The sequence below is a fragment of the Vanellus vanellus genome, assembly GCF_965231255.1.
Source record: "Vanellus vanellus genome assembly, contig: HAP1_SCAFFOLD_59, whole genome shotgun sequence".
Lineage (NCBI taxonomy): Eukaryota > Metazoa > Chordata > Aves > Charadriiformes > Charadriidae > Vanellus > Vanellus vanellus.
Genome location: NW_028127359.1, coordinates 774001 through 844509, shown reverse-complemented (window position 1 = coordinate 844509; position 70509 = coordinate 774001). Strand labels below are relative to the sequence as shown.

The following is a 70509-nucleotide window of genomic DNA, read 5'->3' as shown; positions in this document are numbered from 1 at the left end:
TCAAAGAGCTTTTCAGCATTGCTGTCTGAAATTTGCCCAACTGCACAGACAGGGAGAGGGGATTTTGTTTTCTTTATCTTGTTCTGGTTGCACCTGCCACCTTTCAGAGTGGTTTGGGATGGCTGAAATCCCTGACATTTCTAATGCACTCCAGGTGAAGTCTTGTGGGTGCTGAGAGGCAAAGGGACGGTCTCTTAGTGCAGAGAGAGGAGAGCTGTTCTGCCCATCAGCCCTCTTCTCCGCTGCCCTGTGCTGGCAGCTTGCAGCTGGAGGAGGATCCCTCTCGGGTGTTCCCATCAAAAGAAGCAAGACACTGCGGAGAGGAGAGGAATCCAGGTTCAACGGGCAGATATACAGACTCGTTGCCTTTTCTCATCTCTCTCCTCCCAGACTGGGACCAGGAGGGATCATTGCAGCTGCCCACGTACAGCTGCCCAGCAGCATTTCCCTGGCCTGAGCACTGAGATGTCTTCTCCACGTGGATCCGAGGGAGCACAGAGAGACTACGGGAGAGCTGTGCCCTTCTGGAGAGCACCCTGCAGCCCTGCAGGACTCCCCAGGGAAATAGTTAATGTTCTGAAGTTGCCTGGAGGAGACCTGGGCGCGTTGCTGCCATAGACACGACTGCGGAGCAGGACCCAAAGGATCGGCATCTGAACGGGAGCTGAATCTGCCACCCGCAACCCCCACCCCCTGCACTGACTCAGTTTATCCAATGGAGAGAACATGGGCAGCTCAGGCAGGAGGGGCGGCAGTGAGGTGCCACAATGCTCCTGACAAGGGAGGAGGGACATGCAAAGCAGACGGCAATCCGGGGTTCGTCCTTTGCTGGGCTCTGGCTGCTGCAGGGACAATGCGTGCCCGAGACCCCATGGGCTGGAGGGCAGAGCTGTGCCCCGGCTGGGAACGGAGACCAGGCAGGAGCTGCCCAGGGGAAGGTGTCTGTGCTGCAGGGACAGCACGGACGTGCACATCCCCCTCGCCAGTGTTTCAGGCAGCAGCTCCCTCTCACTCCCTGCCCGTGTCTCTGCTGCCAGCAGCCGTCTCCTGTCCCCGGCTCAGCTCCCGTCAGTGCTCACAAACCCCGTCCCACTGCTGTGCGCCCACCTCTGCCTGCAAACACCTCCCAGGGACGGGGCGCTGCCCAGGGGCATCTCTGAGTGTGCGAGGACTAAAGACCAGTTCACAGCAAACCTGATGTGGCTGCAAAGGGGAAGGTGCTGCTGAGTTGGTGTGCTGCCCAAGAGGTCCTCTGAACAGTGGCATGAGGTGGAGCTCACCCGTGGTGCACTCTCTTGAGAGCAGAAGCACCATGCCCTGACCTGCTCATCCCTACCTTACTGTGCTGGGGGGCACTCCTTCCACCCACAGCTTCTCCCCACAGCGCCGTGGGAGCTCCCCGGGCAGGCGGAGAGCTGACCCTGGCAGGCGGCAGAGTCGCTGCCCCGGCACACAGCCCCCGGGCTGCAGGAACCCTGCTGGAAAGGACAGCCCTGCCCACCCCTGCCTGCACACCTGTCTTCAAACCCCAGAGCCATCCCTGGGAGAAGGCAGCTGACCTTCACTGTCCCTTTGAAGGTGCAGCAGGGCATCCCTGCTCTGAAGCACAACATCCTTCTCCACACCAGACAAGCCAGGAGAGCTGTCCCGACAGCTCCTATCAGCCATGGCATGTGCCAGGTCCAGGAGACACTGCCAGGAACTCATCCGCATTACCCCACAGCCAGAGACTTACCGTGTGAAAGGCTGTGAAGATCTCTCTCCCAGAGAGCTCTCAGCTATAGGAAAGACGCCCCAGACTGCCCTTATCTCTCTCTCCCTTCTCTTGTCTGCCCTCGCTGCCTGCAGGCAGTGCCCTCAGCCCTGCGGCGTTGTGCAGAGGAGCTGCTCCTGGGCAGAGCTGTCTCTCTGCAGTGCTGCCCGCTTGCCAGGAGCTCCCTCCGTCCCAGCAGCCCGGCCCAGCTCAGCAGCAGAGGACCAGCCCACGGTGGCACCGTCTCTGTCCCCTCTGGGCTCCCTCAGAGATGTCCCTGGGGCTCCAGGGGAACCTGCTGGGAAACCAGCTGAAGTCATGTTCTCTCCCTCAGCTGGGCAGAGACACTTCTTTCCAGCAGTGTCATTTCCCCTGTCAGAGACAGAGTTAGGTCCAAGAATCTCTTCTTCTTGTCCCACTAGGTGACAGCACACCCAGGCAGTGAAAGGCAGGAATTTCATGTTCCTCCTATACCCATGCAAAGCACCGGTGACACAGATGTAGGAAGACAGTTGTAGGAAGCTGATGGAGCAATTCAGAGGGACAGGGCAGCATCTGGGGTCATCATTTTGGAGGCTGCTGGGGCATGCCTTTGGCCAGCTGAAGTGTCAGTAGATGCCCACCTTTAGGACATGAAGCCTGATCCTGCTCATGATGTCCAGGGCAGCCTATAAAGGTATTCCTCTGAGCCAATGGAGCCATTGCCATCAGGGGAGCTGAGTCTCTCTCTCCCATCTCCACCAGCTATCTTTAGCAGACCTCCTTTGGCACCCATGGCCAGTTTCTCACAGACACCCCTACAGTGCCTTACCTCCTTCAGGGCAGCTGCTCCATTGGAAGGTGACCTACACCCTGTGGTGCTACGGGAGGTGCCAGGGCTCTCCAGCACAGCCGCAGGCAGCCAGCAGGGACAGCACAAGACCTGCAGGAACACGATCACCATTCAGAGCAGCCGTGTAACACACCCCAAGAGAACCTCAGGGACATTCAGTGCTTTTGTTGAGGCAGCTGCAGTGAGGCACTGTCCCATCTCCATCCAGTAGATGTAGGCAGTGCTTCTCCCACAGCCTTTAGTCACTCCTTTGATGATGCAATCAAGGAATAGAGAAATGATTTTCCCAGTGTTGTTGGATCACGGGATGTACATCGCCAAGGACATTTTCAAAAGAACCTTCTCCTTCCTGGAGATCAGCTTCCCCTGCACCACAGGCCCTGCAGGGCTGCAGAGACGTCCCAGACAGCAAAGCCCTCTCCTGCCACGGCTGCACAGCCCAGCCCTGCGTCTCTCTGGTCCCGAGGGTTTGCTCTCCTTCGGGTCACCTCATTTCCGCTTTCCATTGCCATCTGCCACCCACCCCTGCATGCTCTGAAGAGAACCTTTGCCTTGCATGGGACCTTGGGCACTTGGTACTGCCCTTCTTTGTTACACATCTGAGCTTGGTCCTGGTGCATTGGCTGAGGTCCAGCATATCTGCTCTGATTTATTAATTAGGCAGGACTTGATAGGATGAGGGGGAATGGCTTCACACTGGAAGAAGGTAGATTTAGATTAGTTTTTAGGGAGAAATTTTTCACTTTGAGAGTGGTAAGGCACTGGAACAGGTTGCCCAGAGAAGGTGTAGGAGGTCCTGCCAGCACATCCACCAGCTCCTTCAATACTCTGGGATGAATCCCATCAGGCCCCATGGACTTGTGAACATTCAGCTGATACGGCTGTTCTCTGACGGTTTCTGTCCCACAAATGGAAAGTCTTTGTTTGCACACTCGTGGCCCTCTGACTCAGGGGACCGGGCAGCCCAAGCTCTAGATGGATGATTAACAAGTGAGGCAAAAAAAAGCATTGCACACCGCTGCTTTTTCTTCATCCCTATTAGTCAGATCACCATCTTCAACAACTATCGGTCCAATGTTTTCTTTAGACCCCCTCTTACTATTAACGTACTTAAAAAAGCACTTCTTGTTTTATAGAATGGTTTAGGTTGGAAGGGACCTTGAAGATCATCAAGTTTCAACCCCCCTGCCATAGGCAGGGACACCTCCCACTAGACCAATTTGCTCAAAGCCCCATCCAGCCTGGCCTTAAACACCTCCAGGGATGGGGCCTCAACAACTTCTCTGGGCAACCTCTGCCAGTGCCTTACCACCCTTAAAGTGAAAAATTCCTTCCTAATATTTAATCTAAATCCACCCTCTTCCAGTTGAAAGCCATTCCCCCTCATCCTATCACTACATGCCGTAGTATAAAGTCCTTCCTCAGCTCCCCTGTAGGCACTCTTTAGGTACTAGAAGGGGCTATAAGGTCTCCCCAGAGCCTTCTTTCCTCCAGGCTGAACAACCCCAACTCTCTTAGCCTGTCCTCATAGGAGAGCTGCTCCAGACCACTGATCATCTTCAGGGCCTCCTCTGGACCTGGTGGTCCATCTGTTGAATCCATGTGTCTCCAGTTTAGAGACCAGGATATTGTGTGGGACAGTGTCAAACACTTTGCACAAGTCCAGGTAGATGACATCAGTTGCTCTTCCCTTGTCCACTGCCGCTGTAACCCTTTCGTAGAAGGCCACCAAATTTGTCAGGAATGACTTGCCCTTGGTGAAGCCATGTTGGCTGTCACCAATCACCTCTTTATTTTCCATCTGCCTTAGCAGAGTTTCCAGGAGGATCTGCTCCATGATCTTGCCAGGCACAGAGGTGAGACTGACTGGCCTGTAGTTCCCTGGGTTTTCATTTTTTTCCTTTCTGAAAATAGGGGTTATTTTTTCCCATTTTTCAAGTCAGCGGGAACCTCACCAGATTGCCACGACTTCTCAAATATGAGGGACAGTGGCTTAGCAACTTCATCTGTCAGTTCCCTCAGGACCCGTGGATGTGTCTGATCAGGTCCCATGGACTTGTGCACCTTCAGGTTCCTCAGGTGGTCTCGTACTTGATCTTCACCTACAGTGGGCAGTTCTTCATTTTCCAGCTCCTTGCCTTTGCCTTATGCATCATGGGCAGTGTGGCTGCAGTCTTTGCCAGTGAAGACTGAGGCAAGAAAGTCATTGAGGACCTCAGCTTTGTCTCTGTCCCGGGTGACCAGTTCTTGTGTTTCCTTCCAGAGAGGGCCCACATCTTCCCTAGTCTTTCTTTTCTCGCTGACATACTTAAAGAAGGGTTTTTGTTTGTCTTGTTGTCCCTGGCTAGATTTACCTCTATCTGGGCTTTAGCTTGCCTAACCTGATCCTGGGCTGCTCGAACATTTTCTCTGTATTCCTCCCAGGCTTCCCGCCTCTGTTTCCACCCCCTATAGGCCTCCTTCTTACTTGTGAGCATGTCCAGGAGCTCCTTGTTCATCCATGCAGGCCTCCTGGCTTTTCTGCTTGCCTTCTTCTTTGTAGGGATGCATCACTCCTGAGCTTGGAGGAGGTGAGCCCTGTAATCCTGACCCATAGGCTCTCCATCAGCTCTTTGTGTCTCAAGGCTGTCCGGGGGGGAGGGGGGGGGTGTCACACGCTCACTCGGAATGGGGATGGCTTTCCTGTAGAGGGCCAGCGCTGCTCCTGCCCAATGCATGTAGCTGTGTGTGAGAGCCTTGGCCCCTCACCTAACTCCACAGGCCTTTATTTGTCCTTCAAGGGAATAACTGCCCCAAATTGGATGAGACAATGTGAGAATGGTCTTGACACATCCATCATTATGGCCACTGGAGATCTAGTAAACCTGGCTGAGGAAAAGACAGAGGGAACCTGAGCTCTCTGGTTCTGTCCTCCTAAAAGTGGGTGAATGGTGGCATTTCGTTTGGCTGAAGATTCCCCACCAGCCTCCAAGACGATGCCCCCAGATGCTGCCCTGTCTCTCAGTGTTGCTGCACTGGAGCTTACAGCCAGCTCCAGGTATCTTGGACTACCCCTGGAATTTCAGGTGTCCCCAGGTCTGTGCATATGACCATGTCCGTCCTGGCCGCCATCTCCACTAATTAGCATGGGAGCTGAGCCAAGGAGCTCCCATGCAGGTGTCTATTGTGGGGCCCCCTGTCATGAGGCCAGAGGATTCCCACCTCCTGTGGGCCTTCTGCCTCCACAAACCACCTTGATCCCACCCTTTCCCTTCCTTTATTCCTTTCCTAGCCATCCCACGGTAAGTCTTGCACAAGCCCTAGGAACCTAAAAGATCATTTACTCCAACCCCTTCATGCCATGGACAGGGACATCTTTCACTAGTTCAGGTTGCTTGGAGTTCCTGACCTTGGACACTTCCAGGAATGGGGCATCGACAATTTCTCTGGGACACCTGTCCCAGTGGCTTGCCACCCTCATCATAAACTATTTCTTCTTTATAGCCAATGTAAATCTACCTTCTTTCAGCTGAAAGCCATTGCCCCTCGTCCTGCTGCTACAGGTCTTGGTAAAAAGTCACGCTCCGTCTTTCTTGGTCTATGACCACTATGTTTTCATCTGCAAACCTTGTGGAGAGTGCCCCGAGATCGCCCAAGATGGGGTTTGGAGGCCTCAAGCACATTACCAGTATGTAGAGGCTGCAGGCTGTGGGCTCACTGGTGTGGAGACTGAGGACAGGACAGGAGAAGCCTGAGAGTGCTTGCAGGATGGTTTCAGAGCTGGTGGAGCTTTTCTTCCTGGTGCAAAACAGCATGAGAAAGAAATAATGTCACAAAGTCCAGACTGGACAAGAGGAGGAAGACATTTCCTTCCAAGGGCAGTGTTGTGCTGTAACACGTCACCCAGAAGGAGTCTGGATGAGCCTAGGGCATTGTGTTTCAAGGAAGAGCCCGGGAGGACAAAGAGAGCAGTCAAGGAAGGCGACAGCAAGGTGGGGCAGTCGGGGGGGTGGCTACAGCCTGCAGGGAAAGAGGCACCGGTAAGGCGACACTGTAGGACAGCCTGTGGTGGAGATGACAGGGGGATGTGGCAAAGCTGGAAGCCCCCTGACAGAGCCAACCTCTTCACATCTCTGGTCATGGCTGCTGTCTCTGCCACTCATGCCCATGGGACCCATCAACACTACAAGCAACTTTCGACTTTGCCTCTGACTTGGAGTCCTTGAGAGGTTTCTGCAGGTTCCTCTCAGGTCTGAGGTTGATGGAGTCAGCACCAAACCCACCAGAGGGGTCATTAAAGTGCTGTGGGCTGGTGCTGTGCTGCTGAGCTGCGCCGGGCTCCTGGGACGGAGGAAGCTCCCGACAAGTGGGCAGAGCCTGCAGAGAGACAGGTCTGCGCAGGAGCAGCTCCTCTGCTCAGCGCAGCAGGGCTGAGGGCAGTGCCAGGGGACCTCAAGGAGACGAGCGAGGCAGAGAGAGAGCTTCACGGTGGTCAGGACTGGGAGGAGGACTGGAGGAGAAATCTTTGCGGCGCTGCACAGGGTGAGTCTGTGGGAGCAGGGCAATGCCGGTGGAGTTGCTGGAGGCATCTCCTAACGCTGGAATAACCCACAGCTTGTGGGGTCTGTACGGTGGGGAGAAGGGGGGGGAGCTCTTGTTGGGAAATGTGAATATGTGTGAATGGGGGTGTGCAGGCAGGGGTGGGCAGGGCTGTCCTTTCCAGCAGGGTCCCTGCACCATGGGGCTTTGTGCTGGGGCAGGGACTCTGCCGCCTGCCAGGGTCCGCTCTCCGCCTGCCCGGGGAGCTCCCACGGAGCTTCTGTGGGGAGAAGCTCTCTGCTCTCACCCTCTCCTGCTGTTGAGAGGGTGCTGTGTGTGTCAGGGCTCCTCTCAGTTCTACATAACCCCCAGAATATTTCTAAGGGGATGTCTCAAGGAGAAGATCAAAGCAGAGATCAGTATAAGGATAAGGAGCTTTCCTGAGTCTGTCTTTTTATTTTCTGATTGTGGGAAACAGTAGCGGGGGATCAGGAGGAAAGGGTAACTTGAAAAGGAGCTTTCAAGTTTTAACAAGTTACTGAGACTCCTGAACTGCCACTCTGTGTGATCGGTCGGTCTGCCAGGAGCCTGGTAAAATGCCTTCAGCAAATCCTCTCCCTATGGGCAGTGCCAGCATCACCTCTGCTGGACCCATCAGGGTTCTTCTGCCCTTTTTCCACCCGCAAACAGGAAGATGCTCATGAAAACAGCCGTGTTTCTGTAGGGGAATGGTAACTGCACAGAGATTGGGTTGGAGTCTGTGAGTGCTGACAGGGAAAAGGCCTGGCACAGGGAGACAACTCCCAGAAGAAAAATCTCCAGGCAGCAGGGATGTTATCAGGAATGGGAGGAAATTGAAGCCAGAAACACTGTGGGAGGGAGAATTCAGAAAGCTCCATGTGGTCCCCTCCAATGCAGAGCCCTTTCACTGAGGAAGGCCTCTTGTCTCCTCTGCACTCAGCAAAGCCTCTGTCATCAGGGCTCTGGGGTCCAAGGCAGGAACCTCTGTGAAGCCACAGCTCCAGAACAGCCACGGTACATCTCTCTAACTGTGTGCCCCTTTCCCCCTGCAGAGCACAGGGGCTGAGGGCGACTGCCCGGCAATGCTGGTGTCTGGGCGGTGGCGTGCCCGGCTGGGTGAGGGTGAGCTGTCCTGAGCGCCCGGCTGCCTCTCCCCGGCCTCCTGCAGCCAGACCCTCACTGCATTTCTCCTGGTTCCTCCACTTGTCTGTTATTGCTATTGTTACCTTGTTCTGGCTGCCAGGCTCTCTGGGGAGGTGCAGTTTTAGCCACAGAGTTACACAGTAATCTTGTGGGTCCTCTCATGCAGGTGTGTCTGTGGGAAGAAGTGTCCCAGCTTTCCTCGCGCCTTTGGAGCACTGGTCAATGCAGTCTGTGGGGCTGGGATATGAGCTGACGCTTACCGAGATACCATCATTAGGACACTTGGCTTTGTACTCCAAGTGTCCTTCCAGGTTGTCCTTCCATAGCAGCTTTCTTTTATGTTAATACCCCATGGCAGAGGAAAAGCCTCTATGACAGAGGAGATGATGTTGGCTGGGTGAAATAAGGCATGAGTGTCCTGGGCTAGAAGTGGGGTGCTGAGACCTTGAGATGAGACATTCAGCTGTCTGCTCTGGATCCTTTTGCCCTCAGCAAAGTCTGGTGGTTTTTCAAGGGAACGTGGGAGTGTGGTCACCCTCCATCTCAGAAAGGTGCAAGCATGGAAAAACCAGCAACAAGATGGAGGGACAGACCAGCCCTCCTCACTCTGCACAAAGCCACCGGCAATTCTCTTGCCTCGCTGCACTCGCTCTGTTCTTCTGGAGTGCAGCAGAAACTATGATGATTTCTGCCATCCAAGAATACTCTCCACGGGAGATGGGGGGGTGGGGAACTTTAAAAAAAAAAAAAAGTAGAACTCTTAAATTACCTATACCGTTCCTGTTCCTCACCAGGGCTGTTCCCTGCCCCTACCACCTTCTGCAGAGCGGGGTAAACTTATCAGGAGCCCATGGGCAGATGCCCTAGTCTTCATCTCCCACTGGGCCAACACCAAAAAGGGCTCCAGCAGCAGAGCTGAAGGAAGGTCTCCTCGTAAAAGAAAAGGGTGTCTGTGTGTGACAGGGGGAGGGTCTGTGGGAAATGGCTTTGATTTTGCTCAGAGAAGTCTCCCCTGACTTGTCGCTGTTATTTCCTCCCTGGAATGTCCCCCATGTCCAGAGGCAGCAAATGTCCAGCAGCAGCTCCATCACCCACTTCCTCCTCCTGGCATTCGCAGACACACGGGAGCTGCAGCTCTTGACCTTCTGGCTCTTCCTGGGCATCTACCTGGCTGCCCTCCTGGGAAATGGCCTCATCATCACCGCCATCGCCTGCGACCACCGCCTCCACACCCCCATGTACTTCTTCCTCCTCAACCTCTCTGTTTTTGACCTGGGCTCCATCTCCACCACTCTCACCAAAGCCATGGCCAATTGTCAGAGGGACACTCGGACAATCTCATTCTCAGGATGTGCTGCACAGGTGTTTTTTTTCTCTTTTTCTGTGCTACAGCAGAGTTTTCCCTTCTCACTGTCACGTCCTACGACCGCTACGTTGCCATCTGCCACCCCCTGCACTACGGGACCCTCCTGGGCAGCAGAGCGTGTGTCCGCATGGCAGCAGCTGTCTGGGGCAGTGGGTTTCTCAATGCTGTGCTGCACACGGCCAATACATTTTCACTGCCCCTCTGCCAGGGCAATGCCCTGGACCAGTTCTTCTGTGAAATCCCCCACATCCTCAAGCTCTCCTGCTCAGATGCCCACCTCACAGAAGCTGACCTTCTAGTGGTTACTGCCTTTTTAGCGTTTGTTTGCTTTGTTTTCATTGTGCTGTCCTATGTGCAGATCTTGAGGGCGGTGCTGAGGATCCCCTCGGAGCAGGGGCGGCACAAAGCCTTTTCCACGTGCCTCGCTCACCTGGCCGTGGTCTCCCTATTTGTCAGCACTGGCATATTTGCCTGCCTAAAGCCCCCTTCTGTGTCCTCCCCAGTTCTAGATCTGGTGGTGGCAGTGCTGTACTCAATCGTTCCTCCAGCAGTGAACCCCCTCATCTACAGCATGAGGAACCAGGACATCATGGATGCCCTGAAGAAACTGATTCTAGCAGTATACTTCAGCAGCAATGAGTTGCCCACCTCTCTTCACCAGTGACTTTATATGTATCTCAGGCATTTTTTTCTTGTGGTCATTGTATCAGTTATAAACCTGTCTGTACACAAATAGTTGCTTTTGTCCCACTTCTTCAGAGGATGAACCCAGCCTGTCTTACCCAGAGACCTGTAATTGAGTCTATCACCACAGTGATAGTGGCTTCCTTTGTGGCATCTCTGCAATAAAAGGGGATTTCACCAGTACCGTGTGTGAAGCTTTGGCTTTTTTTCCCAGAAGTGGAGTGCAGAATACACTCAGGGAGCTGCAGGCTAAAAGGCCTTGGTGATGTGCTTGGGTGCTGAATGGCCTTGCGGGATGAGAGCATGGGGTGTCGTATATGGGAATGAGGACAGGACTGAGCCTTGACCTGTGAGTTCCCAGTGCCGCCGGAGATCCTGAACGGTCAAGAGGCACCTGCTTGGGACTGTCTCACATGTGGAAGGGCTACTAACAGACTCCTGTCCTTCAGGGAAGTATCAGGAGCCACCAGGAGAGCACAAGAAGTCTCCAGAGACACCATGTGCCTTCTGTTGGGTGCACAGTGGATGGAGTTTCACAATAAGGTAAAAGCAAAGGAAGGACAGACCAGTAAGGTCTAATGAGGGCTCTGCAATGTCAGGATAAGCAGCGGGGACACAGCAGGCATGAGGGAGACTGGGGAGTGATTCACCGCCTGCTGGCCCTCCTGTCACCCCCCGGGCTGTCACCCCCGCTCTCCCCTCCTCTCCGCAGCCAGCCAAGGCCACACAGCCTGGGGCAGATGCAGCGGGCTTTGCCCTGGGGCGCCCGGCTGCCCACAACGCGGGGCCAGCCAAGGCAGGGGACATCTTGGGGACGCTGAGTGGACCTTGGGGCAGGGACAGAGAGTTCAGCCAAAGAGACCAACGGCCACCTATGGTTATTGCCATAGACCAATGCACTTCCCAACGGTGGCACACCCACAGTCGCTTGAACTCTGCAGAGGAGGACGAAGGAAGCAGGAATGAACCGTTAGCGTGAGGAGGTTCCCCAGGACCGCATTTCTTGCTCTCTCAATCACCACAGCTGCTGCTGCAACAGCCCTAGCGCATGAAATCCTGCCTTGAATGACGAGGTCTGGCTCTGCTGACTAATATGCTACAGCTTGCAGACGCTTCTGGGCACACTACTGATCTCTCAGCCTTCCTTCCTAGGAAAGATGCTGCAGCCCCTTAAATCAGCTTTGGGGCCCTTTGCTGGAATTCCTTTAGGAGGTCAAGAGCTTCCTCGCCCTGGGGAGCCCAGCACTGGACACAGCACTGCAGATGTGGCCTCACCAGTGCTGAGGAGAAGAGAAGGATCACCTCCCTCCAGCTGGAGACAACGCTTTTCCTAATGCAGCCCAGGAAGCTGTCGGCCTTTGCCGCAGCGGTGCATTGATTTTGGATGCTTGTGCAATGCCTCACACAACTGTGGCCTGGGCACTCATAGGAAATAGATACCTGATCATTTCCTTATAGTCAGTGTCAGTGTGTGTGCCTTCGGAAACCATGCAAGTGCCGACAAGCAGTCGGATTTGGGTGAGTTACGTGTACGTAGAGTGAACATGAACTACAAATTCACACCCGTGCGAAGGCAGGATTTCAAAAGTTTCAAGCAAAGTCTTAACTGTCACCAATGCTGAGTTTATTTTTTTTAAACTAAGAATAACCTAGAGCTTCATTTCTAGTTGTAGTTTTCCTTAAAACCCATAAATCTCTCCTTCCTTTTCTCTCTTACTTATCTTCTGGGAAGAGAGTGGTGATAAAATTGGGGTGGGATGCAGTTACAGGGACACGGACAGTGGTGCCACTGTAGGTGCCTGGGACCCTCTGCCCAGGCTCCAGCTGCAGCTTCCCAGGGGCTCTGGTCTCCAGCAGCTCCTCGGGGACAGCGGCCAGGCCCAGGCACGTGCTTCAGAGTCAGTATTCTCCCGTAAGATCCATATGAAGAGTTTTCAAGATGTGCAAGAGGAGAGCTATGGACCTTCCCCTCTCTTTGCATTGTCAGGACTCTCTCTCTCAGGCTCTGCATTTAATCTCCCTCACCTTTCACGCATTTCCACCTCTCCGAACTAAACTGACCATGTCTGAAGGCACCTTTCCAGCAGCGCATCTGCACAGAAGCACTTGCGATTGCTCCCTAGGTTTCCCTTCCCTTTCCTCTTACACCACTCAGACACCTCTCCACAATCCCGGTGCTGCTTTGACCTTCAGGCAGTTAAAAGCTCGCCAATCTTTCAGTAGTCTCTTGAATTCTCTGTTTAGAAAACTCTTTAGTTGTGCGTATCTTTCAATTTGTTTTCTGGCAAAAACATTTCTTCCACGGTTATGCCTTGTGGGAGTTAAAGCTCATTGGTGGCAGCTTGTCCGTGGCATACAGTTGAGGAGCGTGTTTTGGTTTAAGGGTAAATCTTATCAGTTTCATTCTGTTCGTTCAGAACTCGGAAGAATCCCTCTTTGCCTTTGTGCCGCCCGGTCTCTAAGGAAAGCAGTGGGCGCTGGTGCAAAGGAGCTGTGACCTCCAGCTGCAGAGTGCGGTGGAGAAGGGTGATGGGAGGCAGAGGGAGGTGAGTCCCAGGTGGCTGAGGAGAGACATGGTGGGGTTGGGGAGGTGTGGAGCCAGGGTGTCCCTGCTGTGTCAGACCTCCGGGGACAGCTTCTCTGACCAGTCCCACCTCGGGGGGCGGAGCCTCGTAAGCACAGACCCCGCCCCCTCTGCCCTTCCCCTCCCCAATCATGGTACTTCCACTGGGGGAGGGACCAAGCGTGGCCCCGCCCCCTTCTCCTCCTCCCCCCCTCCCCCATTCGGGTGGGGGTCATGGGGTGGGGTATGGGATTGGGGGGGTGGGGGGTAATTTTTGGAGGTGTATTTGGGTGGGGGATGGGTTTGGGGGTGGGGGATGTACTTGCGGGGGGGTCACGGGTTTCCCTCCACGTGATTTTTTTTTGCCCTGTTCCAAGACCCCTCCCCCTGCCCCCATCCTGGGCAGTCTGGAACGGCCAAATCCGTGTCACAGGGGAGGAGAGGGGAGAGGGGGGGAAGGGCGGGGAGGGGGGAATGTGGGGCTGCTGAGGGGACGGGGGGAGGAAATAGTAAAATAAAGTAAAATAAATAGAATAGGATAGAATAAAATGAAGTATAATAGAAAAAAGTTAAAGTAAAATAAAGAATAAAATAACGTAAAATAAAATAACAAAGAAAAATAAAATACCATAAAATACGGTAAAAAAAATACAATAAAGAAAATAAAATAAAGAACAATAATGAATATAATAAAATAAAATAAAATAAAGAAAAACAATTAATATAATAAAGAAAAAGAAAAAAATAAGTAAAATAAAGTAAAATAAAGTAATGTAAAATAAAATTATACAAGAAAATAAGGTAAAAGAAAATAAAGTACAAGAAAATAAAGGAGAATAAAGTAAAATAATATAAAGTAAAAGAAAATAAAGTCAAATGTAAAATCAAATATAAAGTAAAATAAAGTGATAAAATAAAATAAAATAAAGAAAAATAAAATGAATAGAGCAAAATAAAATAACATAAAATAAAATACCATAAAGGAAAAAACAAAATAAACAAAAGAGATAAAATAATACAATAGGATGAGATACAATAACGCAGGAGCACCCGCCCCACTTGTGGCACTACTTTTATTCTCGGCCACTGCAGTGATTGGGGGGTTTGACAGGATGGACCTTCCAAGGTCCCCTCCCACCCAAACCAGTCTTTGGGTCCATGACTGGAAGTGTCTGAGGTCAGGTTGGATGGGGCTGCAACCAACCCCGTCTACTGGATCCCAAACCACCCAGAAATCCAATCCAAACTGTTCTTTGGGTCCGGTTGGAGGTGTTCAAGGTCAGGTTGGATGGGGCTGGGACCAACCTGGTCTACTGGAAGGTGTCCCAGCCGATGATGGGGAGGTTGGACTGGATGGACCTTCAAAGGTCCCCTTCAACACAAACCGTTCTGTGGGTCTATGACTGGAAGTGTCCAACGTAAGGCTGGATGAGACTGGGACCAACCTTCTCTACTGGTTCCCAAACCTTCCAGCCCAAAAATCCAACTCAACCAACCCAAACCTTCTATGAGTCTGATTGGAGGGGTTCAAGGTCAGATTGGACAGGGCTGGGACCAACCTGGTCTGTTGGAACCCAAACCACCCAAAAATCCAACTCAACCAATGCAAACCATTCTGTGGGTCTGAGTGGATGTATCCAAGGTCCGGTTGGATGGGGCGTTGAGTAACCTGCTCTACTGGAATATGCCCCTGCCGAAGACAGGGGAGGTTGGACGAGATGGACCTTCAAATGTCTCCTCCAAGCCAAACCAATCTGTGTGTCCATGACTGGAAGGTCCGAGGTCAGGTTGGACGGGGCTTGGAGCATCCTGAGCTGCTTGAAGCTCTCCCTGCTAATGGCCACCCCACCAGAGGTTGGCGGTTGCCGTGTCACCACGGTCAGTCAATCAGCGATGAACATGTCACCCTGATGTCACAAGAGGTGCGTGGCACACCCACTCAGGGGGTATAAAAGGGCCCACCGGGTGGTGGGTCCCACACTTTGGAGGAACGTCCATAAGATGACCTCTAACATGGCTGTCGCCACCAAGAACCGACCAGCCAGCGTGAGGCGGACCAAGATGGACTTCTGGGATGGGATGGAGCACACCTTCGCTATGTCCAGCGTCACCGCTGAAGGTACGGCCAACCGCAGCCACCTCTCCGGCAGCCAAGACTCAAGGGCTTGTCACCATTTCGGAGCCAGCCCTGACACTTGGCGTCTGCCACCGCGTCGCGGCTCAAGGGGGAGATGTTTGGGGTGGACCTGAGAGCTGGTGGAGATGGGGCCTGACCTGGTTCTTCTTTGTTTTTTCAGAGCGAACGGCCGTCTGGGATGCAGTGGCTGGCTACATTCAAGACCAACTCCTGCTCCACAAGGTGGTGCAACACCCGCGTCCTCCTCATGCACCATGAGGGGTGGTGGGATCCCCCTGGGGCGTGGCCTGCTCTCACCCTTCAACTCCTCAGAAAACAGGAATCTCACCCCAAAAGTCCCCACTGATGGCCAAACGGGGCCTGTGCAATGTTGGTGTCACTTCTGGTAGGGCTGATCCAGGTCGCTGGAGACCCCCCCGGGATGGCCTCGTCCTGGTTCTGCCCAAACTCCAGTGCTGTTTTTTTCTCCTGAGGAGGGGAAGGACTCAACATCTCCTCCCCAAAGTTCTCCCCACCGCCCAGCTCGTGCCTCCAAACGGTGGGAGAGGGCAGGATCCAGCCTCAAGCACCATCCCTGGATGGGGGAGGTCACCTCCAGATCTTCCCTCTAGCCAGTCCTCACCCTCCCACCCTTCTCGTCCACTTGCAGGGCGTCCGAATTCCCACCCTTGGCTCCTTCGGTACTGTCCTCGAACGCGTCCAGGTCGGAGATGAAACCCTGACTATCCAGAAGCCGGTGTTCCACCTGGCCAGGAACCTTGCTGTTGTCCACAACCTGATGGACAACAAGGACTACCTGCCCGGTAAGATGGCTGACTGCACGGTCATCTTCTCTGAAGCAACTCCAAAGTCCAATAATTGAGTGGTTTTGAGTTTTTTTGGGGCAATGCAATGATTGTGACACACAAGCTGTAGGACACGGGCCACCGGGTGAGCGTCTCCATCCTTCTCCTGTGGTTCTTCCAGGCAACAAGGAGCTGGAGCCCCTCAAGTACTCCAAGGTGGCCGTGGCAGCCGCCGTGTCCCGGCAGAAAGTGGTGGACTGCATCCAAGGCACCACGACCCTCCTCTCGCACTGCCTGGGGAAGGGGGAGAATGTGGCCCTCATCCTGAGGGAGGTGGGGGTGCTCCTCATCGAAGGCACGAAAGTGCACGTGAAATTCTACCGCAGCTTCCTGGAGAGGCTGTCTGGGAAGGAGAACTTGGAGAAGGTTGTCTTCAAGGTAAGCATTTTGGTTTCTCTGTGGTGCGTGCGGTCCCACGGCAGTGTTCTGGCACTGCTTGTGTGGGGTCCCTCAGGACACGTTCAGCCACTCGGTCCAGGTGAGAGTTACGGTCCTGCCAACACTTGCTGCCTCAAGCTCCTCCGACACTTGAGTGCCTCAGCCATGTGGGGGATGTCCCACCGTTTTTGGCCTCTTCCAATGTGGGGTGCTTTAACCACGTGGAGGGATGTCCTGCCATCTTTGGCCTCCTCCAACACTGAGACCCTCAACCACATTGAGGATGTCCTGCTGTCTTTGGCATCCTCCAGTGTGCAGTGCTTCAACCACGTTGAGGATGTCCTGAATCTTTGTGTTCCTCCATTGCAGGTCCCCCATCTGCTGGACATGATTGTGTCCCCAGTGGTACCCGTGGCCTCACTGAGCTTCTCCGGCCGTGTCATCCTCTTTCCCAAGTGAGTACGTTGGCGGCTGTAGCCGCTCTTTGATGCCAACGCCCAAGGTAGCATCTCTTCCTTGTGCCGCTGCGGGTGTCCTGGGGACACCAGGCGGCGACTCTTGATGATGTCCCCAGGCCGCAGTCACTCCCATAAGGCAGCTCTGAGGGGAAAGACAGAGGAATTTGGATGACATTTCTTCCCGTGGTGGCCTGGACTTCTTCGCTGGGCGACTCCATTTCCCAGGCCCGTCCTTGGGGATGGGATGTGGTAGACTTGGGAAGTCAATGGCCTTCATGGCAATGCCAAACTCTGCCTGCGGGCAAGTGGCCGCAGGAAGTGGCAAGTGCTGGTGGTGCCATGGGTCATATGGGTGTCTTCTCCTTCTTTCCAGGTTTGTGATGGAGTGTGTGCCCAAACACCCACCCAGGGCTCTCCTCAAGACCTCGAGACAAGTCCCTGGTGAGGATGTGCAGATGAGAAAAGACAGTTTGCCAGCTCTCCAGCAAGGTGGGAAAGGTAAAGCAGCTCCCAGCTCTTCTCCATGGGACGGGTAACCAACTTCTGCCATGTTGTGGGGAAATGGCCGACGCTGAGCGCCAAAAGGCTCCGACTTGTCCTAAAGCTTCAGGCCAACTCCTGAGGGCCTTTTGTCCTAACGATTTGTTGGTGTCACCAAAAGAGAGCCCCGGGGTGGGATGTGCCCAAGGGTACAGTGGGAGGATGGTGGGCCAAGGCCTTCTCCTCCCCCTCTTCCCCTCAGAAATGACACCTGTCCCCTCCCCGGCACCACCCGGCTCCTCCTTCCTGACCATCATGATGATGATGAAGTCGGAAAACCACATTGGAAATGGTGCTGGTGTTGGGGAGGACACGATGGGGCTGCTAGAGGAGCAGAATGTCCAACCCTCAGACATTTTGGGAAGAGGCCTGAGCACTCCCTGCGTGTCCCTGGGTGGTCTGGCAGCGTCACAGCGACGCTCTTCTGAGGAGGTGTCTTCTTTCTGGTTCCAGTGGGGTTTCCCGGTTTTCCCTTTCCTGCTGCTCCGAGCCCGACTCAAAGCAAAACACCGCAGTTTGGGGAAATCTTGGAGCTGCAGAAGAAGAGGACAAGGTCTCTGGCCAGGTGAGGCTGAAGGCTCAGGGTGGGCGGCCGCACGGGGCCATTTTACCCGGAGAGGTGGGAGACGCTCCATCCCTGGAGACATTCCAGGCCAGGTTGGATGGGGCTTTGAGCAACCTGATCTGGTTGAAGACCTCCCTGCTCATGGCAGGGGTGTTGGACTAGATGGACCTTCAAAGGTCCCTTCCCACCCAAACCATTCCATCAGCCTGACTGGAGGTGTTCAAGGTCAGGTTGGATGGGGCTGGAACCAACCTGGTCTACTGGAAGGTGGCCCTGCCGATGACAGCGGGGGGCGTTGGACTAGATGAACCTCTAAATGTCCCTTCCAACCCAAACCATTCCATGATTTTCTGACCCAGCAAGAGCCCGTTCCCCAGCCCTGAACGCTCCTTGGTCATCACCACCCAAGAGTGGTGAAGGCAGCACCTGGAGGGGTGGGATGTGGCTGCTGGGAACACCCCCATTTCACAGGGCTGGATCTTCTCCAGCTCTTCAGGAGAGCCCCAGCGTGGTCTAGGGACAATGGGACAGCTGTGTGTCAGATGAGGGTCCCGGCACAGGGGGTTTCCTCAGCCAACCTGCTGCTGGCTACATGAGGAGGCACGTGGCTCATGGGGAGGGGCAGAAAGCAGCCCCAAACCCATTGTGTCCTCAGGTAGACCTCTCCCTTTGTGTCCTTCCAGGCGGCGGTTGGTGGTCCCAAGGGTCTCCTCCGACACAAACCAACCCATGACCAGCCAACCCAAGGGCAAAGCAATGCCCAAAAGAAAACATAGACGCAGAGCCAAGAGATGGCAGCCAACCCTCAGTCCTATAGAGGAGGAAGAGGAGGAGAAGGAGGAAGAGAAGGAGGAAGAGAAGGAGGAGAAAGAGGAAGAGAAGAAGAACGAGTAGGAGAAGGAGGAGAAAGAGGAAGAGAAGGAGGAAGAGAAGGAGAAGGAGGAAGAGAAGGAGTAGTGGAGAAAATCCTCACCGAACGCACAGTGCTGAAGGCGGTGAAGGCCGAGTCCTCCCATCCTCACGAAGCCTCGGCCTTCATAACGTCTGTAATAGCCGTATTATCGGCAACGAGTTCTGAGGTCAGCCTGCTCAAGGAGCCTGCCTACGGGGCCCTCCAACGGCCACCACCGAGCCGAGGCAGCAAAACCAGCAAAGCTGTCCCTCCATGGAGAGTTCAGAGAAGACTTTAAAGGACAGTCCTGTGAAGAGTCCCTGGAAGGATCCCCTGAAGAGTCCTCCAGAGAGTTCCCTGCTGAGAACCCTCTGTCACCCGCTGCCAAGAACCCTGGCCAGACCCCCGGCTGTCCCCCAGCATCGGCCACCCCGCATGGCCCAACTGTTGGAGGAGCTGCTGAGGAGGCAGTCCCAGGAGGTTTTGACCCGCTCGCTGCTGCCACCAGCCGTTGTCTCCTGCCAGGCTGTGCCTAGATCAGGAGAGGCGGGTGGCAAGCAGGCCAAGCGCCCCGCGCCACACGGCACCCCCAGGACGCAAGAGACCTCCCCGTGGGACAACATCCCACCCAAGAAGAGGAAGATGGTGGTGTGCTAGGTGGAAAAACACTCCAAACCCCTGTGGGAGGGAACGCCGGAGCGGGACGGTGCCGCAGTGGGCAGCAGCAGGCAGCACATGGGCAGCAACAAGCGGAGGGCATCTGATGGCAACACTATGGCCACCAAGCGACGCAGAAACCTGGTGGATGCTGGGGGGCAAAGTGCCCCACGCTCGCCCAGCCTCTCTTCATGGGCTGATAGAGAAGGCGTGGAGCACGCATCCCCACCGCATGCGACCCGCACCCACCCACTCCAGCCCCAGCCCCACTCTCCCACATCTCTCTCTCTTTCTTAATTCATTAAAGGTTTGATGTTTGGTTCACAGTGCGTCTGCCTGCGGTCATTCCTGCAGTGGGAGGCGCGGGGGTTAACGCAGCCCATGCCGCATGTGTACATCTGACCCTCCACCTCTTCACCCCTGTATATGAGGAATCCCCCAAGGTTGTGGATGGAGACTGTCCTGGTTTGAGATAAAACAGAACCAATTTCGTTCAGTAACTTCGCTTCTTAGCGGGGCCTCTTCTAACTACTAAAATAACTGCATATTGTGCAGACAGTGTTCACTCTCTCAGAGAGATCAGACCAATTGTTTACAGCTGATGCCCAGGCATGGGATGCAGAGAGGCTCCTGCTTATACTTATTGCCATAACAGCCAAGGCCAACCAACTTTGTTATTTGCCCCGTCGGAGGGTCGGAAGCGGAAAAGCATAGTGGGGTCCCACCTGGAGGGAGGAGCGGACAGGACAGGTGACCCAAAACTGACCAACAGGGTATTCCATCCTGTGGGAAACCTTGGCTGGTCCGAGGGATCAGAATGCGAGTTTAACGTTGACCTTGAGCAGATATCCGTGTACCCTTGAAGAGACTGGGGAGTCCTGAGAAGAGCTAAGTAAAAAGATAAAGGTTGGCAAACATCCTGGCTTTGACCAGAGCATGAACAGTGTGTGATGTGAGAGCGTATCGGGCAAAAGTAGAATGCTGAATATATGCATAGATAAGCACCTGGGTAAAAGACTCTAAAAAAGCACTGCTTGTTAAGTAAAGAAATTGGATTGCTGCAACTTGATGTCCAGTGTCGTGTCCGTCCCAACAACGACACAGTATTATCAAGATTTTATCCTGCACATTTACACAAAACAAACAATAATAATCTTTTTTATTACACGTGGCAGGTCAGTGGCAATTCTTCATGCCTAATCTACTGATTACTCTGGTGTCTTGTCATGTTAAGAACATAACTCTCCCTCCTATAGCGGAATTATATTGTTACTGATTCATTGAATAAACTAATTATATTTTCTTCAGTCATGCCACTTGACCAAGAATAAGGAGAAACATATTAAGGGAGGTAAATATTTATTAGCTTGTCTTCCTCTGACCTTAATTATGTTGGATAAAGCCCAACATTCAAAACAAAACGGAACTCTCTTGTTACTACCTTTTACAAGACACTTCAAGGGGGTATTTATTTAATCTACATTTAGTAATATAAAAGTTTGGTGTATCACTGCATCTAATCCTGTAGACACTCAAGACAGCCAGCAGAGAGCACGGAGCACCTCTGGGAAAGTGAGTCCTCTCACCTGTCTTTGGCACTGTCTTATGATTCAATAAATAGCCCCAAAAGAGTGCCTATATCTCTCCATTTCCAACAGAGAGCCTACATGAGAAATTTAAACTACATTCCTAACCTTAGGGTGGCTAAACTTAGACTACACAAATCTTGATCATGAAGAAAAACTCTATGAAAGACCTATGTTGTATATCTCAGGAAAGTACACGAAGGGTTAACAGCCCATTTCCACCTTTTCTATCTACACTCAATTGTTACAGGGAGTCACTGCGTGTGTGACAATATATGTAGAATCATTGAATCATAGAATTGTCTAGGTTGGAAGAGACCCTTGGGATCATCGAGTCCAACCATCTACCCTACTCTACAAAGTTCTCCCCTACACCATATCCCCCAACACCACATCTAAACGTCTCTTAAACACATCCAGGGATAGTGACTCAACTGCCTCCCTGGGCAGTCTATTCCAATGCCCGACCACTCTTGCTGTGAAAAATTCTTTCCTAATGTTCAGTCTAACTCTACCCTGTTGGAGCTTGAAGCCATTCCCTCTTGTTCTGTCATTAATTACCTGTGAGAAGAGACCAGCACCAACCTCTCTACAGTGCCCTTTCAAATAGTTGTAGAGAGTGATGAGGTCTCCCCTCAGCCTCCTCCTCCTCCAACTAAACAGTCCCAGCTCCTTCAACTGCTCTTTGTATGATTTGTTTGCTAGGCCCTTCACCAGCTTCGTTGCCCTCCTCTGCACTCCCTCCAGCACCTCGATATCTCTCTTGTATTGAGGTGCCCAAAACTGGACACAATACTCGAGGTGTGGCCTCACCAGTGCTGAGTACAGGGGCACAATCACCTCCCTACTTCTGCTGGCCACGCTATTTCTAAGACCAGCCAGGATGCCGGTGGCTTTCTTGGCCACCTGGGCACACTGCCGGCTCATATTCAGCCGCCTCTCAATTAGAACCCCCAGGTCTCTTTCTGCCCGGCAGCTTTCCAGCCACACCTCCCCAAGCCTGTAGCGCTGCACGGGGTTATTGTGGCCCAAGTGCAGGACCTGACACTTGCCCTTGTTGAAACTCATACCATTGATGTTGGCCCAATGATCCAATCTAAGTCTCTCTGTAGAGCTTCCCTATCCTCCTGGGAATCAACACTCCTGCTTAACGTGGTGTCATCTGCAAACTTGCTGATGATACACCCTATGTCCTTATTGAGATCATCAATAAAGACGTTAAACAGAAATGGTCCCAACACTGAGCCCTGAGGCACACCACTTGTGACCGGCCGCCAGCTGGATTTAAATCCATTGAGCACCACTCTTTGGGACCTTCCAGTCAGCCAGTGCTTGATCCAGCGGATCGTATGCTCATCCAGGCCCTGCGAAGCCAGTTTTTCCACGAGAATTGTATGGGGGACAGTATCGAATGCTTTTCGAAAGTCCAGGTATACAATATCAACAGCCTTTCCCTCGTCCAAGATTCTGGTTATCTTGTCATAGAAGGAGATGAGGTTCGTTTGGCAGGACCTGCCTTCCACAAACCCATGCTGACTAGGCCTCACCCCCTGGTAACTAGGCCTGATCCCCTGGTACTAGGCCTGATCCCCTATATATATGGGGGGAAATTAAAAGTGTTTCTATCCTCTTTGTAATATGCTATCTTTCATCATCACTAAGTTCAAAAAGCGGGGAGCATGGGCAAATGATGTCATAGTTCCTTCCTCTAACAGTAATTTAAAAACTGGTAAACATTGTCTGAGAAGATGGAAAGTACTTGCCTTCTGCAAGTCTCGCCCGGTCGCTTCCAAGGGTAATAGCTCATTTTGCTGAGGTGAAGACACAGTTTTTGTTGATTGGTGGTTTTTGTTGATTTTGTTTTGTTGTTGGAATCTTGTAATACTCAGCTAAATATATCCCAAGAGGGAAAAAAAAATGCAAAGTTTACTATATTGGCAGCACTGCTGTTTAGGAAGGAGTGACTAATTCCATACTTACCAGATTTATAGCACATTTCCTTTATTGCTCTTTCCTCTTCAATATCTGTAGCAGTCTTAGGCACCCAATTAGAAACATCTATAGGACAGATTTTTAAAAGATTACTAGTTATCTATACAAAGGCCTCCAATAATTCTTAAGAATCAAATACCATAATGAATTTCATTTCTGTCATGGGTGTTTCTTTTCTCACTGCAACCTCTGCTTCTGGGCAGAAAAATGATTCCGTAATATTAGGTATTGCCAAATGCAATGGAATTGCAGTTACAACACCTATTAAGAAGTTAATGTTTGTTGATTTAAAATGAGTGAAAAAAAATCTTCAGTCCTTATTTGCAAAACAGTCCTTCATTTACACCCAAAAGGAAATCTTGTGACTAAACATGTCCCCAGGGAGCGCTTGTCACAAAACCTCTGCCCAAAGTTACTGTCCTGTAACGCCTGCCAGCAGAGCTGGTGAAATGAGCGCTCCTTATCTGTCTCAGTTCAGGCTACTAAGACGAGCAAAGCCCTGCTCTTTCTGTTGTTGAAGTTAACGTGGCCAACTCAGACTGAAACTGAGTTTGGAGGCCCTAACAGGCAGCCCTGCCCGCTCACCCGAAGGACAGCGGGAAAAGCAAAGGCGGCTCGGGGCTGCCTGAGAACTAACACCGTCATTTGCAGGGTGCACGCAGGAGAGTAGGTTGTTCTCTCACGCTCTGGGAATGTGCAATTCATTCCATCACTCTGAATCTCTCATCTCTGAGTGAGATACAGTCAACGGTTTAACTACAGTTCACAAAAAGGGAATAAATAATAATGTGAATATATACATATAGACACTGCAGTAATTCTAGTGAAGAGTTTTGTCTGGTTTCTCTTCGCTAGACTCGAGAGTAACTTTCTGCAATAAAATGAGACTGCCTTCAGAGTTTAGGAAATCAGTCAAACAAATTATTTAAGTTGAAGTCACTCGGCTATCTTTTGTAAACAAACCTGTGACTTCACCTTCAGTGATGAGTGTCTACAGCCCCTGTTCCAAAGTTTGTTTCCTGGGAAAGAAGTACCTCCTGAATTTGTGATTTCATCCCCAAATTCTGAGAATTTTTGAATGGTGGATCACATCATCTGAATAGTGGATCACATTTTAAACTTCATTGAATGAAAAAGAAGTGAATTGTACCACCATTGAAATATACAGCTAGGCATTTCACAGGGGTTAGAAAACATTGCCTCACTCACATCTGGGGACTACCAGTTCCAATATTTTGAGGATTAGCTGGAAGCTATTTCCAAAACTTGTCAACAACTCTTTTCTAACAATGTAATTGTTATTATAATACATCAGTTGTGATGTATACACTGCAGGAGTCCAAAAAACCCATTCTGCTTCCTTGTAAAAGAGAGAAAAAAACTCTTTACAGTTCTCTTCCTCTTCGTCATCCTCTTCATCCTCCTCGTCATTGAGGATTATAATCAGTGGAGGGTGAACGGGTAGTAAAATATTCTTTTGATTTCTGAGTGATTCTTGATGATGGGCCGGAGGCAGAATCCCTTCTTGTACACCCTGTGGCAATGGGGCATCTGCAGACAAGAACATTATTTTATTAGGAGGGAACTAGAATATCAAGTCCAGGTTCAGACCAGCAGGTACAGTTTTTAAATCATTATATTGAAGGAATCATTAAATAGACAGATTGTGCCTTTTAGGAAAAATCTTCTGCGGAGGTTGACGTCTTCCAACTACAAGAAAGTAGGAAAGACGCTCTCTTCCGAGAGCATCTTCCAACTACAGAGAGTAGGAAGAATCACAGGCACTCACTCCTCTGACTGGACAGATGAGGCAGTGCTGAATAAGGCCTTTTGAAAAGAGGAACACTTTGACCATTCTACGCTATTTTAAAAAGGCTGGCTGTCTCTTCCAGCTGGTGGATAGATTAATTTGAGGCAGAAACCTTCTTTCTTCCAATACCTTTTAAGATATTTACAGCTGAGGGAAACACACAATCAGTAATACCTGGGCTGAAGTGAGTGAGTTCAGGACCCCACCTGTGAAACTCGTTAAACATGCTGAATAATAGGCAGGCCTGTATCGCTCCTCATGGCATCAGTTTTGGAGGATTTAGCAATTTTTGGCTTGTAGACGTTCTTTTGCTATCAATTTTCTGAATCAGAATTCTCTTTACTAAGTACAAAATGTAGATTTTGAGAAAGAATATCAAGTTCACAAAAATAATTTGCACTTAATTAGAAGAAAATCAGAAAAGATATTCTTTTCCTTAGGAATTTATATCTACCCGTAATATTTGCAGCAAAACCATTCCAGTACAGGGATAGCATTTTCTGAGAGCCAGGAAATGCAACGGACTGAAAATAAAAATGATGAAAAATGGTAAGTCTATTTGTGTTGTTCAAGCTGACCAATTTTCAGCTCTATATACAATCAGGATTCTGTGCATTATATTAAAAATATCAAAGAAATAAGATGAAGCGTGGGCATTTTCTGTTATTCCACTTGCTGTTATTCTTCCGCATCTCTTGCTTGCCTAGGAGCAGCATGCGTATCCTAGCAAACCCATTTCAATAACACTCCTGCAGATCAGATTTGTTGTATTTCATGCCAGAGAAAGTAAGATACAACACTTTACCTTGATAGAGCCTTTGTCAGTGTCCAGAATAGGATATTATTAGCCCTGGGTAGTGTAAGCCAAATCAAACTTGAATTCGTTTGACAAGATTTCTAAGTATTAAAACAAATCAATGCACTTTTCGTATTTGCAATGTTATTGTGCAGCACACGAACTTTGAATTCATCCATATTGCAGTAAAAAGGAAAAGGCCTGCGTCCATTTTCTCTTTCTGATTGTTGGACGTTGCTCTTCTACAGGATGCCCTTGTCCGCAGTGCCTCTTAGGCACAGTCTCTGACTCACACCAGACCCAATGTCATGCCTATGTGGTGGGCACGGCAGCACCAGCTGCCTGGCGCCAACACGGGGGAAGTGGAAACTGCACTGGAAGCAGTATGGGCACTCACAGAAAGAGCACACAACCCCTTGCCATGGGGTTAGTTAGGCTCAACATGCCCAGATATGACAGGCTACCCTTTCCTGGGGGAATTTCAGGAACTCAAGGTGTTTGCTTCTGACTAGAGGTCTCTCTGGAGTTCTCTGGTGACACCTGTCCACAGCTCTGGAGATAAGGCCCAGGAACAACTCTGGTTTAGTCCACTTCTTCATCCATCTATGACACGCCATGCCGACTCGCTGAAATGAGCAGTGCTGGTACAGGCAGGGCCGCAGCGGAACCCCTTTTTGGCAGCAAACTGGGCCTTTCTGGAGCTTTTCTGGGGCAGGAAAGGCTGGGCCAGTGCAGGGACACTCGCAGGGTGTTATCAGGATGGCTGTGACAAGCCAAGGGACGACACTCCAAGGTATGAGGGATGGGGCGCGAGCGAGGGCCCTCAGCCTCTTGCTCCAAGATGTGCTGGGTATACTGCAGCACACTCGTAGTCTTATGAAGAGGAGCCAGGGGCTCCTGAGGCAAGAGGAGCCAATGGGGAAACACAGGTAAACACCTCAAAGGAAGGCCACCTGGAGAACAGCACAAAGGAACTGCAGCCACTCCAGCCACTAAGTCACCTTCAACGGGGACCCAGCTTAAGTGCCTCTATGCAAACGCACATGGCGTGGGGAGTAAACAAGAGGAGTTAGAGACGTGTGCACACCTCCAGGTCTATGATCTCATTGGCATCACGGAGACGTGGTGGGATGGCTCCTATGACTGGAGTGACTGACGAGAAGCTCAACATGAGCTGGCAACGTGTGCTCACAGCCCAGAAGGCCAACCATATCCTGGGCTGCATCAAAAGAAGCGTGGCCAGCAGGGCGAGGGAGGGGATTCTGCCCCTCTACTCCATTCTTCTGAGACCCCACCTGGACTATTGTGTCCAGCTCTGGATGCCTCCACATAAGAAGGACATGGACCTGTTGGAGCGGGTCCAGAGGAGGGCCACGAAGATGATCAGAGCACCTCTGCTGGGAAGACAGGCTGAGAGAGTTGGGGGTGTTCAGCCTGGAGAAGAGAAGGCTCGGGGGAGACCTTATAGCAGCTTTCCAGCATCTGAAGGGGGCCTACAAGAAGGCTGGAGAGGGACTTTTTACAAGGGCATGTAGTGATAGGATGAGGGGTAATGGCTTCAAACTGGAAGAGGGGAGATTTAGATTAGACATGAGGAAGAAATTTGTCACTCTGAGGTTGCTGAGCACTGGCCCAGGTTGCCCAGAGAAGTTGTGGATGCCTCATCCCTGGAGGTGTTCAAGGCCAGGGTGCATGGGGCTTTGAGCAACCTGGTCTAGTGGGAGGTGTCCCTGCCCATGGCAGGGGACTTGGAACAGGATTATCTTTAAGGTCCTTTCCAACCTAAACTATTATATTATTCTATGGTTCGATGACTTGCTCTCACTTTGGCTTCCCCCGATTTCTGACATCTGTCTTGGTTCCCTGCCCTGGAGTCTTACCCCGTTCCAGGTTCCGGCTGTCTACTAGGACTCCTGGTAGACAAGAGCTCTTCTTAGAATGGACTGAGGGAAAAATCCCAACTTATAATTTTTTTTTTCCATAAATACTCTGATTTTCAGATATTATGCTGCCTTGTACACTAGTACTGTACTTCAATAGCCTGCATCCAGTGTTCAAGCCTGAAAAATTTATTCGAAACGATGAACTGGAAATACACCTGCACACACAGCATTGTAATCTGATGTTATCTGTCTGAGAGGGGTCTCATCCATCTCACATGTTGTGCTCTGTCAACAGATATTGCTACTCGTGGCCCTACCAACCGCCTCCCACCACCACACACACTACTTTTCATTTCTCTTACATCATCACCTGCCTACTCACCACTTTTACTACTAGAAGGATTTGATCTAGCAAATACCCAAGTAAAGCAACACTTTTACTCTGTGGACCTTGGCAACCTAAATTGCTGTTTGCGAGTTCATCTTTCATGTCACTGACACTTAGGAAGATCCCTAAAATGACAGCTAAAAAAAATCATACGCAACCTTATTCAAATGCCAATACAATTCCTTTCTTTGCCTTCAACTTGCTGGGATAGCAGATTAAAAATTCTTGGTTTTAATTAACGGGGGAGGTGATTCAGTAGTCCAGGTATAACAGTATTATGGTGACAAATAGACACATGGGTTTGTATCCTGGTTATGAACAACATCCCAGCTGACATCTGTAAGTGCCAAGTTGCCGGTTATTTCTTAACGGGTTTCTGCGTAATTTTTTAGAGGAAAACAAAGTCACATTTGAAAATATTTGAATATTTGAAGGTCAGTTTCACCCAGTTCCAGACATTAACAGCTGGCTCTAGGAGCAGCATCTCAAAACCACGCCGCTTTTGGTCTCTAGTCAGTACGACTGGGCCATCCCCTGAGACATGATGGGGTCTGGAGCCAAAGGCCATCACCCAGGTATTAACACCTAAATCCCCAGTGCTGAAATGGATGCAATGACAGAGAGCCCTACACCCACCCCCGGATTTTCACCAGGTGCAATATAAATGTTTCTTTGAAGAACAAACCTGTTTTGAAGGACTTTGTGTTAAATAACGGATTTTGCAGAAATTCAGGTAGTTGCTATAAGCAGAAATTACAAACATGGACTATTTATTCAGAATCAATATAATGTTGGTTCAATAAGAAAGTGATGAGTTATCCTCATGTGCGGTTTTTAACTTGTGTGTTCTTTGGGTATGTCGTGGTTTAGGCCAAATCCACCACTGGGGACCCGAGGGACCCCAGACGGGACCGACAGATGCTCCCCTCTACCCCTGTACAAAGAGAGAGGCAGAGGAGGAAAAAGAGACTTACGAGTTTAGAAGAAACTAAACTACTTTAATGAAATATTAATAATAAAATAAAAAGAAATAATGAAAAATATATACAAAACCGTATCAAGCTCCCGAGATGACAATCACGTCACCGGCTGGCACTGGGGCAGTCCCAGGCTGGACTCAGTGACGGACGGGAACTGGATTCCGGATCCAGAGTCAGGATTGGGATCACAGGCAGACAGAGTCCTCCTCAGACATCGGCCATTGAAGGAAGAGCCCGTGACCCTTTGATCCCTCAGCTTTTCTACTGAGCATGAGGCAGATGGGATGGAATACCCTATTGGTCAGTTTTGGGTCACCTGTCCTGTCCGCTCCTCCCTCCAGGTGGGACCCCACTATGCTTTTCCGCTTCCGACCCTCCGACGGGGCAAATAACAAAGTTGGTTGGCCTTGTCTGTTATGGCAATAAGTATAAGCAGGAGCCTCTCTGCATCCCATGCCTGGGCATCAGCTATAAACAATTGGTCTGATCTCTCTGAGAGAGTGAACACTGTCTGCACAATATGCAGTTATTTTAGTAGTTAGAAGAGGCCCCGCTAAGAAGCGAAGTTACTGAACGAAATTGGTTCTGTTTTATCTCAAACCAGGACAGTCTCCATCCACAACCTTGGGGGATTCCTCATATACAGGGGTGAAGAGGTGGAGGGTCAGATGTACACATGCGGCACGGGCTGCGTTAACCCCCGCGCCTCCCACTGCAGGAATGACCGCAGGCAGACGCACTGTGAACCAAACATCAAACCTTTAATGAATTAAGAAAGAGAGAGAGATGTGGGAGAGTGGGGCTGGGGCTGGAGTGGGTGGGTGCGGGTCGCATGCGGTGGGGATGCGTGCTCCACGCCTTCTCTATCAGCCCATGAAGAGAGGCTGGGGGAGCGTGGGGCACTTTGCCCCCCAGCATCCACCAGGTTTCTGCGTCGCTTGGTGGCCATGGTGTTGCCATCAGATGCCCTCCGCTTGTTGCTGCCCATGTGCTGCCTGCTGCTGCCCACTGCGGCACCGTCCCGCTCCGGCGTTCCCTCCCACAGGGGTTTGGAGTGTTTTTCCACCTGGCACACCACCATCTTCCTCTTCTTGGGTGGGATGTTGTCCCACGGGGAGGTCTCTTGCGTCCTGGGGGTGCCGTGTGGCGCGGGGCGCTTGGCCTGCTTGCCACCCGCCTCTCCCGATCTAGGCACAGCCTGGCAGGAGACAACGGCTGGTGGCAGCAGCGAGCGGGTCAAAACCTCCTGGGACTGCCTCCTCAGCAGCTCCTCCAACAGTTGGGCCATGCGGGGTGGCCGATGCTGGGGGACAGCCGGGGGTCTGGCCAGGGTTCTTGGCAGCGGGTGACAGAGGGTTCTCAGCAGGGAACTCTCTGGAGGACTCTTCAGGGGATCCTTCCAGGGACTCTTCACAGGACTGTCCTTTAAAGTCTTCTCTGAACTCTCCATGGAGGGACAGCTTTGCTGGTTTTGCTGCCTCGGCTCGGTGGTGGCCGTTGGAGGGCCCCGTAGGCAGGCTCCTTGAGCAGGCTGACCTCAGAACTCGTTGCCGATAATACGGCTATTACAGACGTTATGAAGGCCGAGGCTTCGTGAGGATGGGAGGACTCGGCCTTCACCGCCTTCAGCACTGTGCGTTCGGTGAGGATTTTCTCCACTACTCCTTCTCTTCCTCCTTCTCCTTCTCTTCCTCCTTCTCTTCCTCTTTCTCCTCCTTCTCCTACTCGTTCTTCTTCTCTTCCTCTTTCTCCTCCTTCTCTTCCTCCTTCTCTTCCTCCTTCTCCTCCTCTTCCTCCTCTATAGGACTGAGGGTTGGCTGCCATCTCTTGGCTCTGCGTCTATGTTTTCTTTTGGGCATTGCTTTGCCCTTGGGTTGGCTGGTCATGGGTTGGTTTGTGTTGGAGGAGACCCTTGGGACCACCAACCGCCGCCTGGAAGGACACAAAGGGAGAGGTCTACCTGAGGACACAATGGGTTTGGGGCTGCTTTCTGCCCCTCCCCATGAGCCACGTGCCTCCTCATGTAGCCAGCAGCAGGTTGGCTGAGGAAACCCCCTGTGCCGGGACCCTCATCTGACACACAGCTGTCCCATTGTCCCTAGACCACGCTGGGGCTCTCCTGAAGAGCTGGAGAAGATCCAGCCCTGTGAAATGGGGGTGTTCCCAGCAGCCACATCCCACCCCTCCAGGTGCTGCCTTCACCACGCTTGGGTGGTGATGACCAAGGAGCGTTCAGGGCTGGGGAACGGGCTCTTGCTGGGTCAGAAAATCATGGAATGGTTTGGGTTGGAAGGGACATTTAGAGGTTCATCTAGTCCAACGCCCCCCGCTGTCATCGGCAGGGCCACCTTCCAGTAGACCAGGTTGGTTCCAGCCCCATCCAACCTGACCTTGAACACCTCCAGTCAGGCTGATGGAATGGTTTGGGTGGGAAGGGACCTTTGAAGGTCCATCTAGTCCAACACCCCTGCCATGAGCAGGGAGGTCTTCAACCAGATCAGGTTGCTCAAAGCCCCATCCAACCTGGCCTGGAATGTCTCCAGGGATGGAGCGTCTCCCACCTCTCCGGGTAAAATGGCCCCGTGCGGCCGCCCACCCTGAGCCTTCAGCCTCACCTGGCCAGAGACCTTGTCCTCTTCTTCTGCAGCTCCAAGATTTCCCCAAACTGCGGTGTTTTGCTTTGAGTCGGGCTCGGAGCAGCAGGAAAGGGAAAACCGGGAAACCCCACTGGAACCAGAAAGAAGACACCTCCTCAGAAGAGCGTCGCTGTGACGCTGCCAGACCACCCAGGGACACGCAGGGAGTGCTCAGGCCTCTTCCCAAAATGTCTGAGGGTTGGACATTCTGCTCCTCTAGCAGCCCCATCGTGTCCTCCCCAACACCAGCACCATTTCCAATGTGGTTTTCCGACTTCATCATCATCATGATGGTCAGGAAGGAGGAGCCGGGTGGTGCCGGGGAGGGGACAGGTGTCATTTCTGAGGGGAAGAGGGGGAGGAGAAGGCCTTGGCCCACCATCCTCCCACTGTACCCTTGGGCACATCCCACCCCGGGGCTCTCTTTTGGTGACACCAACAAATCGTTAGGACAAAAGGCCCTCAGGAGTTGGCCTGAAGCTTTAGGACAAGTCGGAGCCTTTTGGCGCTCAGCGTCGGCCATTTCCCCACAACATGGCAGAAGTTGGTTACCCGTCCCATGGAGAAGAGCTGGGAGCTGCTTTACCTTTCCCACCTTGCTGGAGAGCTGGCAAACTGTCTTTTCTCATCTGCACATCCTCACCAGGGACTTGTCTCGAGGTCTTGAGGAGAGCCCTGGGTGGGTGTTTGGGCACACACTCCATCACAAACCTGGAAAGAAGGAGAAGACACCCATATGACCCATGGCACCACCAGCACTTGCCACTTCCTGCGGCCACTTGCCCGCAGGCAGAGTTTGGCATTGCCATGAAGGCCATTGACTTCCCAAGTCTACCACATCCCATCCCCAAGGACGGGCCTGGGAAATGGAGTCGCCCAGCGAAGAAGTCCAGGCCACCACGGGAAGAAATGTCATCCAAATTCCTCTGTCTTTCCCCTCAGAGCTGCCTTATGGGAGTGACTGCGGCCTGGGGACATCATCAAGAGTCGCCGCCTGGTGTCCCCAGGACACCCGCAGCGGCACAAGGAAGAGATGCTACCTTGGGCGTTGGCATCAAAGAGCGGCTACAGCCGCCAACGTACTCACTTGGGAAAGAGGATGACACGGCCGGAGAAGCTCAGTGAGGCCACGGGTACCACTGGGGACACAATCATGTCCAGCAGATGGGGGACCTGCAATGGAGGAACACAAAGATTCAGGACATCCTCAACGTGGTTGAAGCACTGCACACTGGAGGATGCCAAAGACAGCAGGACATCCTCAATGTGGTTGAGGGTCTCAGTGTTGGAGGAGGCCAAAGATGGCAGGACATCCCTCCACGTGGTTAAAGCACCCCACATTGGAAGAGGCCAAAAACGGTGGGACATCCCCCACATGGCTGAGGCACTCAAGTGTCGGAGGAGCTTGAGGCAGCAAGTGTTGGCAGGACCGTAACTCTCACCTGGACCGAGTGGCTGAACGTGTCCTGAGGGACCCCACACAAGCAGTGCCAGAACACTGCCGTGGGACCGCACGCACCACAGAGAAACCAAAATGCTTACCTTGAAGACAACCTTCTCCAAGTTCTCCTTCCCAGACAGCCTCTCCAGGAAGCTGCGGTAGAATTTCACGTGCACTTTCGTGCCTTCGATGAGGAGCACCCCCACCTCCCTCAGGATGAGGGCCACATTCTCCCCCTTCCCCAGGCAGTGCGAGAGGAGGGTCGTGGTGCCTTGGATGCAGTCCCCCACTTTCTGCCGGGACACGGCGGCTGCCACGGCCACCTTGGAGTACTTGAGGGGCTCCAGCTCCTTGTTGCCTGGAAGAACCACAGGAGAAGGATGGAGACGCTCTCCCGGTGGCCCGTGTCCTACAGCTTGTGTGTCACAATCATTGCATTGCCCCAAAAAAACTCAAAACCACTCAATTATTGGACTTTGGAGTTGCTTCAGAGAAGATGACCGTGCAGTCAGCCATCTTACCGGGCAGGTAGTCCTTGTTGTCCATCAGGTTGTGGACAACAGCAAGGTTCCTGGCCAGGTGGAACACCGGCTTCTGGATAGTCAGGGTTTCATCTCCGACCTGGACGCGTTCGAGGACAGTACCGAAGGAGCCAAGGGTGGGAATTCGGACGCCCTGCAAGTGGACGAGAAGGGTGGGAGGGTGAGGACTGGCTAGAGGGAAGATCTGGAGGTGACCTCCCCCATCCAGGGATGGTGCTTGAGGCTGGATCCTGCCCTCTCCCACCGTTTGGAGGCACGAGCTGGGCGGTGGGGAGAACTTTGGGGAGGAGATGTTGAGTCCTTCCCCTCCTCAGGAGAAAAAACCAGCACTGGAGTTTGGGCAGAACCAGGATGAGGCCATCCCGGGGGGGTCTCCAGCGACCTGGATCAGCCCTACCAGAAGTGACACCAACATTGCACAGGCCCCGTTTGGCCATCAGTGGGGACTTTTGGGGTGAGATTCCTGTTTTCTGAGGAGTTGAAGGGTGAGAGCAGGCCACGCCCCAGGGGGATCCCACCACCCCTCATGGTGCATGAGGAGGACGCGGGTGTTGCACCACCTTGTGGAGCAGGAGTTGGTCTTGAATGTAGCCAGCCACTGCATCCCAGACGGCCGTTCGCTCTGAAAAAACAAAGAAGAACCAGGTCAGGCCCCATCTCCACCAGCTCTCAGGTCCACCCCAAACATCTCCCCCTTGAGCCGCGACGCGGTGGCAGACGCCAAGTGTCAGGGCTGGCTCCGAAATGGTGACAAGCCCTTGAGTCTTGGCTGCCGGAGAGGTGGCTGCGGTTGGCCGTACCTTCAGCGGTGACGCTGGACATAGCGAAGGTGTGCTCCATCCCATCCCAGAAGTCCATCTTGGTCCGCCTCACGCTGGCAGGTCGGTTCTTGGTGGCGACAGCCATGTTGGAGGTCATCTTATGGACGTTCCTCCAAAGTGTGGGACCCACCACCCGGTGGGCCCTTTTATACCCCCTGAGTGGGTGTGCCACGCACCTCTTGTGACATCAGGGTGACATGTTCATCGCTGATTGACTGACCGTGGTGACACGGCAACCGCCAACCTCTGGTGGGGTGGCCATTAGCAGGGAGAGCTTCAAGCAGCTCAGGATGCTCCAAGCCCCGTCCAACCTGACCTCGGACCTTCCAGTCATGGACACACAGATTGGTTTGGCTTGGAGGAGACATTTGAAGGTCCATCTCGTCCAACCTCCCCTGTCTTCGGCAGGGGCATATTCCAGTAGAGCAGGTTACTCAACGCCCCATCCAACCGGACCTTGGATACATCCACTCAGACCCACAGAATGGTTTGCATTGGTTGAGTTGGATTTTTGGGTGGTTTGGGTTCCAACAGACCAGGTTGGTCCCAGCCCTGTCCAATCTGACCTTGAACCCCTCCAATCAGACTCATAGAAGGTTTGGGTTGGTTGAGTTGGATTTTTGGGCTGGAAGGTTTGGGAACCAGTAGAGAAGGTTGGTCCCAGTCTCATCCAGCCTTACGTTGGACACTTCCAGTCATAGACCCACAGAACGGTTTGTGTTGAAGGGGACCTTTGAAGGTCCATCCAGTCCAACCTCCCCATCATCGGCTGGGACACCTTCCAGTAGACCAGGTTGGTCCCAGCCCCATCCAACCTGACCTTGAACACCTCCAACCGGACCCAAAGAACAGTTTGGATTGGATTTCTGGGTGGTTTGGGATCCAGTAGACGGGGTTGGTTGCAGCCCCATCCAACCTGACCTCAGACACTTCCAGTCATGGACCCAAAGACTGGTTTGGGTGGGAGGGGACCTTGGAAGGTCCATCCTGTCAAACCCCCCAATCACTGCAGTGGCCGAGAATAAAAGTAGTGCCACGAGTGGGGCGGGTGCTCCTGCGTTATTGTATCTCATCCTATTGTATTATTTTATCTCTTTCGTTTATTTTGTTTTTTCCTCTTGAGCTGTTGAGCAGAGATGGTTCTCGTGCTCTCTTCCCATCTCGGGGGGGTCGTTGGGCTGCGGCGTGGGGCTGCAGAGCCCGGGAGGAGAGGACAACCCCGAAGAAAAGGTCCCCTTGCCGCCCTCCACCAGCAGCGGTGGGATGGGTGCAGGGACCCTCCTGCCATTGGCTTATCCCGTCCCCTGCGGGAGCCTTTTTCTGCAGCAAACCGACCCAAAACGACAACGGCACGTTGGTGCTTCTTGCTAAATGGGGAGGGGGGAGAAAAACAAATCTATCAGTTTGCTCTGTAAGGATGGAAGCAGCGCATCCCCAAACAGGGCCAAAATCAGGCGGCTTTTACAGGATGGGGTTTTGCAAAGCTGCTGGTGCCAGTGCCCCATGGTGACGGTCAGAGGGGGAAGAAACTGGTTGAGCCCTTAAAAAGAGGAAAAGAAAAAGGCTCAGAGGAAGGGAAAGGTGCAGTGCCGGGGTTTCCTTGCTGCTGTTCCTCCGGGATGCCCGTGCGCATCCCCTCCACGCTGCCCTCCGGGCAGGACCGTGCTCGCTGCTCCGGCTCTGCCTCCCTGGAGGGGAAAGGTCCCGGCGCAGGAGAGTCCCCATCTCTCCCCCCTTCCCAAAAGAAACTTTAATTACCGGAGAGGTACATTATTACGCCCGTGACCCACAGTGGCTGTGGGGCTGGGGGGCTGTGGTACCAGCCCTATTGCTGCCCTACCCTTAAAATGGAATTATACACTTCTAATATAGGACAATTTGGTTTTCTTTTTTCCATTTTGTTTTCCTCCCTGTAAAAGGAGGGAGCGGGGCTGAGCTTCACTCCCTCCTGGCAGGGACCGGGAGAAATGAGAAAATCAGGATCTAATTTCTCATTTTTCAAAAAGTCTCCATCTGACTTTCAGAAGCTTGAGACACTGGCGTTTTTATAATTTCAGTATGTTATACAGCAGAAGGCCAACACTTTTGTTAGATTCATGAAAAAGTTAAGAGCCCCTGGGAGATAGCCTCCCAGCCTGCAGTTCCTAGACACATCCAGGCTTACTACAACTGTAATTGAGAGCTGGAAATCTTTTTGCTGGTTTATCCACTGCACTTTGGCTTGTGCTCAGTAGCACTCCAGTGTCACATGCAAATCTATAGCCTGGGATGAGCCAGTGACTTGGAATCCACCATGACGCAAGCTACAGCAAAGACACACAGATATGCACAGTGAACATTGTACCTCTGAGTGGCTGCCAAACCTAGTATGCTAAGGGAATTAAGGCAGAATCTTACTATTGACAACTAAGCATTGCTTCAATCTTGCAAATGATGCTTTTTTTTCTCTTTTTTAACCTTCTTGCTTTAACTGACATATCTTGATATCTGTAGAAACCCGATTTCTTTCCCAGAAAGAAAGAAAATAGGACTCTGGACAATTAGAACATCTTCCTACTAATAGTAGAGGATGAACAGGACAACCTGCTTACACTATATCCTTCAAGCCACTTCCCACTGCTTAGGTTCATCTTGTATACTAATTGAGACCAGGCTCGCTCTTAATTTATTTTTTAAAAAGCCATCTCCTTATACAAAACATGTATTAAGCAAGAGTCTGCAATTTACCTTGGGCTGGTCACATCATGGGTATTATGGAACAACTTCTGTATCTTGTTGCTAGAAACAACTCCCACTTTCACCAGGTAGGAATAGGCTTCCACGTGAAAAGCCCAGAAGTGCTTCCCTTTGGCAATCCCAGTGTCGCCAATGATGTAATCCAGGGTTGCGTAGCATCCGACCTGCATGCGCTCAGACCCCAGCAGTAGAGGAAATCCAGCCCTACTTTCCACAGAGGTTCTTCCTGGGTTCAGCAGGAGATGTTCACTGTTGTACCCGCATTTGTCATCAAAAAGAAAACTGAGAACTGAAAAACAGCATCCCAAAAAATTTTCTCTTAGTTAAGTATTTCTGTGCTTATAAACTATATTTTAAGTCATGCTGGCACTAGAATTCCTCGCTTTTAAAGGCTACCAGGAACATTACGCAAGCTAACACAGTCTCAGTATGCTACCTACTTAACCTGTTTGTTAACAGTGCTTTTAAACATTTATACAACCGGTAACAGTGTAGTAGAAGTCTGGGAGCTACTGGAAACCACCTACAGCTCTTAACACCACCAGCAGCTCGTGGACATAAGAAAACCCAATACCTGGGGCTGGAGGCGTACGCAAGATAACTTCTCGGCTCCAAGGGCTGGAGATGGATCCTTTATATCCTCGAACTCTGAAGGCATAGCTGCTGTCGTCATCGAGATCAGATATTACTTTGCTCTTGCTGCAAACTTCGATCTCCTGCCACGTTGTACTCTCCTCTTCTCTATTAAGCTTATGATACTCAAGAACATAGATATCAGCTGAGTCTGTCTTCCCAGGGCATTCCCAACTGATCAGAGCTTTGTTGTACATTTTGCTCTGCTCTTCATTGATTTCTGGTATTTCTAGACCTGGAATGACAGAGATTCAGGAGAAAAAAACCTCAAATGTAGATACATGTTGTTTTAGAATTAAACACAGAAGCCCTTTGTTGAGTGGCTACAGCACTGGGGGGACAGTGGGGGGGGGGAATCTGACTCAGTCAAAGAGTGCAGATGAGGACGGGTCTGTTCATGCACTTAAATCCTTTCTGGTTTTACTTTGAAAGTTGTATTATTTATTTTTGCTGGCAACTAAAAAACCATATAAAAACCTATTCTTTTCTGTCATGCAATCACGACAAAAAGCTGCTAGGAAGACCTAGTATTACTTAACTACAATATTTTGGAAGCCAATGTAAACTGGTTCTGAATGCCATGGCATCTTAGCTTCTTTATCAAAGCTGAAGCTAGCATTGCTGCCAGGTAATGCCTTGAGAATCACAGAGGCAGAAGGGACAATGCAAGTCACAAGATTGAGTTCTGCAACTGCAGCCCTGCACAAGTTTTGCCTCTTTCCAGAGAAGCCCTTAAAGCTATAACTCAAGAAAGACGTGATGCTCTCATAATTTGCCATTGGAATGGAAGGACAAGTCACCAAGGATCTCTTCTTGCTTGGCTATGTCCATCACAAAGTCCTCGAAAGTAGTTTCAGCTGCTGGCTTGAAGCTCTTGAGAGATTCAGTAGCTTTTTGGATTCTGAAAGCACAGAAGCAGAGGGATGGCAGAAGAGGGAAAAAGGAATTCACATGGGTGTATTCCTTAAAGCAAAACCGCTAGGTTTTGCTTTAAAAAAAGTTCTCTTTTCAGGTACTTACTCACGTGTCCCAGAAACTTGTCTCTCTAGACAGAATTAAAATGCAAAATTTAAAGGCCTTTTGTACATCAGTGTAAAGATAACTAACAGGGAATCTTTTGGTTGGCAGAGCATTTTAACAATTTGGGGCATTACATTCAAAGAACAAAATAGGTGTGAAGCACTAATGGAGCACAACTATTCAGATCAAAGAGTTTAAAGCCAGAAGAGACCTGTTAGATTAACTTGCAAATACCCGATGCAATCTCTGAGCAAAGGACTGTATCAGTGAGCTGAATGGGTTACCCTTCCACTGCAGTCCTACTGAAGAAGGCTAGGCGTTGGCGCAGGACAGAGCCCCTCCTCTGGGCTGTTTTTTAACGCACACTGTAATATAGGAATTTCTACTGAATGGTACCGGGACCGCCTCTGAGGCTCTGCAACACAAAGTACTTGCATTCAGTACTTTCCTAGCAGGTGTCCAAAGAATATGACTGACCAGACATCCCTGGAACAGTACCTGTACCTCAAACGGAAGATAATTAATAAGATACCTGACATGAAGTTGTTTTGCTGTTTGAACAAAACAAGATGAATCGGTTTCTTTAAGCAGTTCTTGAGCAAGTCCTACAAGGCCATTATTTTCCAGGAGCCCTTGAGATTCTTCTGCTTGTGTTTGCAATTTTTCCAGCCTTAAATTCTTAGAAGCTTCAATTGCCCTAAGAGCTGCGGATTTCTTCTCTTCCAGGACATGAGATAATTTCTCAAAACTCTGAGATGCTTCTTCTTTAGCTCTTTCACTGTTGCACTAGGAGGGAACAAAAGACATTTTAGACGGATCCCACAGCACTGTGGCTGTGTACAGAAATGTACTTAGGGTTGTTCAAGAGATCAGAGCAAACTAGTCATCTGTTTGACTGACAAGACTAACGAGCTTTGTTATGCTCTTCAACACTGAAAATGCAATCAGCACTGCACCCAAGCTAGTAAGCGTCTCCTACGTTAACACAGAGAGGAAAGAGCAGGAAATTATTCCTCCGATTATGTATTGAGTTACGCACAGCGTTTGTCTAAATAGTTCATGGAAAAGCACTGTAAAAGCAAGTCAGCGTCTGAAGTCTTCATGCCCAAGACCTAGGTGCTCTTCCACCTTCCCCAGTCACCCTGAACTGGGAGTCCAGCCCAGTTTCTCCCCTATGCCCTGTAGTGCCACCTCTGATGAGTGCCCTGGATAAAAGGAACTATGAAGCACAAAGGCCATCTGCAGCAAGATACAGGCAGGGCCAGGAGCTCCTGCCAATTTTTGCCATTGCGTTTTTCAGCTCGTATGTGAGCTCCCAGCTCTGACTCTTCTGCAGGGAGATTTTGCCCTTAATTCTGACTTCACTGCAACATCCTCAAGGTAAACAGACAGCATAAATTGTGCAGCACCACTCATATGCAAGAGCTGTAAGTCTAACCCACCTCTCTTTGGGTAAGGTATCAAATAAGCTTTATGTCAATTAAATTCACAGCAGCACCCAAAACTTAACTTCCCTCTGTAGGTTGCCCAAATTTCCCACACTGTCAGGATTAGGTCTTACCGTCTGTGACTCAGAACCAACACAAACTGTTCAGAAATGGTTTTGCTGGCTAACAAAAAAAAACCCCAAAGGATCTGGAACACTTCACTGTTCCATTTGGAGTCCCTGCTGTGTCCTTGCAAGGTCCATCCCCAGACAACCCACAAGCCACTCTCACCTCTGTTTCTTTCAGCAGCAGATCCAGCTGCGTGATGCGAGCTTTCACCTGGCTCTCCTTACTGATGAGGTACTCGATATCTTTTGAAAGCTTCTCCTGTTAAAATAAAACAGCAAACTGGCAGGCAGAACAAGGGCATCCCACCCAAACTGACAACAAGCACAGGTGGGCCACCCAGCCAGCACTCAGTTTCTGTAGTTACGAGGACAAGAGCCTGCCATCAGTTAGGAGCAGCAACCCTGCGGAGAACTGCTCAGTGACCCGCCATGACTGGCCCGGGACATCAGGCCACTGCCATGTGCAGGACTGGTGGCACAGCCTCTGAGGAGAAGAGGTGACAGCCTCAGCTGGCTCATCCTTCCCCAGCCACAGCAGTCACCTTCTCTCTTAGGCTAGGAACACGAGTCTTCAAGACATTACCAGAACTAATAGAAAAGCCTCATAGGTTATTAACTCATCTGTAGTAAGGTTTGCTAGAAAAATGAGTGGTTGGAAACTTGAACTTAGGAGTGTCTCTGCACTTCCTTAGTTGCAAGAGTTAACAGCTGTACAGGAAAAGCCTTGCAAACAGGCGAGGAGGCCAAAGAGCAGAAGGCAGGCTGGGATGGGCTTTTTTTTTTTTTTTTCTCTCCTGTGAGCAAGAGAGGAAGCAAAGGAAGAAGAGGAGGCAGCAGCAATCATTCTTTAATAACAAAGCAGTGTTTGCAAGTCTGCCCTGTTGTATGGTGCTTAGGGAATCAACAGCTCTGCAACTTCAAAAACATACAGCGTCCCAGCAGATAACTGCCGATGCAGATTCTTCAGGAGTGCTTCTGAAGTATAAGCTAACCCAAGCCACAAGGACACTTGCCTTAAAAAAGCCAGATTGTAAACCATTAACTTCTTAAACCTTCTGCATTGGTCAGTACTGATGCACAGTTGGCTAACATAAGGTGGAAGCGCTTTTAAGGGGTTCTGTTTGAAGCCTCATAGAAAATATAGTTTAGTTTCTTAGCCGCACACTATGTCACACTAATATATACATTAACAGATGTTGCACAGCAGCATGCCTCATGACTCGTTCAGTGTCCTCCAAACACACGTCCTGGCATCCTGCCAGGGGAAGTTTGCCCTTAAACCCGAGGCTCAGTGCTCTTCCCCCTTCTTAAGGCCAGGTCCAACAATATTTACTTTTACCTTAAAGGTTTTGTAGGCAGTGCTTATGGTTGTTACTCTGTGGTTTGCATGACATCCACCCGGTTTACATAGACGACAAACAGGCCTTCTGCAGGTTTCACAGTACATGTTTACCCTCTCCATTTCATGTTCTGGACACATCAAAATCTGGAAGAAAAAAAAAGAGAGCAGAGAGAATGCAGGTGTCCTTCCAAAAACAGAGGTGCTCAACAAACCACCAAAACACTCAATTATCCCACAGCAGCGTCTGACTTATCAGTGGGTATTTTTTATATTCTGTTTATCTTCCACCTTTTACATTTGTCCATGCCAGTGAAAGCCAGCAGATGAAAACAAACAGTTTCACCAGGTTTACAGTGAGTGAACCTGTAGCAATGTCTGTGTACACATCACATAGCCTCCATACTGCAATCAACCATTTTGCTAATCCCTGAAGCTGTCTGCACACCTCAAGCTCCCCGCACTCCAGTTCGGAGATGTAAATGCAATACATAACATGTCCACCCTGTCAAATTTAACCCTGTTCACACCGGCATCTCTTGAAACAGCTATGAACTGTTTCTTAAAGCAAGAGTTGACATAATACTGTAATGACTGAGGTCTAAGCTAGACTCTGACCAGCCACATAGCCATTGCTCTTGGAGCAACAAATGAAACGCAGCCACCACCACCAGTCACAGCCATCTTAAAGACAAAAGGCCCCAGTGTTTCAATTTTTCTGTCTGACTCCAATTACAAGTTGCTCATGCTGAGCGCTAATTCCAGCAACAGCTTAAACAGCACTGTAAAAAACCTGGTGTTCACTAAAACTCATCTTTCAAAAACTGAGCGTGTTGAAATAACTGCTCAAAGAGGGAAAAAGTGCCGCTCAACTCCAAGATCATGCAACAGATAAAGCCATCTAAAAGGCACATAAAGTAGCATAAACACGGACACTCAAAGCTAAGGTTGCAGACCATCTCCAAAACCAACTCTCAAGCTCCAAATGTTATCTTAGGCTATGGTGAAAAGCCCAAAGACAAAGGAAATGTTCAGGAAAATTAGCTGTGCAGGCAGACATCTCCAAAAACTGCAGTCATGCTGTTAGTCTGTGGAAGCAGTTTTTCCACAGCAGTGCACAGTCACACCTAACGGAAACTGCACACTTTTATTCATCTCCTCGTGTAAGTAAGAATTACAGCCTGCAAGCTAGAGACCGAAGAGGTCAGCAGATTACCTCGTCTAGTTCTCTCAGAATTCAAGAACAATCAGCCCAGTATCTGCTTCTCCCATCCCCACCACACACGTTACAAAGTGCTCTCCAGTCTGGTTGTGAATGAAAGCGGGTTTATGAAAGGTGGGTTAACCTTGACCAGCAGCCAGACAACAACCAAGCTGCTCACTCGCTCCCCGTCCTCAAGATGATACGAGGGGAAAGATGATCATGGGTCAAAACAAAGACAGGGAAATCACTTACAAATTATCTGTTCATTGCCAAGTCAAGTAGACTTGGATAGTCAGAAACTATGACTAAATATTTTAGACCATTCCCCCACCCCACTTTTTTTTTTTTTCCCTAGGCTCAAATTACTCCTTCATTTGCATTTGCATTTCTTCTTCTCACTCCCGCCTGGAGAGGCACACGAGGGATGGGAAATGGAGGATTACAGTCAGTGCATAACACTCCATCTCTGCTACTCCTTCCTCATTATAAGTTTCCTCTCTTCATCACAGGTCCTCTCCACAGGAGACCAAGGTGTTTGTGGCCAAGGGGATCTGTTCTCATTTCTTTCTGTCTTACTTTTGTCCTCTACACTCACAGAATGGGTGAGGTTGGAAGGCACCTCTGGAGACCGTGTAGTCCAAGCCCCAGCTGAGGCAGGGTCAGCTACAGCAGGTTGCTCAGGACCTTCTCTCGGTGGGTTTTGAATAACTCCGTTATTAGAGACTCCACCACCTCTCTGAGACACCTGTTCCAGTGTTTGTTCACCCTCAAAATTCAAAGCTCACTGGGAACTCCTGAGGCTTTGGAAGATCTCCATTGGTGGAGAGTTAACAACCTCTTTGGGCGGTTGCAGTGTTCCAGTGGTTCCAGAGTTTGACAACCTTCCGAGTCTACTCACTGGGAACTCCTGAGGTACAGTTGGCTCCCTTGCCTTCATTCCCTCCCATCAGGCATTGAGACACCTTAATAAGGTCTCCCTGAGCCATTTTTTCTCCAGACTGAACAGCCCCAGATCTCTCAGCCTGAAGAGGACTTCAGGTGTGTAGGGGCCATCGTGTCTACAGGCAGGTCCATGAAACTCTCCACGACAGCGGAGACAGGAGATGTGATGGGACACCGTACCACAGACCTATGGCACATCCTCCGCTTGAACGGCAGGTAACCGTGGCTGAAGAAGACACCAGAGGGGAAGGAAACACTGGAAACTCTTGGGGAGAGTGAAAGAGGGAACGGGGAAGGAGGGCTAAGACAACAGTGACAGGAAAGGAGAAGAGACAAATTGTCCCTTCCCAGGGGCGGGCTCACAGGGGGCGGGCTCACAGGACACAGCCAAGGGGGGTGAAGATGTCCATAAGAGCGTCCCACCCTGTGCCTGAGCTCTGCTTCCAGCAACAATGGCCCAAGGAGCTGCTCAGACATGCAAGTTTATGCACCTACCTTCAGACAGCGCTGAGTAAGAAAGCAAGGCCTGGAGTTACTAGGAACCAATTAAGGAAGCTAATTATGGCCTTCAAGCATGAACTGAAGTCCTCCAACTTCTCCAATAACCAAAGCACCCACTGAACCTTGCTCCCAGACAGAACCGCTGTCCTGAGGATAACAGTTATTGCCCACCATGTCAGGGATGAGGTGGACTCTCCTTCCCAGGCCCAAGGGGGTTAAACCCACACCTTAGACTGAAATAACGACTTTTCAGAGCAGCACTGGCACAGTTGGAAGCCCATCATCACCTGAAGGGCTCTGAGCTTTGCACCAGGCCAGTGCCCCTGGACGCCACGGCCGCGGCATGAGGAAGCAGTGACTCGGGGCACTTACAGTCACCGTGAGGTTCTCCCAGGTGATGCCAGACACATTGATCTTGTTGCTCTCCCAGAACTGCAGGGTTTCGTTGCTGGGATGGGTCGGTGCCTCACCCTTACAGCTGGGAGGAGAGAAGCCAAGACAGAGGTGAGGGGAAGGCGATGGAGGTGCAGCCCTGAGCTCCTGCCAAGGGGCAGCGGCACTTTAGGAGGAAGAAACCCACTAGGAGATGGTGAGGAAGTCCAGCTTGCTGTGCGTGTGCACAGGGTAGGCCTCTCGCAGGTGACTCAGCTTCTCCAGAGCCTCATAGATGAAGATGATGCAGATGAGGGAGGCGAAGGCTTCTTCGGTGAAGCGGGTGATGTAGCACACCAAAGAGCTAGCGTCAGTGGCCACCAGCACCATGCAGAAGAAGGCGGTCCACAGCCCAATGCACGCCATAGAGAGAGGTAGAAGAGTGCGTAGTCCCTGGGAAAGCAAAAGAAAACGCAGGGTGGAAAGGGCAGCAAGAGGCTCCGAGCCGTGCCTTCCTTTGGGGAAAGTCGGCAGCAATTCAGGAGCGTGTCAAGGCTGCGGATGGTAAATGCAGTTTCCACGTCCTACGACAGACAGCCTTGGGGCTGCGGCGCAGGGTGTGGGCCCGCAGGAGGAGAGGCCAATTATTTAATTATCATTCTTTAACAATTACCTTGTGTTAATGCCTCGGAGGCTAATTGAGGTCAGGTCCCTGTTGTGGAAGGTGGTGTTCTCCCACATCACCCCGATGCCCTAACAGCGAAAGCGGCTGGGTTTGCACCCAGTTACCCGCTGCCAGCAAGTTGGGGCTTCATAATAAATTTAATTGCAATAAGAGAGGTTAATCTCCCATCACAGTTGCCACAACAAAAAGACTGTCATGGAAAATATCCATTTTGCCTGAAAAGCTCCTGCTTTTTCAAAAATCATCAAAACATTTGACCAGAAAACTGTTTGGATATGTGGGTAAAATATATTTCCACTTCCAGCAAAAAACATGCAAAAAAGTGCCCGAGTTTGTACTGAGAGGAAAGCAAATCTTCCCTCATTCCCAAACCAGAGTCATTTGTCTCATCTTCCCTGTGCAGCCCATCTCGGGCATCCATATCCTTGTGGTTTCTCCTCCTCCTGCTCTTTCACTTTAACTCTAAAAACCCTGAACCACCCATCCATCCTTCAGAGACCGAGGGCTCCTGCACCGTCACATACTAAAGCAGCAGCGCGTGATGTCTGTGACACAGAAGACAACTTAAATCTACCAACTACCACTAAGAAAAACATCTTTTCTCCATCCCTGCCTTCTTCTGAAGGCGCTCGCAGCACCTGGCCGCAGCAGCCAGCCTTACTTGCAGAATTTGTAGAGGATCTTCTCGAACACGAGGACGGGGCCGGTGCTGCCGAGGATGGCGAGAGGTTGCCCAGCAAAGAGGAAATACACCACGCCGGTCACGGATGCGCCCAGCAGCGACTCCATGGCACTCTGTCCAGGGAAGAGAGGCAGCAGCGAGTAATTAAATCATTAGAGGGAAAACCACAAGTGCAAATTCACTGCAGCAAGGACTTTTGCATGAGTGTTGTCCTCCCTCGTGCCACCCAACAGAGAGAGGTGCTCACTATGTGGCTGTTGGTCGCCTCCCCCAGCAGTCCCCCAAAGGTGATTGATGACGGGGGACATGCAGGCACAGTAGAGGAAGAGGAAGGACGCCAGACACTGCAGGCTCAGACCATCCCGAAAGTAACTCCAGAACCAGGGGGCTTTTCGCTTCACATCCCGGATCAAACCTCCAAAGAGCCTGGAGGAAGGAAAAAAAATTAAACCATTTTCGTGGAAGACCACGTTAAGTTTTCTTGGCTGAGGAAGGACAATCGCAAGCACAGAGTAACTTCCATTGCTAAAAAGAAGTCTCCTTCTCCCATTTTAGCCCCAGGAGAAACTGAGGCATACAAAAAAACCACAGAATCACAGAATAGTCAGGGTTGGAAGGGACCTCTGGAGATCATCTAGTCCAACCCCCTGCCAGAGCAGCGTCACCTACAACAGGTTGCACAGGACAGCGTCCAGGCGGGTTTTGAACATCTCCAGAGTGGGAGACTCCACAACCTCTCTGGGCAGCCTGTTCCAGTGCTCCACTACCCTCAAAGTGAAGAAGTTCCTCCTCATGTTAAGATAGAACTTCCTATGTTCAAGCTTGTGCCCATTACCCCTCGTCCTATCAATGAGCACCACTGAACAAAGACTCCTCCCATCCCTCTGGCATCCTCCCTTTAAGTATTTGAAAGCATTAATAAGATTCCCCCTCATTCTTCTTTTCTCTACACTAAAGAGACCCAAGTTCCTCAGCCTTTCCTCATATGAAAGATGTTCTAATCCCCTAATCATCTTCGTAGCCCTTTGCTGGACCCTCTCCAGCAGATCCCTGTCTTTCTTGAACTGGGGAGCCCAGAACTGGACGCAGTACTCCAGATGCGGCCTCACCAGGGCAGAGTAGAGGGGGAGGATGACCTCCCTCCACCTGCTGGCCACACTCTTTTTGATGCACCCCAGGATGCCATTGGCCCTCTTGGCCACCAGGGCACATTGCTGGCTCATGGTCATCCTGTTGTCCACCAGGACTCCCAGGTCCCTTTCCACAGAGCTGCTGTTTTCTTGCAATGGGGCTGATCGTGCCCGATGTCCGCAGGTGGCTGAAGTTTGAGGAGGACGTGGAAGACGGCAGCGAACGCTGGAGCAAGCCCTACGTGGCCATCGATTGGCAACAGTTCAGCCCTAAATATTGGGCTGGCCCCTCTCCCCCGGGTCTGGCCAGGCTTGCACAGAGCCATGGAGAAGGAGAACCATCTGTTCCACCTCTGCATAAGGATGGGCCACTTTCCTTCCCCATGTTTCCATTTTTAAAGGCAGGATCCCTCTAAGGAAGACCAGCCTCAATCCATTATGCCTTCAACTGCCTCCCAAATAATGCCACTTTCCCTCAGAAGAACAGCAAACCACACCAATCAGCCACACGGACCTGCTTGCAGAGGACCCCGGCACCCACGCAGCCCCGAGGAGGCTCATGAATGCTGCGGCGGGACTTACAGTGGTAGCCCTGCTCCATCGGGGCACAGTCCTCCCGTTCCTTCTTCCGATGCTTCTGGCGGTGGGGTCGGTGGTGCCGGTGGCTTTGCCTCACCAGCGGCATCCGCATGCCCACGGACAGGGTGTGGTGGCCTGCAAAAAAAGCAGCGTTCTCATCACTCTCGATATTGCGGAGACGGTTGACGCCGCTGCCATGATTAAACCAGCACAGCCATCCCAGGAGGAAACACCAACTTCTCTTCATTTTAGTTTCACTGCATTCCTGAATGTCAGAGACCCGTCCCTTTTTCCAAGCCTGTTTTACTCTAACTTTGCAACAACAGAGCAACAACAAGCGATGGCTCCGGGTCACCTAAAAGTGCCCTGAAAGTATCAACCCTCGTCTCAAATTCCAGCTTCGGCTGGACAACACTCAGACCTGCTCATTAAGCAGCCACAGAAGGTAATTATTTTTAAAATCTTTGTCGGCACAAGGCGACAAGAGGAGATCCAATTAGTCCCGTGATAATGAAGTCTGGAACAAAAAAAAAGAAAATCACAGCCCTGTGTCTGCAGCCATCAAATTATTCTCCTGACCTCTCCAAGCCAAGAGCAGCCTCTGAGAAAACAAGCTGGGAACTGCCCAGCTCCGTGGCCAACACTCACACCACAGATGCCGCGGGGGCTTTTTCCCCTCTGTCTAAAAGCCACAACATTAAAAAAAATGTGAAAATAACTGTGCTTGTTTATTTAGAAGCACGCCACGTTTCGCTGCAGGTGATGCGTACACTGAGCACAGGACGCGGCAGGGACTTTGCGCAACGGGAAAACGCGTGGGGCTGGTGCCACCTCTCCCGACTCACCTTCCAGCTCCTCCTTCTCATAGTGAATATTGGCAACGGTGCTCGTTCTTCCCTGGTCCATCACCGCCTCCTCGTCGTGTCTCTGTTTAGCGAGAAGAAGAAGGTACAAGTTGGGGCCAGGTGAGGAGAGCTCCCTTACGTCCTCCCAGTCATCACCCATCCCCGCGGCCACGCGAGCCAACGAGCATCACACCTCTGCATGTCTCCTCCTTCAGGCACAGCCCTAAAAACACGGACTTGGAGGAGGTTTTTTTTCCCCTACCCAAATAAAACCACCTGTAATGTCACCTGTATTGTATACACCGTGAGTCTGGAAGGATTTACTAAAAGGGGAGACAGTTGAGTGTTTCAAACCAAAACCAAGCCTCCTGCTTCATTCTTGTGGTTCCTTTCGAAAAATTAAAATAGGGATTTCCAAACTGGGGGTGGGCTGGGGTGGGGAGACCCAACCCCACACTTTTGAGCACAGCCAGTTTCATTCTCCAAACGTGATACCTGCAGGACTCACTAGATGGCACTTGGCCACAGGACATGGCCACCACCAACCTCCAAAGGCCCTCAGAACCTACAAGGGTGAAGCTTCGTCTTCAGCCCAACCAGGCTCAGGCTTCTCTTGCTGCAAGCCCGCTTTCCACACAAAACTGCATTTTTCTCCTCAAAAAAAAAAAGCCAAGGGCTGACAGCTAATGCCCTCCTTGGCTGAAATACCACTGCCAGCGCTGCACAAAGAGCATCTGTGCCTTAAAAGCTGAAGGAGAACTACAGGAGTTCTCTTCTCCCCTTGCCCCCGGGGCTGGGGAAGCATCACTGGGATCACCGCGCTCAAAGAAATAAAAAACCAACCACGTCTCACACTCGAGTCACAACTGCAGCTTTCAAAGGGCCTCCAGGAAACCCTTCTCTTTAGAGAAGAGCAAAATACCGGAAATCTGCTTTTTATCCCCCAAATTCCTGCTTCGACCCAATGGCATCACCTGCCGCCGCGCAGCAGCGACGCTCGGGGAAGCTCACACCTCCCACTCGCCAGCCAATTTAACGAGCAAAAGGAACAAACGTTCCCATCTGGGAATGAGCTTTTTCTGGCCCCCAAGTACTTTGTCCTTTGCCGCCGCTGCCAGGTGCCTGGAAAACATCAAAGCATCGAAACTGGGCTGGGAAAGGGGATGGCGAGCTCACTTTTGAGTTTTGGAGCAGAGAGTGTTGTTCCATCTCAAGAAAACTTCTCCAAATTATTATTTTGCTGCAGCGTTTTTTTTGTCCCAGCAGGAGAGAGAGGGATTTTTGACTGTCCTGCCTCAGTTTACCTGTCTCAGTGCAACTCCTCCAGTTAGAAAGAAAAATCTTTCCCTGGGGAAGCGTTGGTGTAATTGAGGATGAGGAAAAGTACAAAGCAGAGGTTCACGTCCGGCTTTGAGTCCTCCCGGTGCCGGGGGAGGCCAAAAGCATCGCACGAGCACGCAAACTTCCCACCTCAGCCCCCTCGTCCTGTCACACGCAAGCTGGACTGGCCACCAGCAGCAGGAGGGAGGATTAATGTAATTAATCTCGCGCAAAGTGTAATTAATAACACTGATCCCAGTGTTATAAGGGGATGAGGGGCCAAACTGGGGGAGCTGCTCTGGTGGCGGAGCAGGAGACCCCCCTCCTTGCCCCTCTCCATCTCCATCCTACCCAGACGACGCCACCGGTCCTGTGGCTCCCTCCTTTGCTATCGTGGGGGTCAGCACCGTCCCTGCGGGGACCCCTCTGGCTCCTGAGCCAGGATTTGGGCTGTGACGGGGACTGGACCCGGGAGAGGACACATCTCCAGAGCCCCAAAGTGGGGCTGTGAGGGGGGGGGACACGCAGGTCACAGCTGAGCATCACCAGGACGTGACCGTCATCCCTTGCTGGCGGAGACGCAAATTCCTCTCCGTCTTTGCCGTGAGCTGTAATTTCAGAGCAGATTAATTAATTCCCCACCTCTCGTTTGCCCCCGAGAGCAGCTCCTGCAGCCGGGTCCCATGGGTGCAGCGGGGGGGCGGACAGGCCCTCCCCCAGGCTAAGGAAATGCAGAAAGATGGGGGGACCACCCAGCCACCTCCTGCCTGCACCCCAACACCAGGCGCATCCGCACAAGCGCCCGGTGGGACAATAGCTGAGGTGACCGGGTGGCATGGGGCTCTGTGGGGACAGTGGCCTTTGTCCCCCTGCTCTGAAGGGCCACAGCATCACCAGGGGGTCACATCGAGATGCGGAGGAGGGGACAAGGAGGGGGGGTCTGGTGGGGAGACCCCCAACAGGCATCGCCCAGGTGCCTCCCTCCCACACCCACCTTGGGTACCCCTCACCTCCCCCTTTGAGCCCCCACCCCTCCGCCTTGCAGATGCCTTACACCCCCCTTCAGCGGCCTGCTGCCCCCCCTCCTTGCACACCCCCAGCACCCCATTTTAGACACCTACCACCCTCCTTACCCCCTCCAACCTTGCAGATGCCCTTCACTCCCCTTTCCATGGCCCTCACAGCCCCCCCCCCTCCCCCCCGTGCAGATGCTTTGCCTCCCCCATTTGCCCCCACCCCCTGCTCCCCCTGTGTTTCCTCCCTGCCATGGGAAATGCCGCAGTGAGCAGCCATGGAGCATCCTCCAGCCACACCGGCGGCACGGCCCACCCGGGGGTACCGGGCATCCCCCTCCCTGCCCCGGTGCCGCTGCCTCCCACCTGACAGCTGAGGACCCCATCGGCCCATTGCTGCCGGCGGGCATGGCGGGGCTAGGGGGAGATAATTGCTTGATAACGATACTCTTAAGACATCCAAACAAAACACCAACAAAAATCACTACCATCACAAAAATGAATAGGTTTCGCAATAGGCTTTGCAGCCGTCAGCTCAGGGCAAACTCAAAGCCATGCAAGATTTTGTTCAACCATCCGACTTCTATTGCCTCTCGTAGATTTCTGCCATCCAAGTAGAAGGCAAATTAATTTTTCTTATTTTCTCTTTTGACTGATTCCCTGTCCAATCAACACACCAAGGAGTAGATCGCATGTAATGCCATTCTCCGTGTTCTGCCGTCTTCCAAACGGAAGGGAACTGCATTCGAGAAAGTGCTCGAAAGCCCAGCAGTTATCACCTCTGTTTTGGACCCGCGCTTCAAGGAGATGCAGTTTCTCAGTCCCAGCCTGAGAAGCGAGCTGCACCAGCCAGTGAGAACCACGCTGTTGTGGGTTTGCAACCACCAGTCCCCATCTGCCACCCAGTCTGGGGTGCCAAACTCGGATTCCAAAGCCACAGGCGCAGATGCCGGCAGCCAGCTGCCTGCTCGCAAGGACCCATGCACCAGCGCCCCATCTCAGAGCATCTATGACATCCTTTTGGGGTAGGACCCGAGGAGAGCATACCCGAGATCCACCAGCAACTGGAAAACTACATCCTGGAGCCCCTCTGCAAGCGCAGCACCAGCTGCTGTGCTGGTGGAAGAAGAACGAGCATCGCTTCCCGGCCATGGGGCGGCTGAGCCAGCAGTACCTCGCCATCCCCACCACCGCCTTCCTGCCAGACCATGCCTTCGCTGCCGGGGAAAGCACCCTGGAGCATCGGTGCACTGTCCTGGCGCCGGAGAATCTGGTCCAAATTCTGTTCTTGCATCCGCATTCTGATTTTTTAGAATGCACAATTTTTGGGATGGCGACTGAGAAATTAGGTCTTGTGGTTCCCATTGAAACACCCATTAATTCATACAACCAAAACCCAGCCACATGAAAAGGCGATGTTAAACCTCAGCCCCGAGGGAAAAGAAATGTGCCCAACGAGGTGCTAAAAGGCGCTCTGGCAAACCACCCCCCCTCTCCAAACTGCAGTTTGCTCCAGGAAACTGACAAGTTTTCTTCCTCTGCAGCCTTAGCGAGGCTGTAGATTTTTCCACCCTGCAGGGAAAGAAACAATCCTCAAAAGCAGATGTTATTCTGCCTGCAAGGAAAGCTTTAAAATATTTTTCTTTTTTTAAAGGCAGAATGCCTAAATGGAACATCCGAGCTGGTTTCTCCATGAAAATAACACTTTGCACTTGCACAGCAAAGCAACGCTCATTAACCAATCTCGGAAAGCTTTGCAGGCATTAAGAAACACTCCAAGTAACACACCTGCGTGCACCCTGTAAGCACACGTGCAAAGAGGAATCCCTGTTTACGCACCCCGGCTATATCAAACCGCACTATTTCCCTGACAAGCCATGATGGAAACGGGCCACGCTCCCATTCCTCGGCTCCAGAGCTCCGGCGATGCCGGGATCATGCCGACCCTCACCCGCTGCGGGCATCAGCTCTGCTAACACCCCGCTGATGGGTCAGCGACAGGAATCTGGGAGCAGGAAGGGGATTGTACCACCCAGGCTCCCCAAAATCCCCCGCACTTAAGAGGAATGAGAATCTCAGGCTCCCCTAAGCCACCACTCACCGTGACCACTGCACTAACACCCAGAGCAGTTTTTAAGCAGCACGCACCAGGTTTAACCTCCACGCCTGAGAAAGTCCCTGTCCTGAGGGCTGCCGGTCCCCTCGGCCCAATGCAGGAGGCAGCAGCAAACCCCTCCAGACAGGGCAAGAGGTGCTTCTAAGAGTGACATCCAGCTAATAACCAAAAAGCACTTAAACCAACCCCAAACTTTGGAGACATTTAGTCTTGGACCAGCAGCAGCATGTTGCTCAGTAAAGCACGCTTCCACGACTCCCCTCAATTAACCGTCACCTCCAGAGCAAGACCTCTGGAGGCGAGAAGTTCGTGTAGGTTGACTCTTGACGTCCCTTTCCCTCCCACAGGCAAAGAGACCCCAAGTATTTCCACTTGAGAGTGCAGTTCCCCTTCCACGGGCACCCAGCTCGCTCTGCAGTTTTGGATTATCACTCAGCAGGGAGTGCGGGAGTCGCGGCAGCAGTTGCATCGATAAGCAATCTGTGCAACAGTTCCTAAAACAGGGGCTGCCCACAATCAGAAGTTGACTCTTTGGTACAAACTCCCTCCACACCAGTCATCACACAGGGGGAAAAAAAACAACCAAGCTATTGTAGGGCTCAGTATTACCCATTTCTCCGCAGCTGGGCAGAAATACACACTTTTGCGGCTTTTCCCACACTGGAAAATTCAAAGCATTAGTACTAAGAAAAAGCCTTCTTTTTCTAATGCCTCTGTTGGAGGGCTCCGGAACGTGGTCTGCAACGAGCGAATATCCACACAAAAACAAGCCCCAAAAGTCCCACAAAGCTGCTCTACCTCTTACGGTTTATTGCTGGGGTGCCCACCAACACCTAAACCCACGTCCCACCCCCCACACGGTACATCCTTTGCCATTTTGAACTTTGCCGCAAAACATTTTACCATTTTCCACCCCTCTTTCTTGGGAAAAGAAAGAGGGAACGAGACAACTCCAAACCGCTCTCTTTTATTTGATTTGCAGTGATCTGACAACCCCAGCCCTTCCCGCTGCCTTAGGCTTTGGGAAACAATTCAAGGGTCCTCAGCCACCAGTAAGGAACGAGCTGTTATTCATGGGCGAATCAGTGGAAACAGCAGCCCCGATCATTAGGAGAAAGTCTCATTTTTCAGTCATGGATTTTCACGGGTTTTGTTTTCAGGCCACCCAAACAGGGCGCGCTTTTAGAGCCATCAGCAATTAAATTCTCTGTCCCCTCCAGAAAAGCCTTTTCCTAAAGGCGCTCTCCTTCCAAGGGCAGACCCACAAAAAGAAGCCCACACTGCTTAATCCATTTCACAGAGAATTTCAAATGCAAACAACAATTAAACAGGACGTCTTTTCCCCGCTTCAGGGAAAGCCAGTAATATACACCTTGGCAACAGATTTAGCAAATCTATCATTGTAATGCCTTTGCATTTCCCATTTCCACCTGGAGAGCAGGCTGAAAGGACTCTCATAAAAAAAAAAACCAAACCAACCACAAAACATATTCCTGTCTAGGGGGTAATTTTATGAAACGATTTGAACACCTTAACAATTTGAACATCTTTTTACAGGTACAAGGCAACAAGAAACATTCTCCAGGTGAAAAAAAAGAAAACAACACCTATTCACCTCTTTACCCCAAAGATCTTTTCACCACATGGATTCCACCACCAATACACAGCTGCTAAATATCCCCGGCTGCTGCCGATCCGTAAGAAACCCTTCAAAATACAAGAGAACGCCGAGCCCGGCATGCTGACGGTGCTGCCAGGGCTGTGAGTCGGAGCTGGACAGAGTTGCAGCCCCTGAGGTTGAAATCAGACCCACGTTTAGGCACAACTCGGGGTTTTAAGCCTCGCTACAAACCAGCCCCCCGCTTTTCAAGAAAAACAGGGAGATTCACCTCAAAATAAACCACGTTCTCGACGCCAAAGGGGCGCTGGTACATGGCCGCCGCCGCCCTTAGGGCCAGTTCCATGGGGCTTTGCTTGACCTGGAGCAGAACTCGAGGGCGTGAGGACAACAAGCCCCCTACACAAAATCTAAAAAAAAGGAAAATTTAAATAAGATTTGCTGTTATTCACCCACCAAAGCCTAACCACTACAACTGGCCCTTTCACAACCAGGCCTGATCGCAGAAGAAAACTGGAATATCCCAATTCCCGGTTCAAACACAAGGCGTGGAGCTTCCCAGACCCCACGTGTGGGCTGGGCAGACGGGGGGGCTCTTCTTATCAAAACCCGCAGGAAGAGAAAGGGCAGGAGTGTTTTCCCAGCCCTGGAAGAGGCTGTGGGGAGAAGGTGGGAGGGAGGAAAAGGCTGCCCAGGAGTGGAGTCAGGGGAAGGAGAGGGCTCCATCCATAGGGGAAACGCCATTCCTGGCCACACAGGAGGCTGCGGGACCACCCTGGGGATGGATTTGGGGGCTCTCCCTGAGGGAAACACTGCTCTCAGCCATGCAGGAGGCTGTAGGGCAACGACAGAGATGGATTTGGGGCCTCTCCCTGAAGGAAACCCCATTCCCGGCAACGCAGGAGGCTGTGGGGACACCCCGGGAACAGGTTTGGAGACACTCCCTGAAGGAAACTCCATTCCCGGACACACAGGAGGCTGTGGGGCCGCCCGGGGGACAGATTTGGGGGCTCTCCCTGAGGAGAGCCTGTGGGGAGGAGGGAGGCGGGGGCCGCCCCAGGGCCGGGGCCACTCCTGGAAGGGGAGGGGGGGATCTCCAGCCGCCCACGCGGGGCTGCCCGAAGCCTGAGGAGATGAAAAGAAGAGGAGAAAAGCCAAGAGTTCCCTCACCGCCATCGCCTCTCACAGCCCCGGCCCTCCCCGCCGCGCCTCATGGCGGCTGTGTGCGGTGTCACCTAAGAGGGGGGCGGGGGCTGAGGCAGGAAAAGGCGGGAAGGGAAGGGAAGGGAAGGGAAGGGAAGGGAAGGGAAGGGAAGGGAAGGGAAGGGAAGGGAAGGGAAGGGAAGGGAAGGGAAGGGAAGGGAAGGGAAGGGAAGGGAAGGGAAGGGAAGGGAAGGGAAGGGAAGGGAAGGGAAGGGAAGGGCGGCGCCATTTTGAATGGGAGGAGAGGGGAAAGGGGGGGCGAGGGTGTGAGGGGAGTAGGTGTTGTGTGAGGGGGGAGTGGGTTTTCGGGAGAGGGAGGTTTGCAGGGCTGTGAGGTGTCTGTGAGAGAGGAGGCCCCGGAGGGAGGTGAGTGGAAAGGGCTGTGTGTGAAAAGAAAAGCTTTAAGGACAGGCCGGGCTGGGGAAAGGCGGTGGGCCCTGAGGGAGGGCTTGGGGACCGGGGCCGGAAGCGTGGGTTTGGGGGCAAAACTCTGGGAAAGAAACTGCAGGACAGGGCCAATCTGAGTATACAGTTGAGCGAAGCTTCTAGGAAAAGGTGACCAAAGGTGCCTCTTGTCCTTTTGTGGGCTGGTTTTGTCTAAGTTATTCATGCGAGTGGACTTTTGCCACACGGGATGGGAACTTTCGCTTCCCGGGATAGCTGATGCCCCTGGATAACCACCGCCCGCGAAGCACTGCGAAACCCCGTGATCAAAAATGAGAACAAAGGCCGGGTTTTGCCTCTCAGAAGGATCTCTAAGCCCCATCTCCAAGCTATTTTCAGTACCTTTCTGGTTGTTTTCTTCCCCCCCATCCCCGTGATATCCGTCGGGGGGGCTGGCGGAGCTCTGCAGGCGGATGTCCGGCTCATTTTGGGGAGGGCTGGGATGGTTTCGGGCTCGCATTGCCCGACGCGGAGAGAAGCTGTGGTACGGGGCTCGTTCTCCTCGGCGCGGCGCGGCCCCGCCCCCTCGCTCGCGTTTGCCGCGGCGACGCAGGGGGGCGTGGCCCGGGTTTTCGCCTCGGCACATGCGCGGGTGGGCGGACGTGAGGGGGAGCACTTCCGGTGTACGGCGGCGGGCGGGAGCTGCGACGGTCGGTACCGGGGGAGACGGGGGGACCGGAGCCGAGGAGGGCGGGAGCGGGCGGGCGGGGTGGCGGCGGCGCGGAGGTGTGCAGGGCCAGTTCGGGGGGTTTGTGGGGTGGCGGGACCGGGCTGGGGGGCTCGGGGGGCGGTCTGGGCCTGTTTGGGGGTGGCGGAGCCGAGTGGGGGGTCCCCGGGGGAAACAGAGCCGATTCAGGCCACCCCCCCCCGTCCCCCGCTGCCGCCCCCTCACCCCCCGCTCGCTCCCCGCAGGTGGCGGCAGCCCCGGCCGCAGCGCAGGGTGCCCGGGGCCGGCCTGGCGGGGCGCTTGGCTCCGCTCTGGGCTCCGCTCTGAGCCCCCCCCCCGCCCCCGGCAGGTCAGCCCGGCCGTGCCCCCTTCGCCCGCCTCCAGCCCACGGCCGAGTCCCCCCAGGTACCCCCGAGATGGGTCGGGGGGTGTCAGCGCTGGGCCCCCTGAAGCGGGGGTGGGTGGTGGGCACGGGCATTGCTGGGAGCCCGTGGGCAGCCCTGGGACCCCCTTAAAGCCCACGGAGACCCGCGGGGCCCCCTTGTCTCCCCCAGAGCCGACGGGGAGCCGTAGCTGTGGAGTCAGCTTAAGGAGTCTGCCCTAAGGACTGCTGCTTTTTGGAGCGTTGGGGGAGGGGGAGGGTTGTCGGTGTGGGGAGTGGAGGTGTGTGGGAGGAGTCCCGTGTCTTGAGGGAGGTTTGGGGATGTTGAGCAGATTTGGGGGAGTGGGGGAGGGGTCCCCTCACTTGGAACCCCCTGGTTCTTCTAAACTGTGGGAGGCAGCGGGCGTAGGGGGAAGGCAGTAGAGTGGGTTGCTGTGTTTCAGTCCTTGGTTGAGAGTCAGCGACTCTGCTCCCTTGCTGCTCAGCAGACTATTAGCTCCGTGGGGCTGTTTCTCCAGGCAGGCTACGACTACAGAAACGGACCGACTTCCTCAGAAGGGTTGTTAGCGGTGACGTCTCCTGGGAACGTACTGCCTGACATTGGATAGACCTGGCACCACGCAGCAGCTCAGAGCCCCACAGCGTATGCTGCCGCTCTCAGTTGGCTCCATCAAATCCTCTGACCTGAGAATACCAAAGGTACGGAGTTGAAACGGGCCCTTCCTCACCCGCTGAGTCAGATGAACCTTTTTGTGCCCAAGTTGGCTGGGGACTGCTCCTGCCTCGCCGCCTTCAGGCGGAGCATGGCTGTGAGCAGGGGAGCTCAACACAGAGTGCTTGCTGATTGCACCTGCTCCCTCGGGGGAGCACCCGCAGCGGTGGGATGGGAGGAGGGAGGACAGCACGAGGGCTAGAGACAAACATTTTATTTCTTTAACGTTTCACATAGGGGGTACCCCAGAGGGGTTCCCGGCCCCACACCCCACAGCCGCTCAGTATTCGGGGCACTGTTGGTCTTCTGGGCCTGGCGCTGTCACCACTTGCAGGGCTGGCAGAAGCAGACACGGCTAGTGGCATCTCCACCAGCCCTTCAGGTAGCCCCACAGCCAGGCGCAGCCCTACCGTGGGCATCTTCCTGCCCTGCACAGCCCTGGGTCTGCCTGGCCACACTCCCTGCCCGTGGTCTTGCAGGGTTCCTCCCTCTTTGCCTTCAAGGCCTGGAAAGCGCAGGTGATCTCCCGCACCCGCTCCACCTTGTCCATGTCCATGGCTGGGGGCCTTCTGGGGGACAGTTGCTCGTCCGTGGGCCTCTGTGTCCTGTCCATCCCCTGCTGGGGAACCCACTCTTTCTCGGTCCCTGCTGGCAGCTCCTGTGGAGGCTCCTGGCTGAGGACCAGCCCCAGTTTCCCCACTGCCCCACCAGCAGCCATGGGAGAGCGGGGGTGTCCTGAGTGTGTGAGCACCACTGGCTCTGTTGCTGCACTGGGCCAGGGCTCCAGGAAGTGGTAGAGGGAGCTCTGGGAAGAGGAGCTGCTCCTCAACAGGCTGCTGCAGTCCTCCGAGTTGGCCAGCGAGCACAGGCTGCAGGGGCTCTTGCGGTGGCCCTCGGGGGGCCCAGGAGCCCGGGGGGTGCCTGGACCAGAAGGAGCTGTCCCCACTGATAGGACCTATAGGTGGCAGAGGAGGGCAGGGGGACTTGGGGGGGGGGGGACAGGGGGTAGAGAGAGGCATCTCTGCTCGGATGGTATATGGTTGGCAGGGAGCCCAGTGGGTCCTGTGGGGCCCGGTGCTCCCTCCTCGCTGCCTCCTCGGTTGCCCTGCAGAGGAGGAGAGAGAAGAAACCCGCTGCACCCCGTCTCCTCCGCTGGAGCCCGCGGGCAGCACCCCTTCCTCAGCAGGCGGGCAGGGCTGCCCAGCACAGGCAGGGCAGGGCACAGGCTGAGGGTCTGGGGCAGGATCTGGGGGTCTCCCCCACACTCCCTGCTTCTCCTGCGTCGACTTGAGCTCCCAGCCTTCATCTGCTAGCCAAGAAGCTGCTGAGGGAGGGGACGGAGTGAGCGGCCGGCAGCCCCCGGCACAGCCCCGGCTCAGGGCTGCCGTGGGGTGTGGGCTGTTTGCATGGTGCTCGGTGCCAGGGCCACTCACCGCTCTGCTCCTCTGGGCGGGCTCTCGTGTCCGTCGTCCCTTGCTTTGGCTTCTTCCAGTCCCTCTGCAGGACCCCGGGAGCTGGGTGAGACGGGAGCAGCTCCCAGCCCTGCGCCACAGCCCCCAACCCCTCCCCACGCTGTGGCACAGTGCGGTGCAGCAGTCGCCTACCTGGAGCTGCTTGGTCCGTAGCACAGAAGAGACCGCGCTGAGCCCCATCAAAAGCATCACGAGCGGAGCCAGGTGAGCTGTGGGGGGGACGTTGGAGTCCCCCCTGGCACCAGCTGCGGTGCAGCCGCGCAACCCTGGGGTGCCCCCCATGGGAAATGTGAAAGAAATAAAATGTTGGTCTCTATCCCTGGTGCTGTGGTTCCTCCTCCCATCCCGCGGCTGGGGCTGTGCCCCCCTCAGTGCCCGACCCAGTGGGACAGGCTGGCACTGCTGGCACCCACCAACCTGGGGGGTGGGGGTGTCGGGGGAGCTGGGTGGGCTGGAGAAAGGGAGGAAGCACCTCTTGAAACCAGCTTGGCCCTCCCCAGCCACAAAACCCTCCCCAGAGGCACCAGAGGGGACCCCCAGATCCTTGAAGGGCTGCCCCAGACTCCCTCTGGCCTGCAAGATTCCCCCCCAGGGCCACATAAGGGCAGCCCAGGACCCCTTACAGACAGCCCAGTGGCGTCCCAAATCTGGGTTCTTCACCTGCTGGGCAAGCCAGTAACACACTGTGTGGGAGCAGCCAGCCAAGCCGGTTTCAGAGCACCAGAGGTGAGAGGCAGGGAGCTGCCATCCCACTCAGCTCCATCTCTGCCGTGCCTTGGCTGTGCAGAGAGAACTTGGGGGGAGCTGCAAAACAGCTCAGCCCGGGCTTATCTCAAGATGGCACAGAACAACCAAAACCAAATGGCCCTTAACAAACAAAATGCCCCGAGTCCCATCCCACCACTCCTCCTGTGACGTTGAGCGCCGGACATCACAAATTGGCAACAGAGACTTCGCTATGGCACCACCAGAGGGAAATATCCCAGACAGTGTAATCCACTCGGGCATAATCCTGCACCCTCACCGAGTCAGGAAATATAAACCGCGGGGTCTGGGGAGACAAATGGGGAATCCTCCAAGGATACAGCTGGCCCCTAGGAGATCCACGCCCCCCCCCCCCATCCAGGACGCTGTACAGGGTAACTTCCCCGGGATGGAGCGACCTCACCTGAGAGAGAGAGGGTAAGTGACTAAGAAACATCCGTACGGTATATGCCATGTGATTGAGTTTGTGACTGGTGCACTCTTCTAAGGTATTAATATCTAGCGCCCTTGTGGTTTGTGTTGCTACTTGTCGGGGGCATTTGTAGCTCGCAATAGTGGATCCCGCTAATTGCTTCTAAACTGCAATAGTGAAATCGCCATCGCACACGCAGAACTTGCAATAGTGATGTATTGGGCCTGTGAGCGAAGTCCAAAGAAATTGTTAATTTGAACCTCTCAGTGAAGCCCCTTTTCCCGTTTCGTCACACTCCCCGAGCCACTGGGTAAAGCGACACCTGGCAAAAAACCCACCACCACCCCAAAAAAAACCCCACAGCACATCCCCCACTCCCCACCCACCCCTTCTCCCCCCATCACAGCCATGGGGCAAACTCCCACCACCACCCCCCCAATCTCAGCTCGGCCGTGGCCCCCCCGAGACACTGGAACAAAAGCAACGGAGAGCGAGCTCAGGCTCGTGTGAGCTGGAGAGATTTCTCTTTGTTTTTTGATGTTGTCGTTGGGTGGGATTTGGTTGGTTTTTTTCACAGAACACTTTGCAGTGTGGTGTCGCAGCCCCCAGGGCCGGCGCTGGCACCGCCACCTCACCCCCGGCTCTCGTCCCTCTTGCCCGATGGCTTTCACCACTTTCCTTGCTTGGTTTGGTTGGTTTTTTTTTTTTTCCTTTTTACCTTTCTTTTTTTATATTTGGGGTTTTTGTTTCCTTTTCCTTTTTTTTTCTCTTCCCTCCCCTTTTTTCATTTTCCCTTTTTTTCTTTTTCCCCCTTTTTTCTTCCCCCCCTTTTATCTCCTTTTTCTCTTTGTTCTTCTTTCCCCTCTTTTTTTTCTCCCCCCATTTTTTTCTTTTGTTTTTTTTTCTTTTTCTCTTTTCAAACATTTCTCAAGCTTTCTCCAAAGGAACAGCCCCTGGCTCTCAGCCAGCGGAAGGAGACTATGGAAGAGCTCTGGCACCCGTGGGATTGCATTCCTTCTCCCGCCTCGCACTCAGTAAGAGTGTGTTTTCCAACTCGTTTTTTTTTTTTTTATTAAGAAAATAAACAAAAATAATGCTCCATCTATCAGTTTTACAAGGCATAGAAAATCTGTAAAAGGGAAACAGAAGCGCAATGTTCTGAGGTATGAAAACCTGAGGTAGTTTTTGTGTGTGGATGTGTGTGTGTCATTTGGGGTTGGGGGTTGTGTGTGTTTTATTTTTGAAATTAAAAAAAAAATAATAATTTTGCTAGTGTTTTGTTTTTTTTTTCTCCCAGCCCTGGGCTGACAACCTCTTGGAAATCTGTTTTCCCCCCCTGCCCCTCTTTTCCCACCTTCTCTCCTTGCAACCGGGATCTTTCCCCAAAGCGTTTACGGCCGAGCACGGCCTTTCTTTAACCTCTAGAAAAGCCGGCTTGTGCTAAAAAACAAACATCCCCCTCCCGCCCCCACCCCCTCTGAAATTAAATAAATAAATAAATAAATAAATAAATAAAATCCTTACAAAACTTAAAAATCGCTGTTAGTTTTGTTATCGTTACATTAATTCTAAAAACTGATGAGCCGCTGCGCTGTGTGCCGCAGCCCAACCTCCCCCCCTCAATGCTGGGTGAGCTCCTCTGGCCATGCCTGGGATGAAAAACCGGTGGCTTTTAGGAAATAAAAAATTAAAAAAAAAAAGAATAATAAAACCTCTCTTTCTCTCTCTCTCTGCCTGTGTTAGTCCAACTGAAGGGAGAGCGTCGGGAGGCGAGGGAGGAGGAAGGGGGAGGCTGTGGGATGGAGAGAGCCCTCCCCGTACCCCTCGGCTGTGCATCCTCGCAGCACTGTGGGGAATGGGGGTGGGGGGTCTTTGGTTTGCACAGGGTGGCCATGGTGGGGGCTCAGCCCCATCCTTACAGTGCTGGGGAGCACGGGGCTACCAGGCGCAGAGTCCCTCCCCCAGTGAGGTGCTTTGGTGTGTTGAGGTGTTAGATGGGGTGGCACAGCCCCTGCCCGCCCCGGGAGGGGGGACACCGCCGCTCCGGTGGCACTGGATGGGTGGGAGGGAGGGAGGGAGCAGAGCTCTGGGAGCCATGGAGAAAGGTGTGGGGGTGTCCCTCATCGTGGCAGCCCCCAGCAGCCCTACCCCGCCACCCGGCCACCCCAAGGGACACCCAAGCCCCATCTTGGTCCTCTCCCCGTTGGGTGATGCCCTTCCACCCACCTCAGAGGTGTGCTCCTCTCCTGCGGGGGGGACGCCCAGCGCTCGCCTGGCTAGAGAAGCACCGGGGGGGGGTGCTTAGGGGGCATCTGAGCTTCCCAGTTACAAGGGCGTAATTAGTGCACCATTAATAACCATTAATAACGACTTTGGCTCTGCTAACCAACTGCGGCGAGGCCCCCACCCCGCTTTAGCACAGGCTTCCTGATGCCAACGCCTCCCCGAGCCACTGGGTAAAGCGACACCTGGCAAAAAAACACCACCACCCCAAAAAAAACCCCAGACCACATCCTCCACTCCTCACCCACCCCTTCTCCCCCCATCACAGCCATGGGGCAAACTCCCACCACCACCAACCCCAATCTCAGCTCGGCCGTGATCCCCCCGAGACACTGGAACGAGAGCAGCGGAGAGCAGCTCAGGCTCGTGTGAGCTGGAGAGATTTCTCTTTGTTTTTTGATGTTGTCGGTGGGTGGGATTTGGTTGGTTGTTTTTCACAGAACACTTTGCAGTAGAGGACAAAAACGTGGTGTCGCAGCCCCCGGGGCCGGCGCTGGCACCGCCACCTCCCCCCACCTCCCCCCACCTCCCCCCTCCCCCGGCTCCTGTCCCTCCTCCTGCCCGGGGGATGTTCCCACTTTCCTTCCTCGGTTTGTTCGTTTGTTTGTTTCCTTTCTACCTTTCTTTTTTAATATGTGGGTTTTTTTTTTTCTTTTGCCCTTTCTCTTCTTTCTCCCTTTTGTTTTTCGCTTCCCCCTCCTTTTTTCTCTTTTTCCCCTTTTTTTTCCGATTTTTTTTTGCCTTTTCCCCCATTTTTCTGTTTCCCCTTTCCCCCCATTTTTATTTTTCTCTTTTTTCACTTCTTCCCCCTTTTTTCTCTTTTTCCCCTTTTTTCTTTTTCCCTTTTTGTTTTTTGCTTTTTCCCCCTTTTTTCTGTTTCCCGTCCCCCCCGTTTTACTTTTTCTCTTTTTTTACTTTTTTCCTCTTTTTCCCCTTTGTTCTTTTTCCCTTTTTTTTTCTTTTCCCCCCTTTTTTCTCTGTTTCTCCCTTTTCCCCCGTTTTAATTTTTCTCTTTTTTACTTTTTTCCCCTTTTTTTATCTTTTTCCTCTTTTTTCTTTTCCCAGTTCTCCCCCCTTTTTTTTTTTCTCTTTTTAAACAAGCTCTCTCCCGAAGGAGCGGCCCCTGGCTCTCCGCTGGCAGAAGAGCCTACGGAAGAGCTCTGGCACTGACACGGGCGGGAACACCCACTCACACATCGCAGCACAGCAGTTAGTTTGGCAACACCCCCACCCCCTGTCACAAGTGAGACCCGCACAGACAAAAGGCTCCTGAGTGAGGGCACTGGGGCAGCCCCACCTTAGAAGCAGCAGAGGAGCAGAGCCGTCCGGAGCCATCAAGAGCACAGGAAGGGCTATTCAGGGCCTCATTGTCTGCGCCGAGTGACCGTCTGCTGAGAACCGCTCTGGCGGCTCAGAGCTCAGCCCCAGCAGCAGTCTGGAGCCAACGGGGAAAAGTACACTGGGAGGAAGACTGGCAGCCTTCCTCCACAACGCCCCGGAGAGAATGACTACAGTGCTGCCTATTCCCATCGTTTTGTCCAACTCGTTTCTTTTTTTATTAGAAAATTAATAAAAAAACCCTCCAACTCTCAGGTTTCCAAGGCACACAGAATCTCTAAAAGGGAGACACAAGCGTGAGGTGCTGAGGTACCCAAACCTGCCCACGTTAGTCCAACTAAAGGGAGAGCGTCGGGAGGCGAGGGAGGAGGAAGGGGGAGGCTGTGGGATGGAGAGAGCCCTCCCCGTACCCCTCGGCTGTGCATCCTCGCAGCGCCGTGGGGAATGGAGGGCTGTGTGTTTGGGGGGGTCTTTGGTTTGCTCCCCTGACCTGCTGGGGGTGGGGGAGGGGGGGGATGTCCGGCGGCGGGGTTACATTCATCGGGCGGTGCTGGGCGGCACGGCGGGAGCCTCCCTTGCTGTGCTGCGAGGCCGGGGCTCCCGGAGCGTGTTTCTGCTCCTGCTGCTTCACCTGCTGGAGCATTTCCCTCATCTTGCGCTGTGCAGTCTTGGGGAGGAGAGGGGAAAAGCAAGAGGTGGGGGTCAGGGCACTGTTTCTCCCCCCACCAACCACTCCCGAGCCCCCATCGAGCATCTCGCTGCTCCCAACTTGTCACTCTGGACAAGCTGTAATTAATTTCAGGTTGGTTGGTTGGCTGTTTTTTTAACTTGTGCTTCACTCCTCGAGAGAGCCTGAATTTTTTGGGGGGTCGCCATGCCACCTAAGTGTACAGGAGACAAGGTTATGGAAGATGCACCCAGGTGGGATGCGCATGGATTTGCCCGCACCGGGGAGTCCATTCACACCCCGGGTGCTGCTCTGCACAGCATCCAAAACACCCATTTTTAGATCAATCAAGCCAATCTTCAATTTCAGCGCTCGCACAGCCGGGGGGAGCTACCGAAACACCTTCAGTGCCTCTTGGGGACACAGGGACCTCCCAAAAGAAGAGCAGCAGGTCGCTCGGGTGGTGCTGGGCTCAGCAAGCCCCACACCTTTCCTCGGTGGATGAAAGCGGCCGGGGAAGATCAGGTAAAGCCACAGCCAAACCGTACCTGACTGGCAAAGAAATGCCCAATGATTTTAACGATGACCTCCTCGTTCTCGTCCAGGGTTTGGTCTCATGGCACAAGGACTTCCGCACTGGTTAAGTTTTGCAGTTCGTTCACCTGGAGCGAACCACAAGAGGCTTCTGTTGTGGAAGAGCCAAAATCCTCCACTGCCGGTGTCACCACGGCACCAGGCACTCTGTGTGTCTCCCCCTTCCTTGGGACCAACGAGAACCACCACCAGGACATGGGGGCTGAGGGTCAAGACGTCGCTGAAACCACTGTGCACCCGGGATTTGTCCCCCTGGGGTGGGCAGGGGTGATGGGTGATGCCCAACTCTGCGTCCCCGGGGCACCACCACCTACCGTTTTGCCACCATTGCCTATCACGTGGCCGGCTGCAAAGGAAGGCACCTTGATGTGGGCTTCAAGCTTCACTTCTTCTTTCGCGTTAAAGAAGTTTGCCTCTTTCAGCTTCCCAAATATTCACCCCTGGGCCTGGGGAGGAGACGGACGGGAAGGAAAACCATCAGGCAGCGCCCGCTGTGCCTCTCCATCCCCAAAGCTGATAATGTCCCCACGTCCAGCAGCATCAAAACCAGGGTACCCAACAAAGAGCTCCCCCGGCGCTGAGGGAGGCCAAGCCAGGCTGGCAGCACAGTGGTGACCACAGGGACGCCTGCGACTTGTCCCTTACTGTTCCCCCCCCCCATAGCCCCCACCCAGCGCACCCTGAACTGAGCCTCGGGCGGCCCTGTGATGATGACCATCCGCTCGCTGCCCTCGGGACCTTCTGCCGGGGCGATCTGGGGAGGGATGGGGGAGAGGGAGCATGAGCGCGGCCCCCACTTTGGCGAGACCTTCCCTCTGTGGCATTTCCCCCCCAGTGCAGGGCAACCCCCCCATGCAGGAGCATCCCCTCCCACCCGAGCCGGGGTGATAACCGGGTGCTGCAGGCCTGGCCTTCTACTAACGACAGGCTGGAGAGGTGGGCACATGCCAACCTCATGAAGTTCAGTGAGGCCCAGTGCAAGGTCCTGCACCTGGGTCGGGGCAATCCCAAGCCCAAATCCAGGCTGGGCGGAGAATGGATGGAGCGCAGCCCTGGGGAGAAGGACCTGGGGGTGCTGATTGATGAGAAGCTCAACATGAGCCAGCAACATGTGATCGCAGCCCAGAAAGCCATCCATATCCCAGGCTGCATCAGAAGTGTGGCCAGCAGGGCAAGGGATGTGGTTCTGCCCCTCTGCTGCGTTCTGGTGAGACCCCACCTGGAGTACTGCGTCCAGCTCTGGAGGCCCCAACATAGGAAAGACATGGACCTGCTGGAGCGGGGCCAGAGGAGGCCACAGAGATGCTGTGAGGGCTGGAGCCCCTCTGCTGGGAGGACAGGCTGAGCGTTGGGGTTGTTCAGCCTGGAGCAGGCGCCGGCCGGGGGGGCTCCGTACAGACCTGAGAGGTACACCCAGGAGCTCCATGGTGGGAGAGAAAACGAGGGTCAGTGACGGCCCCAGCGTGCCAGACCCTTCCCCGCCACCCCCAGCCCGACGCAGAGCAGCGTGCCACCACAGTGAGCCTGGCAGGGACACAGGGACAACCCTTCAGGCCCTGAAACCCCCCCTCACAGAGCACGGGGGCACCCGAGGGTGCATTGGGGTGAGCTGCGGCCCCGACCCAGCACCCAGGTACCCCCAGTTCCTCCCCGCTGCCATCTTTCTGCCTGTGTCCTGCCTTTGTAGGGGAAAACCGGCCCCAACGGCCTTTCAGAGCAGCCGCAACCCCGCAAAGCTGAAACCGTGCTGTGACCACCATCGGTCCCCTGCGCAGAAAGTAGGGGATTGGTGAGAACCGAGCACCATGTCTGGTTTGGCTCTGATTCCCATCACTGTTTCACTTTTCCAGGTCCAAGAGAAGAGAAAGCCAAGGCTGAGGAAGATGTTCCCCCAAGACCTGGGCTGGGGACAGGGGGGAAAGCAGCAAGGGGTGCGTGCCAGCACCCCAACCCAAGTCAACCCAGCCCAAAGCCTCGTCAACTCTTCCATGTCTCAAATCCATCAGAAATCTCCCCTGGCAGTAGACACAACTCTCTCCTGCTCTGCATTCCAGCAAGTGCAACCAGATGCTACCTGCAAACCACCATTTCTCACATGGAGGACGAGCAGACCCAGCTCCCCTGCCCAGGCTGGACGCCGCTCTCGCTCCCAGCCCTCTAGTTAAACCCGCTGCGCCGAGGTTGTGCTCCCTCTCACATTGAGCCCATGCTCCCTGTGTCCACCCTCTGCTTCTGGCCACGGGCTGCTCCATGGCTCCTACACCAACATGTCCTCTCCTGCCCAGCCACTCCTCAAGGCCAGCGTGGACACCGCACCTCCTCACTTCCCTCCCTTCACCAGGAGGCTCATTCCTTCTCCTCCATCCTTCCCAGGTCTCTACAGCTCCACAGTTGAAGCTACAGCCACCGGCCCCAGGTCCTGCTGAGGATGCAGTCAGAAATGACCACTCCACAGTGTGAAACGTAAAGTACTTGGGTGGAAGGAGCAGAGGCCTCACCAGGGTGGCTTCAATAAGGTCCCACAAAGTTTTGGGCTGAAGGGGGTCCCACCAAACGCTGCCCTTTGGGACACCTGCCCAGCTCTTCTCCAATACGCCAACAAACGCTCAACCAGACGCTTCCCCAAGGCCGCGCTTGCTCGGGCGGTCGCTGCGGGCAGAGCATCCTCCCGCACAGCCAGACCAACCGACCCTTCTCAGTGCCCTCCGGGGCCACCGCGCACATCACACTCACATGCCCCTCCGCACCACCAGCCTGGCACTCACCCTTCTCCTCCGACGGCTCTGCTGCTGGCATTGCCAGGAGAAGAAAACAGCACAAGTAAACTTCAGACAACAGCACAAGTGAACTTCAGAACTCAGCTTGGCCACTGCAGTTAAAGACAATAAGAAGAGATTCTTTGAGTATATCAATAGAAAAAGGAAGATTAGGGAAAATGTAGGCCCACTGGCGAATGAGACAGGTGCCCTAGTGGTGGAAGACACAGAGAAGGCAGAGTTCCTGAATGCCGCCTTTTCTTCGGTCTTCACTGCTAAAGCTGTCCCTCACGAATCCCATACTCTGAAGGCAAAGGAGAAGGTCTGGAGAGAGGAAAATTTTCCCTCAGTTGAGGAGGACCGGGTCAGAGACCACTTGGCCAAGCTGGACATTCATAAGTGCATGGGCCCTGATGAGATGCACCCGCGAGTGCTGAGAGAGCTGGCGGATGTTATTGCTGGACCACTCTCCATCGTCTTTGAAAGGTCATGGAGAACAGGAGAGGTGCCTGAGGACTGGAGGAAGGCTGACATCACTCCGATCTTCAAAAAAGGCAAGAAGGAGGACCCAGGGAACGACAGACCAGTTAGTCTCACCTCTGTCCCTGGGAAAGTAATGGAGTGACTCATTCTGGATGTCATCTCCAAACACGTTGAGGAACAGGAAGTTATTGGAAGTGGTCAACATGGATTTACCAAGGGTAAATCATGCTTGGCCAATCTGATAGCTTTCTATGATGTTATAAGTGGTTGGCTGGATGAGGGGAGAGTCGTAGATGTCACCTACCTTGACTTTAGCAAGGCTTTTCACACTGTCTCCCATAACATCCTCATTAGGAAACTGAGGAAGTATGGGCTAGATGAGGTGACAGCGAGGTGGATCGAGAGTTGGCTGCGGGACAGAACTCAGAGGGTTGTGATCAGCGGCACAGAGTCTAGTTGGAGGCCTGTAACCAGTGGTGTTCCCCAGGGGTCAATACTGGGTCCAATTTTGTTTAATATATTCATTAATGACCTGGATGAGGGGGCAGAGTGTATCCTCAGCAAGTTTGCTGATGATACCAAACTGGGTGGGGTGGCTGACACCCCAGAGGGCCGTGCTGCCATCCAGCGTGACCTGGACAGGCTGGAGAGCTGGGCAGAGAAGAACCTAATGAGGTTCAACAAAAGCAAGTGCAAGGTCCTGCACCTGGGGAGGAAGAATGTAAAGCACCAGTATCGGTTAGGGGCGGACCTGCTGGGAAGTAGCTCTGAGGAGAAGGATCTGGGGCTCATGGTAGACAGTAAATTATCCATGGCCCAGCAATGTGCCCTTGTTGCCAAAAAGGCCAATGGCATCCTGGGCTGCATAGGGAAGAGTGTGGCCAGTAGGTCGAGGGAGGTCATTCTCCCCCTCTACTCTGCACTGGTGAGGCCAAAACTGGAATACTGTGTCCAGTTTTGGGCTCCCCAGTTCAAGAGGGACAGGGAACTGCTGGAGCGAGTCCAGCGAAGGGCAACTAAGATGATGAAGGGATTGGAGCATCTCCCGTATGAGGAAAGGCTGAGAGCGCTGGGACTCTTTAGCCTGGAGAAGAGAAGGCTGAGGGGAGACCTTATTATGGCATATGAGTATCTAAAGGGTGGGTTGAAGGAGGATGGAGCCAGGCTCTTTTCAATGGTTCCCAGTGACAGGACGAGGGGCAATGGGCACAAGTTAGAACACAGGAAGTTCCGTTCAAATACACGGAAACACTTCTTTACGGTGAGGGTGACAGAGCACTGGCCCAGGCTGCCCAGGGAGGTTGTGGAGTCCCCTTCTCTGGAGATTTTCAAGACCCACCTGGATGCAGTCCTGAGTCATGTGCTCTGGGCAATCCTGCTTTAGCAGGGGAGTGGGGCTGGATGATCTCTAGAGCTCCCTTCCAACTCTTAAAACTCCGTGATTCTGTGATTCCATAGCGGAAATTGCTAAAATAGTATTAACTGCACGAGAGTCCAGGAGATTGGGCATCTCAGACTGAGTTCGTGGTTAAGGAAAGTTCAGAGTTACGAGATTGCCCTGATCCAACAAAATCTAACGCAGATGCTTCAAAACTTAAGCGACAGCCTCACTCTGATTTGCCAGGATGTTATGAATCACCTACGAAGAAGTCTAATACTGCAAGTTTCACAGGGGAAGGTACTATTTTAGCAGACTTTAATGAAGATGTCCCTTTTTGATATGATCCAGTTGAAAAATGGAGGCAAATAACGCAAAAGGCACTGGACAGTGGAGATACAGCATGTGGAAATGCAATAGCGTGTCCCGTCTTACG

The 70509-nt window shown here is 52.8% G+C and overlaps 1 protein-coding gene and 1 pseudogene across 2 annotated transcripts; one reads left to right on the top strand and one right to left on the bottom strand.

The window, feature by feature from the left end:
• Positions 1-9335: 9335 nt before the first annotated feature.
• LOC309685336 (olfactory receptor 14J1-like) lies at positions 9336-10255 on the top strand (annotated as a pseudogene). The gene has a single exon. The product of its transcript is annotated as an olfactory receptor 14J1-like (transcript).
• Positions 10256-36950: 26695 nt separating this feature from the next.
• On the bottom strand, positions 36951-65784 carry LOC309685334 (E3 ubiquitin-protein ligase TRIM36-like; the record flags this gene model as incomplete). The annotated part of the gene is made up of 7 exons (XM_082501114.1): positions 36951-37252; positions 37538-37831; positions 38373-38497; positions 39149-39402; positions 40335-40430; positions 41511-41657; positions 65779-65784. The coding sequence occupies 7 exons, from the start codon at positions 65782-65784 to the stop codon at positions 36951-36953; spliced, it is 1224 nt and encodes a 407-aa protein (XP_082357240.1).
• Between the last annotated feature and the right edge of the window lie 4725 nt (positions 65785-70509).